This window comes from Vigna angularis, chromosome 2 (assembly GCF_016808095.1).
Source record: "Vigna angularis cultivar LongXiaoDou No.4 chromosome 2, ASM1680809v1, whole genome shotgun sequence".
In the NCBI taxonomy this organism is placed as follows: domain Eukaryota; kingdom Viridiplantae; phylum Streptophyta; class Magnoliopsida; order Fabales; family Fabaceae; genus Vigna; species Vigna angularis.
The window spans coordinates 46,527,768-46,582,002 of NC_068971.1; the positions used below are offsets into that span (position 1 = coordinate 46,527,768).

The 54,235-nt window shown below is 33.8% G+C and overlaps 7 protein-coding genes across 12 annotated transcripts; 3 read left to right on the forward strand and 4 right to left on the reverse strand.

The window, feature by feature from the left end:
• The first annotated feature begins 9,485 nt into the window (after positions 1–9,485).
• LOC108326837 (sedoheptulose-1,7-bisphosphatase, chloroplastic) lies at positions 9,486–12,292 on the forward strand. The gene is made up of 8 exons (XM_017560415.2): positions 9,486–9,698; positions 9,860–9,979; positions 10,117–10,302; positions 10,854–10,935; positions 11,041–11,262; positions 11,526–11,626; positions 11,714–11,785; positions 11,909–12,292. The coding sequence occupies exons 1-8, from the start codon at positions 9,600–9,602 to the stop codon at positions 12,188–12,190; spliced, it is 1,164 nt and encodes a 387-aa protein (XP_017415904.1). The 5' UTR covers positions 9,486–9,599; the 3' UTR covers positions 12,191–12,292.
• Positions 12,293–14,794: 2,502 nt separating this feature from the next.
• LOC108328044 (endoglucanase 1) lies at positions 14,795–17,567 on the reverse strand. Its single transcript, XM_017561821.2, has 7 exons — positions 17,177–17,567; positions 16,874–17,083; positions 16,555–16,755; positions 16,355–16,447; positions 16,081–16,242; positions 15,709–15,820; positions 14,795–15,465 (listed from the first exon to the last, which is right to left on the reverse strand). The coding sequence occupies exons 1-7, from the start codon at positions 17,486–17,488 to the stop codon at positions 14,966–14,968; spliced, it is 1,590 nt and encodes a 529-aa protein (XP_017417310.1). The 5' UTR covers positions 17,489–17,567; the 3' UTR covers positions 14,795–14,965.
• A 2,446-nt stretch (positions 17,568–20,013) lies between these two features.
• LOC128195593 (uncharacterized) lies at positions 20,014–21,040 on the reverse strand. Its single transcript, XM_052873698.1, has 2 exons — positions 20,729–21,040; positions 20,014–20,640 (listed from the first exon to the last, which is right to left on the reverse strand). Exons 1-2 carry the CDS (start codon positions 20,902–20,904, stop codon positions 20,124–20,126), a joined length of 693 nt encoding a protein of 230 aa, XP_052729658.1. The 5' UTR covers positions 20,905–21,040; the 3' UTR covers positions 20,014–20,123.
• A 4,015-nt stretch (positions 21,041–25,055) lies between these two features.
• Positions 25,056–28,543, reverse strand: LOC108328383 (uncharacterized). Its single transcript, XM_017562242.2, has 8 exons — positions 28,386–28,543; positions 28,128–28,216; positions 27,697–27,760; positions 26,823–26,900; positions 25,783–25,859; positions 25,624–25,690; positions 25,418–25,525; positions 25,056–25,326 (listed from the first exon to the last, which is right to left on the reverse strand). Exons 1-8 carry the CDS (start codon positions 28,455–28,457, stop codon positions 25,297–25,299), a joined length of 585 nt encoding a protein of 194 aa, XP_017417731.1. The 5' UTR covers positions 28,458–28,543; the 3' UTR covers positions 25,056–25,296.
• A 2,854-nt stretch (positions 28,544–31,397) lies between these two features.
• LOC108328384 (LIM domain-containing protein WLIM2b) lies at positions 31,398–34,614 on the forward strand. 6 transcript variants are annotated; one of them, XM_017562244.2, is made up of 7 exons: positions 31,398–31,501; positions 31,577–31,637; positions 31,824–32,067; positions 32,738–32,837; positions 32,934–32,968; positions 33,070–33,159; positions 34,178–34,614. In XM_017562244.2, the coding sequence occupies exons 3-7, from the start codon at positions 31,933–31,935 to the stop codon at positions 34,397–34,399; spliced, it is 582 nt and encodes a 193-aa protein (XP_017417733.1). In that variant the 5' UTR covers positions 31,398–31,501; positions 31,577–31,637; positions 31,824–31,932; the 3' UTR covers positions 34,400–34,614. The 6 variants fall into 6 exon arrangements, with proteins under 6 accessions (XP_017417733.1, XP_017417736.1, XP_017417737.1 ...); XM_017562247.2 differs by having other exon boundaries at positions 31,830–32,067; XM_017562248.2 differs by having other exon boundaries at positions 31,842–32,067.
• Positions 34,615–37,772: 3,158 nt separating this feature from the next.
• Positions 37,773–41,307, forward strand: LOC108328381 (uncharacterized protein At2g39910). Its single transcript, XM_017562240.2, has 7 exons — positions 37,773–38,377; positions 38,691–38,777; positions 38,884–39,074; positions 39,720–39,915; positions 40,188–40,252; positions 40,867–40,968; positions 41,053–41,307. Exons 1-7 carry the CDS (start codon positions 37,865–37,867, stop codon positions 41,198–41,200), a joined length of 1,302 nt encoding a protein of 433 aa, XP_017417729.2. The 5' UTR covers positions 37,773–37,864; the 3' UTR covers positions 41,201–41,307.
• A 1,099-nt stretch (positions 41,308–42,406) lies between these two features.
• LOC108328382 (probable sugar phosphate/phosphate translocator At3g11320) lies at positions 42,407–49,875 on the reverse strand. The gene is made up of 6 exons (XM_017562241.2): positions 49,743–49,875; positions 49,402–49,604; positions 44,605–45,078; positions 44,360–44,463; positions 43,846–44,074; positions 42,407–42,932 (listed from the first exon to the last, which is right to left on the reverse strand). The coding sequence occupies exons 1-6, from the start codon at positions 49,792–49,794 to the stop codon at positions 42,786–42,788; spliced, it is 1,209 nt and encodes a 402-aa protein (XP_017417730.1). The 5' UTR covers positions 49,795–49,875; the 3' UTR covers positions 42,407–42,785.
• Between the last annotated feature and the right edge of the window lie 4,360 nt (positions 49,876–54,235).

Genomic DNA, 54,235 nt, shown 5'->3' on the forward strand with positions numbered 1-54,235 from the left:
CAGGTGCTGACATTAAGGAATGCATGATTAATGAAGAAGAGTATACTGCTACTTCTTTGAGCGAGCCAGAGATAGCTATTCCGGTGTCACACACTCAACAAATGCTAGTGGAAGGAGAGATACTGCTGAAACAAATTGCTAAGAGAAAAATACTGATGAAGCAGTTCTTCCTCAAATTTTCTTTGCTGGATCCTGAGGCGAAGAACATCTCCCTGCTTGTCCAAGTTTGGCAACTGCCACCATAACCAGGGGAGTTTTCCTGTTCATTCTTCCCTTAATTTTCTTGGTTTGCGAATTAAGGGAGAATTCTGATTTTCTTAGTTTATGATTTTTTTTTTTTTTAAAAAAAAATTAAAAAAAAAAAAAAAAGAGTTTTTGTGTTTTGTTTCAAGTATGTTATTTTGTTAATATATGTTAATATATGTATTGTAAATATGTGTTTTGTGTACTGTTTTTGACATTTGCGTTTTGTGTGCTTTGATTTTTTGTGTTCGATATTAGGTCTTTTGTTTTGTTAATTTGTGTTCTGTTTTATTTATTTATTTAGTTTTTGTTAAAAAAAAAAAAAAAAAAAATCAACGCAAGTGCAGAATTAACATGTAATGGCAGAGAGGTGTAGTTTGAGCAGAGATATTCATTTGAGTGCATTTATTGAAAAAACCTTACACCGAAAGCATTCTGTCTTACATTGATAATAAATATAAAATGCATAAAAACTTAATAAAAAGATGTTCGGGGGTCGATCATTTCTGATCGTTATTATTACAAGCCATATAATAATAAAAAAAAACATAAAAACATAAAAACATAAAAAAAATAAGTGTTCATATTACAGCCTTTATTCTGGCCACACTCGGCCAGCAATAACATAATAAAAAAAAAAAAAAACATAAAACATTAAAATCGAAAGAACTCTCGAGCTGGTTGTGGTGGTCTAAGGGAGAGCTCTGTTGAGGGAGCTCTGGTACGAAAAGTCACGAGCGGAGGCGGAGGAATCTCTGTTTCTGGGTCGATTATGATAGGAATGGGGAAGAGGTCCAACAGCCTCGGTGCCCTCATTACCACCCAGCCATTTTCTTTCAAACAAAAAAAAAATTGTTAATAATAATAAAAAAAAAATATTCAATAAAAAGTGAGATCTGATGAGAGCTCTTACCGTACATGTATAGCGGCAGTTGTGAAAACTGAGTGCCAGTGGGGTCTATCTCCGCTTGCCAGCGTCTGACCCGGTTGCCGTGATTGTTGAACCAGCAGTGCACGTTGTATTCGCTGGCATCTCCGTAGGTCCTTAGTCGAGACGTGATCTCGACGACTTGCGCTCGGCTTGGATGAGTGACCCCATAGTTGAAGATGTTGGTCATCATCTTGACCTGATCATCTGTTGGGCGCCACCGCTGACTCGTGTATCTCTCGATTTCCATCTCACTCATCATATTTTCTAAAAAAAATATATATAAAAATAAAAAGAACAAAACATAAAAAAATAAAAAAATAAAAATAAAAAAACCGATAAATATAAATCATAAAAAAAAAATATTAGATTAGTCTGTGTTTTCTTTATTTGTTCTTGTTTCCTTTTAGATTTATTTTGTCCTGTCTGTCTTTGATTGTTTCTGTATTTGGTCTCAAGATCTGTTTCACGGTCCTTGCAAAAGGGTCCTAAACGGATCTACGTCCAGTTGTTCAATTGTCCTTGTCCATATTGTTCTTGTATATTATGTTTCTGTGTTTATTTTGTTTTAAGTGGGGTACATGGCGTTGTTCTACCCGATTGTCTCTGCCATACCTTCAATCGAAGGGAGATTAACGTCTGGTTTCCAGCCGATATACCCCTTAAGTATTTTTTGACAGTTGTGTTTTATATGTTTTTCTTTTAAAAAAAAAAAATAAAGCAGGAAAAAAAGAAGAAGAAAGGGAGAGCAGGAAAGAGGAAAGCTGAGAAAGCACAAGAAAATAACAATGAAAAGAAAGCAGGAAATGAAAAAAACGGAAATGAAAGATCTAAAAGCTTAAAGAGAAGCAGAGCAAGCAAACAGAGAGAAAAGGAGATCCTTAGTGAAGAAAGACTTACCTGGAGAAGTAGGCTGGCAGAGAAGCTCCTCGCCGATCTCGGACGCTTCAGAAGGCACGGTGGCAGAGGCTCCGCGCAGACTCCAGATGCTCAGAAGAGAGAGGAGGAGAGAGGATTAGAGAGAAGAGAGGAGTAGAGAGAGAGAGCAGGGAAGTCAGAAATGTTGCTCGACGCTGAGGAGGTACCCTTTTATAGCCAAATGCTTTCCACTGTAGCAACAGTTCCGGTTGTTGTCACCGAGACTGTTGTCACAGTACCGGTATCCTTTTTCAAAAAAAAAAAAATAAAAATAAAAAATAAAAAATAAAAAAAATAAAAAATAAAAAAGAAAAAAGAAAAAAAAAATTTTTAATTAGCATCTACTGATGGGTGCTAGGTGATTTAGACATCTGCTGATGGATGCCACTGATAACATCTACTGATGGATGTTACTGAAAAATTTCTTCCCATTTTTCCTACTTATTACACTTGTTTATCTTATTTCACTGCTTTGAAATTGATAATCTGATGATTGTGACACACTGAGGACATTGTGTGATTTAAGTGTGGTCTACTGGGAAGAAATTCTGTTTTTTCTGTTACTTTCTGTTAGTTTGTATTTTGTGTGTTAAATTTTTTATGTTTGTGTGCTAAATTTTTTCTGTTTTAAGTTGTTTTAGTGTGTCTTGAGTGCAATAAATTTTACATTTTTCTCTTGATTTCTGGATTATCTAAGTTGTAGATTTTTCCTTCACTTACTTACTACTTATAGATTGTAATCCTTGCTTTTCTCTGCTTGGAAGATGATTAAAAATGTTTAAGAGGTTGAGTTAATTATGACAAATATACCCTGTGTGAGAAGTTGAGCCACTTAATTTTCTTTCTTGTGTGATATGTATCTTGATTGCCTGCACATATGCCTTGGCTTGATTCTTTTTGATATACTTGATTGATATGCATGTTCAGACGTGATAAAGGCATTTTTATTCTTGAGCCTCTTTAGCCAAATAAGCCTACCTTGTTATTATCCTTTGATACCCCTTTTGAGCCTATATTGTATTCATTTCTTTGTTTAAAGCTCATACACTGATCCTAAGTGAAAAACAAATGATTACCTTAACCTTGGGAAGGTCTGGAGCTATAGAAATATTTTGTGAATAAGTGTGGTCTCCTTGGGAATTCAGATGAATTGGCTAGTTGGTTCCTCATCATGTTTTGAAATGATAATTTATATCCTGTTGTGTGATAAAAAAAAAAGAAAAAGAAAAAAGGAAGACAGGATATGAAAAAAATGATGAGAAAAAGAGAAAAAAAAAATTGAAAAATAATTTTGTGAATAATGGAGTCGAGAATAGGATTGAATTAGAGGTTTGGGTGAGATTTCACTGTGTTTACATTTTTTTTTTCCCTAGTGCACCTCTATTTTTTCTGAGCTATAGCTACTTATCCAAATTTATCCTCCCCTGTCCTTGGCCCCATTACAACCCAGTAAAGACCTTTTGATCTGAACATGCATATGTTTTAAGTATTGATAATTAGAAGCTTGCCAAGTCTACTTGTGTTTGTTTTCTTGAGTGCATTGAGTGACATGGATTTACCTTAAACACTTGAGAGAAACACTGTAGTGCATCTGTGAGGTTTTGTTATTTTTGAATCACCTCTTGAACTGATTAATCATTTTTCCGTATATTGAATTGCTTGGATAATTTCTGTAAGTATCTATTTTATCTGATTTTGTGTTGGATATTATCTACATCTTTTCTCTGTCCTGAATTCTTGAGAACTGTGTAAATTCTGTTTATTTTTCTCGTTAGTCTTTGTTTTCTTTCTGCTGAGTTTGTGTCAATCCCTAATGTCCTTTGAACCATTCCCTGATTTGCGTCTTGATTTTGCCCAGGAGTGCAAAAGACTAAGTGTGGTCTATTTCGATGAATCATTATTTTCTTCACTTCACTTAGTTTATTGTACTAGAATTAATCAGGGAATTGCGCTTAAAAGTCGAGTATTTTCCCATTTTACTGAATTGAGCTTAATTCGATCAGAAATTCTTATTTTAATTAATTTGAATTATCTGAGACTAATTATTTGCATTATAAATTGTAGGGAAAACTCTGAAAATATTCTAGGACATTTTGAAGAACATTCACACACTATTTTTGGGGCTGCACTACAGTAATTTAATCTGTGTGTTTATCTGTGATGAAATATTTTTTGTTGAATCTGTAGAAGCAAAATTGGCTTGACATCATTACTCCACACGGCTATTGCAACCATCCAAAAAAGGGAATTTGATTTCTAAAAAATAGAAAGCATTCACGTTTGGAAAATTAATTTTAGCAAAGGGAAGTGCAGCCACGGTTTTGAAAGACAATAGCATGGCCTATGTGGACATTTCACGTTGGCAAGTGAAATGAAATGATGGAAGGGTCACGGCAATGTACATTCCACTGCAATTCATTCCTTCAAATGAAGAATTTTACAAAAAGGAATAAAACCAATTGGAATCAAAACGGGGAGCACTTTTGTTGAAAAGTCAAGGCCATACCACTTATTAGAAAATTCAGCAAACATCACTTGGAATAATAGGAGAGACCACTTTGCTTGGAAGCCCACGGCCATATAAAAAAAGAGTGCACCTTGCATTGGTTTTGTTTATTTGTCATTTTACAAAAGAGACAACATATGGCCCACCACTCACACTTTTATTCCAAAAACTTTATTTAGTGATTCATATCACGTAGGAACTCCATGAATTTTGTTGAAATGGTCCTCATGGCTTTTGGCACATCTACAATTATTTGAAGAAAGAGGAGTCAGCATAGCTACCGAAAAGATAAGAAAGAGTCACTCATTTACTAGAAAGGAAGTAGAATATTCAATATTTTTTTCCCTTGGACAAAGACATGGCAAGTTGCAGAGGTCTTCTTGGAACTCATACACCACACGGCCTTAAGCACACCAGCCACTCCCCGCATGCAGCTTTGTCACATCCATGAAAAGAGAGTGCAACAACTGGTTTAGAGTTCACGGGAATGAGGAGCTAGCACCGCAAGAAAGGTAGCAGCCACCACCGAGCAGCAGCGTGGAGGTGTAGCATGCGAGATTTATATTGGATGCAGATCACGATCAGCCTTCACGGAGCAGTCCAACCACCCTTGAATAGCTCATGGTCCAGCAAGTATTGGAAAGCATACGGTACTCCAGCATCTTGGAGGAAGATGGACACAATCCAGCAGAGAAAATTAACGTTCCAGCAGTTGGGAAGGAAAGCATGTTTACGAAAGAGAAGAGTTGATTCTTGGCTTGAAGATGGAGTCCACGGCCAGAATGGTGTGCAACATGCGAAGGTAGAAACGCTGAATAGGAACAGGGAAGTTTGAAGTAGATGCACCGAGAATGGAGGGCCTACCTACATTATTTTTTAGCCCATGAAAGAAGCTATTCATGGAAGAATAATTTAAAAAGTGTATTGGGAGACACTCACGGGAAGGCACACACAGAGACAAGTATGTCTCTCATTATTTGGATTGGAAAAGTGGTGTTGTGTGTGTATAAAGAGAGGACCGAGATTTCCAGCAAGGGCACGGTTTTTTTTTGGGGAGTCTTCCTCTCCTCACTACCTCCATTCTAGTAGAGTAGAAAAGCTCAGGAGAGTTCCAGTAGCTTTAGGTCCTTGCTCATTTTCAGAAAAAGATGTAGAATTTAATTTCTGTATTGTTCATTTATTTTTTATCCGTCCAGGAATTTTAATTTAATGTTGAATGTTAAATAAATTTGATTTTCAAGGTACTTTTGTTTTCACCGTCTATTTTATTTCACCGTTTACTATTTTTTATGTGGTTAAATTTTGTCATCATGTTTTATTTTTCATGTTATTTTCATCGTCATTTTTATGATTTATTTTTACTGATGTTTTTCGGTAAATTTCAACACTGTGTAATTTTCCGTTTGTGATTTTACTGTCCTTTACCATTTAGTTTTGACCGTTATTAAAATTTACTTCAACGTTTTTGTATTTTCATTTAATTTCCAATTTTATTTTATTGCATTCACAAAAACACTATCACAAACCCCCCTTTTCGTGTAAAATCTAAGACTGAACCTATATTTGGTCCTTGAGAGACGACCTAGGAGTCAGTTCCTAGACTATACTGCATTATTTAATTGCAATCAAATTTGTATGACCGCGACAGTCGTGTCAGTTACCAATAAGGAGTATTGGTAAATCTTGAAGAAATTTGTTTTGATGATGCTACAAGAAGTTTTAGTTGAAGAAGATATTAGAATTAGTTAAAAGCAATTTGTAGAAATTAAATGTAGTAGGAAATTCTTGTAAACCTTGTAAACTTGCATTTTTAACTGAAATAATCGATTATGGAATGGCAATAATCGATTATCACAAAGTCATACAGGAATAATCGATTATCTCTTCATATAATCGATTATCACATTTTGAAAACCCTGTAACGGACTTGAATAATCGATTATCACTTACAATAATCGATTATTCATGGCAGTTGGGAGCTGACCTTTGGCATTCAGTGTACTTGGCTATATATTTTGATTTGGAGAAATCAGGAAAAAAAGTTGTTGAACAGAAGCTCTTGCAGAATACTGTTTGTCAGAGGAAGTTCTCAGAAGCTATAGTTCAAGTTCCCTTGCTTGGTCTCGTGAACAGGAGAGGCTTGTGTGTCGTGTGTCGATAGTCGGAGCAAGCTCTCTTCGAGTTAGCAAGGTGCTTTGCCTGGTCTCGTGAATAGGAGAAGCTCGCGTTTCGTTTGTCGATAGTCGGAGCGGTTCTCTTTGAGTTGGCAGAGTGTTCTTCTACCGGTTCGTTCGTCGAAGGAAGGTTTATTTATCTGCTTTATTCACTATTTGTTGTAATCTGTGAAACCATTTCTAGTGAAAAAGGTTAATCACTATTTATAGTGATTAACGACTGGACGTAGAATCTTTTGATTCGAACCAGGATAAAAATTATGTGTTGATCTTCTTATTCCCTACACTCATTTTATTGTACGTACATCAACTGTTTGATAAATTTTCTCTAAGAAAATTGTTTTTCTAAAACGGACCATTAAACTTGATTTGTGACCGTAACACGCTTTCTAAGTATTTTATTCCGCTGCGCGACTCTATAACGGTACCGATTGTTCCAACAACATCCACACGGATGATCATTGCAACGACAAGACGAACATACAAAACATGACAATACAGGAAACGCAGGGTAAGCTTATGTAATTTAATTTATGCATAAACATACATTTTAAAACAATTCAACATACAAGGTAACTTTCAACATACATCTCATACAAAGCCTATTACTAGACTGACTGTCCGGACTGTATGAAATCTGTGTAGCTACATGCGTTCGTGCACCCGGGTGATGTAGTAACTGGGATGCCCTCAACAGCTGCCACCCGAGGTTAGCCCTATCTGTCCAAAGTAACCCTAAGGACTAGGACCTCCTGCCGTCCCCACACATGACCTACCACTCCTCTACGTGAAGACGAGTACTCACGGAACATCAGGATGAACAGCCAGCTTAGCATATGTTAGGCGATTTCGGCAAGCGCATCGAATCGTTCAAGTAATAAACTGTGGTAAGACCAGGTATCGTTTTCCCAAGAGACTCGTAATACTAGAAAATTGTGCGATTAACAACTTATCTAGACTCAAGAACAACTCATCATTTAAGAATATGTGCAACTAGGCTCTAGACCGGAAACAATGAATAGAGACACTTCAACGAATAATACTTATAAGAATTTACATAATGAAACCGAATGTTAATGATTATATTTAGCCTTCGGAGTAGCTAAACACGAATCACCATCTGAAGGCCAGTCTAAGATTGAACACTATAGTGAGCGAACCCTATTGGGATTGAACGAACGCTCTTATTATGATGTTTAGCTTAAGGAGCGAGAACGAGTGCATGGTGTAAGACCCAAACACTTGCTTAGAACGAACACTTGGTATAAGACCAAGTGTTACTAAGATCATAGAGAATAGGCTTGATAAATATAATCAGATACTACTTGAGCAGAGTTTAAGAATAACTAAAATATACAAATACATATATATATATATATATATATATACTTAAGTTTATCACAGGACACCCAGACATAACTATGCTTGGCCGAACGCTCAAGCATATTATTACAACTCGAAGACGCTCGTCCTCAACTAGGATTCTCCCCAAATGAAAAAATCCAATTCTAACCAAATTTACTACCATTACCGAACGGTAAATGACCATTCAGTGACGAACGTACACTATCATAGTGGAATTTCATATTCAGAATTCATTTATATTCGCCTCATTTCTTAACATATAGTTCCATAACTTTGTACATTCATATTATAATAATTTTCATAAGATTAAACACCCATAACATAATTAATCATACTTCATATAATCAAACATATCAACAATCATACTTCATATCATTCATCAACTCATCACACGTACATGCCATTCAAACATCATACAAATTAAATCATATAAGCTTCCCTTACCTCTAGCGTGAACGAGCGTCCTAACGACAAAAGTAAGGTTTCGCCTGACTAAGATTTCCTTCTACCCTCAACGCTCAACAATCCTTTAAACTAAACCAAACAACAGACCAACTGTTTCAGAATAAGACTATGAACTCATGCAACCAGAAGTTGATTTGCATGTACCAGAGAACGAACGGCTAAGGACAAGGAAACTTACCTGTTCAGAACTCAAAATTGATCGGTTCAAACTGAAGCTTGGGACGCTGGAAGTGCTTCTACGGTGCCTGAACGGAGATCGGAGTAGAGAAATGGTGAGTTTCGGTAGAGAGAAGGGAGAGCTTTTTAGAGAGAAGGAGGAGAAATGAAATATCAGAGTTTTGGAGAAGAAGATGCATGCAGAGAGTGAGACGTGATTTTCCAAAAACTCAGTTTTGCTTAAAACGAACGTCCGCTCATCTGCTGACACCTGCATTCCACTATCTAATTTTCGGATCCTCATTGCTTGACACCTGGCGTCCGTTCAGAGGGGTTTTTGGGTGCGTTTTTAATGGTTCTGACAGATATACTTTTGCTTTAGTTTATTTTTGTTAACACGAATATTTTTTAGATTAAATTTACCTCATATTCCTTTATCCTAATCTCAATAAATTGTTATTCTTTAATCTAAACTATATTTTCATTGCTAAAAAGTGAAGAAAAATAGGAGCGACCACAGCACACGTATGCAGAAGACAGAGTTCAACACAAGTGAGATACTAACAAACAGTGGTGACTAGCATCTCCCCCACCATATCTCGTTTATAAAGGACCATAGCACAACCACATAAATACATGCGATGCTAAATATTCATACCAAAATGCAGCTTCATTAGCCTATCTACTCTGCACCTGCCACGTGGCACTACACACATAGTTAGCCACATATCTAAAATTGCTATCCCCTCCTCTCCCTCTTAGTCTCTCTATCTATCTATCAATCAATGCAATAACATCAAACAACACAACATCATCTTCAACCTTTGGACATCCTCTTGTAGCCATGGAAACTGGTATAGCATGCTACACCCGCGGGCCTTTCTTACCTACTGTTTCTTCCAAGCACTCTCCACCATCCATCTCTCCATCTTTTGGCTTCAGGGTATGCAGATTGAATCTTTTAAATTATACTTTCAAAGTGTTATATACCAACCATGCAGCTTTTTCTTTCTTTCTGCAACTAAATTCTTTATATGAGATATCAAGACACTGCATTCAAGGAAAGAGGATATATGTTTAAAATGAACTTGTTTGCAATGATAGAGTCTGAAATCAAGCTCTTTCTTTGGAGAATCGCTAAGGGTGGCATCCAAATCGACACTGAAGGTTTCAAAGACAAAGTCTACTTCAGTTGTAACCAGATGCGAAATTGGTGACGGTCTGGTGAGTTATCTATACAGTGCAAAGTCCATATCCTAGTCTATATACACTTGCTGAATGCGTTGTGTCAAAGTAGCAAACTTTTGGTATTTTGGTTCACATGCACGTGAAATTAAGATGTTGGTGTTTGTGTATTGTAGGAAGAATTCCTTACAAAAGCAACACCAGATAAGGGGTTGATCAGGTTGTTGGTGTCCATGGGAGAGGCACTAAGAACAATTTCCTTCAAAGTGAAGACGGCTTCTTGTGGCGGAACGCAGTGCGTTAATTCTTTTGGGGACGAGCAGCTTGCAGTGGATATGCTGGCTAACCAGCTCCTTTTTGAGGTTAGACCAGTACTTTTGCAATAAGTTTCTACCCAATTAAACAATCAACATCAGTTATAGTTTAACCAACTAACCCAATTCATGCAATCTTGATTGGTGCAAGATTATAAAATGATATAGTAATATGCAAGAATAATTTCTCATGAATAGAAGTAGTATTAGTAGCAGGACAAAGAGTACTTTGGTTATCATGGTGGGATCTCTCCTTCGAAAACTTTTCATCGACAATTTTATTTCTCCGAAGTTCATTTATGAAAACCAGTTCAAATGATTTCTTAGGGACACTCTGTTATGGTATGACCAGGATAGGTGATGAAATTCTATCTTACAAAGAACCGAGCTTTTGGAGTTTTTTGTCAATTATATGCATGTAAAATTTAATAGATTTTCATCATCAATTCAAAAGTTTTTGCATTGACAATCAATCAAAAGTCATTATTAGTATACTTTTTAATACAGTTAACATAAAAGCCGATGATAAATATATCATAAATAGATATCTTATTTTCAATGTGCAATGAAAGTGACATCTTCAATGTTGTATTGTAAAGGCCTTGAATTACTCCCATTTCTGCAAGTATGCTTGCTCTGAAGAAGTACCAGAGCTCCAGGACATGGGAGGTCCAGTTGAAGGTCTGCCATCATAATTATGTTAAACTGGCAATTGAATTGAGGTCTGCCTCTATTACAAAATGTAACTTTTGAGGTGATGCATTTGTGTGAATATGCAACAAACAGGTGGATTTAGTGTTGCATTTGATCCCCTTGATGGTTCCAGCATTGTGGACACAAACTTCACAGTAGGCACCATTTTTGGTGTGTGGCCGGGAGATAAGTTGACTGGGGTCACGGGAAGAGATCAAGTTGCAGCAGCCATGGGGGTTATGGGTCCTAGAACCACATATGTGCTTGCTATAAAAGGCTTCCCAGGCACCCATGAATTTCTTCTTCTTGATGAAGGTAAGATAAGATTTATTACAATCCAGTAAGCAGTAGTCACACATTACTCCATGGTTATTTAAAATGGAACTTGTCGTTGTCAATGACTTGCCACACTACTATTGTTTTTCGTAAGTTTGTCTCTGGATTGAAGACGGTGTTTCCACCATTAAGTTTTAGTGGTTTAAGATCACAGTGAACTTTTACTTATACATCTCGGCTTAATCATTTTAGACAAACTTCATCACATGACAAAAATATCAAATGTATATTTCATATATCAGGAAAATGGCAGCATGTCAAAGAGACCACAGAAATTGGAGAAGGAAAACTGTTTTCTCCAGGAAATTTGAGAGCCACATCTGACAACCTCAATTATGCTAATGTAACTGTATTCTCATACCAGTAAAGGAAGATTTTAGTGTTATAACGATGTTTAATATTACTTACAGCTTTCTTTTTCATCGAACAGTTGATCAACTACTACGTGAATGAAAAATACACATTGAGATACACTGGAGGAATGGTGCCGGATGTCAACCAGGTTCTTTTCTTAATCATGCATAATGTTTTAAGGCGGAGCAGCTTTGTATATTCTTTGAGACATGGATGTTCTGTCAACCTAGTATAACAATCCGTATGCTTTAAGAATTTCATCTGTCTGCAGATTATTGTAAAAGAAAAAGGCATCTTCACTAACGTGGCATCACCATCTGCCAAAGCCAAGCTGAGACTTTTGTTTGAGGTAGCTCCCTTAGGGCTCTTGATTGAAAACGCTGGAGGTTACAGCAGTGATGGTTATCAGTCTGTGCTGGACAAAGTGATAAGTAACATTGATGAGAGAACTCAAGTTGCTTATGGATCCAAGAATGAGATCATCCGGTTTGAAGAAACACTATACGGTGAATCCAGGCTCAAGGGTGGTGTAGCTGTTGGAGCAGCTGCTTAATCTGTTAGACCAACAATTCATTGTCAATTTTATATGCCTCTACAAAATATATATGCTATCTTCAGACAACTACCTGCAATTTAGTCACATATTTTCTGTTTATCACTATAAAGTTAATTTTATGCTGGTATCACTGATTAGATCAAGAAAACTAAAAAACTACATGAAAAACAATCTAAGTAGTTAAAACAGCCGAACAAAGATTTATTATATCTGAAACATTACTTTTCCTATAAATTAATGGTTACCAAGGCCATTGGTGCATTCTACAAGCAGTTACAGAGACCATGATCTCAAATGGCATAGGTAAAAAAGGAGCTGATTGCTCCAAACGAGAACACGATTCCTTAAGATACCTTTGGATTTTGTTTTCTTTCTTACAGAAAAACAAAAATATACAATATCATTGTTAATCATGATAAAGAATGATTAAGCAAATGGCTGGCCACACATTCATTCCTGCCAAATGTAAGCACATCATGTATTGCTGCAAGTAGTAAGCCATGAGTTGAAATAATTGGATCGTTCATTTGTATCTTACAGAGCAATCACTCAATCCTCAAGTTTTGAAGCATTTCAAATAACTTTCTCGTTTCATCAAATCAAACATCAACTTCAAAACATACTTTAAATAGGTAGCAAATATTCAGAGGACATTAACTCTGTCATGCAAGATTATTTAAGATAGATAAATAGGTTTGAATCGTAGCTATCACTAAATATAATTTAAGAGATAAATCAAACTAATGAAAATGATTATTTATGTAAGTGATTTAGTTTAATTGATGTAGTGGCGATGTGTATTTTTTTTAATAAATTTAGTCTTTTATTCGTATCTTTTCAGAAATTTCACATTTAATCTTCAACATTTTACTTAATAGTTTTAGTTTCTCGAACAAGACTAGTTCTGGACCTTTAAGTTTTGTATTTTGTTAGTTTTAGTCTCTCATATCAGGTATTACTTTTAGTTTCTCTACTTCAGTTAATGTGATTAAATGTTATTAAAACAATTTTCTTTTGTTAGATTATAAGACAAATAAAAAGAGAAAACATGGAAAACAACGTACAAACATTTATAACTTTTAATAATTGAACAATTTCATAACTCTTATTTATGGCAGTTTAAATTATTTTTTTAAATGAATCAATTTCTTTATATCTTTAAATTGGGTTAAGACGGTAAGAGTGTGAGATAGAATGATTGAACTAATTATTGTTGATTTAGGTGGGTCAGCTTAACCAATCACGAGTTTATCCTAGATGTGTTGATTGTAAGTCTAATATTTGAGTACGTTTTTCACAACTCTAGCTAAATTGGTAAACAAATTATATAGGAATTCATAAAGAAAATATTGTCAAAAGATTAAAACTGGTTAGAAAAATATTGAGAACTAAAGGTGAATTTTGTAATATAATAAGGAATTAAAACAAATTTTACCCAATAGAAAATTATATATGACTTGTAAGTCACATTTTTGTTTCAAAAAGTGGAGTTGAGAGAGTGAAAAATAATAAAAACAAATGAAAAGATAATGAAAAATGAGGTTATTTCAATTAAAATAAAAAAAATGAAAAATGAAAGAAGATGAAAAAAAATGTTTGTGATAGTTATAAGTTATTTGATAGATATAATAGTTTTTAGAAAATATATAAAATAATACATTTATAAAATAATCAAAACTATTTTACTATTAGAAATTATTTTTTTTAATATTTAAATTATATATTTTATTATTATTATTATTATATATTATCATTATGTTTATATATATATATATATATATATATATATATATATATATATATATATATATATATATATATATATATATATATATATATATATATATATAACGTAATGGATTATCATCTACGTTTATGCATATGTAAAATAGATTATATTTGTTCAAATAAATTGTGTTTGACAAGAATAAATGCGTAATTTTATACATCAACATATGTGTCATACCATCCCTTACTAACGACCTTTAACAATAAGAACTAAAAATATTAATTAAAGATATTTTTGAAATTAAAAGCAGTCAAATATTTATATAAGTATTATAAATAATATATCTAAAACTTTAGGAATTAAAAAATATATTTCACATTTTCAATAATTCATATTTTTTCAATATTTTACCAAAGTTTATTAAAATGTCAGTTTCTTATTTCTAACTTTTAATATATATTTCTAAAAATATAATACTTGTTGATTTAGTGTTTTATTTTTTTTAAAAAAAGAGACAGATTTATTATAGTTTATAATACACAAATCAAACTAATGAAAAGAAGATAATTTTATTTAAGTATGCTATTTTAAACATTAAGGTACGTGTATATTTTAGGATTGTTGTCCTGAAAAATATCTTGGTTAAAAGTTTTGCTATTACGACAATGTGTCATTAATTTGTCAAAATAATTATACGTTGACTTGTTTTAAAAAATACCAAGGGAAAATTAAAACAAAAATCATCATAGCATGTAACAAGAAGAACTAATAAGTCTCAAATACATGTTTAATTTATAAATTTTAATAAATATTTAAACTTATAAACGAGAAAATTACTTTATAAAAGACTTTTTGTAGTTAGAAGAGAATAATAGATTTGAGAAAAATCATTACTTGTCAATGTCACCTTCGGTGGAAACATTCATCACGGACCTAAACGATATGGGGCCAACGCCATACTGAGATTCTTCTAATTAAATACAAGCGTCAACTACAGGCACTAGTGTTACTACACTACTATTGTTTATTTTTCATAACTATTCCTAATAATAGGTTGGTGGTTTAGCAGAGAAATAGGCAAGAGCACCTACAAAGGGTGCATTGATGTACGTTGCTGGCTCTGACTGCTGATAGTTGTTTCGATCATCGGAGAAGTTATCATTGCTATCAGGACCACCTACGATGGCTCCAACAAGCTCATTTGGATTGGGAGAGCCTGCATAGAGATATTGAAACCCCTCGTTGCAGGAAATGTGCTGAGTCCTGGAACGAACCGAAGGTAGAGAGGAACCTCTGTGATGGACATGCTTTGGGTAATTCTCCCCAAAACCCACCATATACGACATCTTTCTTGGATTATCGCCCAAAACGTAATCAACTTGTGTTTTGGCTAGTGCTACGAGGTTTTCACCCGTGACCGTTGAAGTCCCACATCTGACAACGCCCCCGTTTGCAGAAAGATACTTAGCGTATGTCAACAGAAGGAGACTCGTCGATGTCACATACTGCAAATTGCTCTCGCTCCCCTTGTAAAGAAGCCCCCCTGCACAATTTCACAGTAAAATGTTTCACTGAAAACATCAAATAAAACAATGAATGATGACTTTTTATTAAACACAACAATTTTTTTTCTTTTCTGAATTAAAGATTTTGTTAGTCGTACGGTAAATAGTCGTAAAAAAAAGAATTCTTGTGTCTGTGAAAATATTATTGCTCTCCTTTTACTTTCTCAATCATTTTTCTAATGAACCATCAGGATAAATATTAAATAATCGAGATTTTTTACCTCGGGTGTACTGAGCCTGAGAACCAGGTATTCCAGACATTAGCGAACAGATGTAATTATCTGAATGTGCCTTGTATAATTGGAACTCTTCTGAATTTTTCTCCAAGAATTCCTGACATCGAGTCCATGCAAAATGAACTTTGTAAGTGACACATATATACAAAGTTTGATGGCATGTAGGGTCACATAAAATGAATTTAGAATCTCCTTGCAACCTAAAATCAATTTGTATGTTTAACTTTTATCTGGTCTATTCTTCAAAAGGTAAATGTTTTACAAGTTTATTTTGTTTATGAAAAAAGTTCAGTTTTTTCCCCTAAATATAAAAAATCTATCTACAGGAAATTTGAGTTGAAAGTAAACAGAGGGTACCTTGGAAAGGAGGATTTTATTTCCGGGTCGCTTGTCATCCCAGCTGAAGGAGAAACCATCATCATCGGCACCTAAAATGTGGCCATTGGATCGAATATATTGCATGTATGAGCTAGTTCCTGAGGCTTTATAAATCCATGATGCACCCCACAGAAGTTCATCCTATTTATTTAGCATTTACAACAAAAACAAGTCCAATCAGAACCCATGTATTCGTGCCACATGTTTCATTGTTACAAATATAATTAAGTTTTTGAAGCTATGTGTGCCTTACATGGTATCCGGAGTAAGAGCAGTAGAATGGACAGACAACAGAACCAAGAGAATCACTGTAAGAACCCCTGTAACGGTCTGCAAAATTGAATACCTGAAAAGAAACATTCAGACTGATTAATTAGACAATTAACATACAGAACACTTTAGCTAGCAAGAAATGAAAATGGAGGAACAGTTTTTTTTATATTTATTAATTACTTTGATGGCTGCTTGAAGCAATTTGGAGGAATACGCTGGATCCGAATCTCCGAATACTATTGAAGAAGCTGCCAGTGCAGCTGCTGTCTCTGCTGCTACATCCGATCCTGGGTTTTGAGCTGATACCTTATACACATTGCGTGGAGTGTCCATATCTTCAGGCCTTTCCCAACACTTGTGATCCATGTTCGGGTCTCCTACCTGCATTAATCAACCTCTCGTTCATTTCTAGCAATTTCTTTCATGGTTTTTCTTAGAAATTTTGCACCAAACTAAGCATGGAACTTAATTTGGTGGCTGTTAGATAAAGTATGCTCACTTGGACATATAATGTGTCAGGGGTGGTGGTGGCAGCCTTAAGAAGGTAATCTGTGCTCCAGCGGATAGCAGCTCTAGCGTTTTCAATCTGGTCCATCATTGAGCTTCCAAATTCAATCACACTCCACGCTAACAATGTTGTAGTAAAGGCCATCGGCAACCCAAACTTAACGTTATCTCCAGCATCATAATAACCACCGACCAGGTTTACCTGAATTACAACATTAATCGTTATTAAACTCTCAGTGAGCAAAACTATTCGACAGTTTAGTTTAAAATTCTAATTACATATAAATGTATATACATGATAAGAAGAGCCGTCGGACAATCCAGAATCTCCCCTCCATGTTAGTCGCTGGTTGGAAGGCAATTGTCCAGACCGTTGTCCCTCAAAGAAGAGAATGGATTTCTCAAGAGCCTCCTGGTATTCTTGAGATGTGAATGCTAAGCTTGGTTGATGAAACGAAAAACATAATATTAACAACAGAAAGTGTAACATCAGTGAAAATGTGGTCGCTGAAGCCATTCCTTTTCGCATGTGCACTTGTGAGACAGACAGAATTAGAGGCTTCAGAGAATTGAGTGATGGTTTGTTTATATTTATAACGTGGGACATGGGAGATTAGTTAACTAGTCATCGGGTATATATGGATTAATTAACACCAACTTAATTGTTTCAAAAGTTGTCATTTTCAGTGGTAATATTGGACTCAGAAGATTTTTTTCGTTTTGTGGTTTAAAAAGAAGGGTTGGATAGGTCACATGATGAACTGTGGCAAACGGGGCTAGCAGAAAGTCCAAACATGTGATTGCTTTATGGAACACTTGAGCTGAAGATAAGCCATTTTCTGGTGAATACATTGAAAATAAATGGACGTTTGATTAGGATATAGTAGTTATGTTACTGTGGTTATTATTGGCGAAACTTACGCCAGGAAATTGGACTTAAAACTAGTTAGAAGACGGGTATCTTGGAGAAGTGAAATTTGTCTGTAGCAAAGGGAGGAAGTCACGGACACAAAAATAGGAGTCACATGAGGAAATGAAGGAGTTGACGGCCAGGAGTACGTAGCGAAAGAGAGACGGGTGCTGTAGAAGGTTTGCATGAGAACATTTTAATGAATATAGAAATGCCAAAGAACCAATAAGAAGAACCATGATGTGTATCACGTGACAGGGATGTTCACATGAATGGTCAAGGATTCGTGCATTTTTCGGTGGGAAGAGAAAAGAGATGCATCTTCTGTGAATTGCATGAGAGAGGAAGAGATGTGCTCAACACTTTTGTTTATTAAATTCTAAATTTTGAAATTGGATTGCCATTTGATTTACAGCATCCGTGATTTCAGAAAAATTATTTACGACAACAAAAGTTCATCTATACTCCTACAGACTAAAAGTATCAAGTTTATAAAATATATGATGTGATAAGAAGAAAGATAGAAAGAAAAGCTAAGTGCTTAATAAATGTATATAAAATAGGTTTAATCCTTTTCTACATCCCTATTTATATACGAATGTCTCAATTGGGTCCTCGTTTCTTAAAGTGTATCAAAATGGTCCCTAATTTTGGAAATTGATATCAATTGAGTCCTTCCCGTTAAGTTGGCTGGACGGCGTTAAAAAAATTGATGAGTGAGATGCTGAGATGACGAAATGTTACTGACGTGGCATTGACCTGGCTTAATGGTGAGTTTTTTAGATTTAAAAAACGTGAAATTTGTAAATCAAAACGCAACGTTTTGATTTTTAACATAAACAACGAAAGCTTTATGAGAAGGAGGAATCCCTAAATTGAAGAAATCCCCAAATCGGTTGACGCAGGTGGGTGGGTTTAAGAACGTCGTTGTTCGACGCAGGTAGGTGGGTTTAAGAACGTAGTTGTTCGTCGCAGGTGGGTGGGTTTAAGAACGTCGTTGTTCGACGCAGGTAGGTGGGTTTAAGAACGTAGTTGTTCGTCGCAGGTGGGTGGGTTTAAGAACGTAGTTGTTCGAAGACGATGTCGAAGGAGCATTCTTGTTGTTCGTCGACATGCAGTGTGTGGCGGAAGGAAAACCGTAATTTGTGTTCACCGATTTGCCACTGTGGACTGAGATGCGCGCTGAGAACTGCTAAAACTTTGAAGAATCGTGGCAAGCAATTTTGGGGATGCTCGAAGTATAAGATATGATTTATTTGACGTTTGTATTATGTGGAAGTGTTTTTGAGAATCGATTGTTGTTTATACAGAGTGGTGCTGAAGAGGGTGGTTGCAACTACTTCAAATGGTTCAATGATGTTGTGGAAGAGGAAAGGGGGAAATGCTTGAAGTGTGAAGGAAACAAAGAAAGTTCGGTGCACAGTGAAGAAATGGATAGTTATAGGAAAATTTTAGTTAAGTTTGAGAAATCTTTGTTGGTTGTTCAGAACTGGATGAAGGTGTTGATATTTTTGGTTTTTCTTTTATGTGTAATAAATACAATTTGCGTATCAATGTTGATGAGAATGGGCTGATGGGTTGTAACCGTGTTGTACTTTTCTTCCATTTCAATGAAAGTCAGACTTCTTACTAGTTAAAACTTTATTTTTGTTATGAAATGTGATGAGTCTAAAAAAATGTTTGCATATCTAAGGTGTTTTTAGGAGTCTGTGGACGAGCGTCTTTTTTGTCGCTGAGGGAGCGTTCTCTAATGCGTACACAGTGGACGAGCGTCTTTTTTGTCGCTGAGGGAGCGTTCTCTAATGCGTACACAGTGGACGAGCGTCCACAGTGGACGAGCGTGCTCTTATCGCTTGGCCAGCGTCCTCTCAAGTGTCCACAGTGGACGAGCGTCTTTTTTGTCGCTGAGGGAGCGTTCTCTAATGCGTACACAGTGGACGAGCGTCTCTTTTGTCGCTGAGGGAGCGTTCTCTAATGCGTCCACAGTGGACGAGCGTCCACAGTGGACGAGCGTGCTCTTATCGCTTGGCCAGCGTCTTCTCGAGTGTCCACAGTGGACGAGCGTCTTTTTTGTCGCTGAGGGAGCGTTCTTTAATGCGTACACAGTGGACGAGCGTCCACAGTGGACGAGCGTGCTCTTATTTACAAAACAAGACATAAAAATTATTTACAAAAGAAGACAAAAAAAGAGGATTTAACATCAAAATTAGCATTATCAGCTGTGTAATTAACATAAGATAACCAAAGTACTGTCTAATACAAAAAGAGCACGAAGTTGCTGTCTAATACAAAGAGACATTAAAAAATACATTAAAGTTGTTCATTTATCCCCTTAAACTGCAGCTTCTTCTTCATTTGATGATGGGATGTTTGGTTGAGTTGATGGGGTACTTTGTTGTGTTTGTTGTGCTTTGGTGCAAGAAGTCCTGTTGTGGCCGAGTTCCTTACAAATGCCACATCTTTTCTTTAAACCACCCTTCCTCATTCTTTTGTCATCCTTCACCAACTCCCATTGCTCCAACCTTCGCTTCTTCTTTGGTCTTCCAGGCAAAGTTCTTTTTGGTGGAGGGAGAACATCTTCATATGTGGTAATCTCCCACATATTGTTACCATTTATTGGATAGATAATTGAAGAGTATGTTTCTTCATATGTTGACTTCCTAAAGCAACATGGAATGAATTCCTCTGCATCAAGATTTAGGAATTTCATAGCAGCTAACGAGTGGCAACATGGTATGGCAGTGATTTCCCACTTCTTGCATGTACACAAATTTTCATCTAAATTGACTACAAATTTGTCACCGGCTTGGGACACATGGCGAACTTCAAAAATCTTGTTTGCTGACCAGCTGTAAAATCAAAACAAGAAACACATTATAATCATAAACCACTAACACATTTTAAAACAAATCATAAGTGAACAAACCTCATTCTTACCACGGTATCCAATATTTAGTTAACTGAGACTCCTTCTTTAGTCTACTCTTGATTTTTGGACAAATGTTCCCAGAAAGTGATTGACTTTTTGTCCTGTTAGTTGCCCATCTCTTCATCAAGTAAAGCCGGATTTCCTCCATCATGGTTACGATTGGCTTAGACCTTGTATGCACCATTACACTATTGAAAGCCTCCGACAAGTTGTTAACCAAAGTATCACACTGAGCCTTGCTGCTAAATCTTGATCTTGACCAGTACCTACAACATATATATGTTCATCAATGTTACTGTGAATATTTGGCAGATTTTTAAGAATAGAAATTTAAATACAAACCTGGGAGGGATTTTTAACAAGTATTTGAAAGCCTCATTGTTAAGCTGTTTAATATTTCTCATTTCTGCTTCCCATGCTTGTGGATGGGTTGCTGTAGCTGCCTTCCACATCAAACGCTTGAGTTGTTTTCCAGGGAATTTCTTTCTAAAATTAGCGTATAAGTGCCTAACACAGAAACGTTGATCAACTTCAGGCACTACTTCTTGTACAGCTTGTAGTAGTCCCTGTTGAATCAAATTATGACAGTGTTGTTAGAGATATGATTTCAACCTCAAAGATAATTAACATAATCGGGGAATAGGTCATGTGCATTACCTTTTGCTGGTCCGACATGAATGTAAATGATGAACTTACTTCCTCCCCACCGAGATCTTCAACCAGAAATTGGAGGAACCATTTCCAAGTATCCTTGTTCTCTACTTCGACCACGGCATACGCAAGAGGTAACATTTGATCATTTGCGTCTCTACCAACAGCAGTTAACATTTCACCACCATACTTTCCTTTCAGAAAAGCACCATCCAACCCAATTATTGGCCTGCAGGACACAAAACTATCCTTGCAGGCCTTTAGACATGTATAAAACCTCATAAAACTGATTCCATCCACATTCTCTTGAACTTTGACTTTTACTGTGGATCCTGGATTACGAGCTAAAACCTCATTGGCATAATCATAAATCCTTCTATATTGGTCTTTGAAAGACCCATCAACATTTTCTGAAGCAATGGCCTTTGCCCTATAAGCCATACATCTAGATACACCTACATTCCATTTTCGATTTATCTTCTCACGAATTTCCTTTCCCTTTACTTGTGGATTTTCTCTAACAGTTTTTTCCAACCTTTTACTGAGCCATTTTGCATTAACTAATCTTAATTTGTGCTCTCCACTACATCTGTGGTCATCAACAATAGTCCTTAATTGCCACGTATGAATGGCTTCCATATAAGCACAATATGCCATCCAGGGGCACTCTCCTTTAGCACCCATACATTTTACCCTCATTCTCTTCTTATCATTTTTAATATATTTAATATTTCTGCCATTTTCTATTGCATATGTTTTAATGGCATCCACAAAGTCTTCCTTCTTAGCAAAATAAGTTCCCACATCCCATTTATAATCTACCATTGTCTTAGGCATGCAGAAGGTTACAAACTTCCCATAACCCTCCTCTTCATCATCTTCTGCTTCACTTTCTGCTCCACTGTCTGCTCCACTGTCTAATTCATCAGATTTCCATTCATCATCGGACAAACCTCTATGATGATCACTATTGATTCCATCATCCACATCACTATCATCAGATTGCACATCAACTTCAACATTACCAAACCAATCTGCCACTCTGTCTCCTACCTCCTCTTCTAAATCACACTCAACATTAACATCAACCAGACCTTCCATACAGTCGTAATTAACCTCCTCATTGCCATCATCATGACCACTACTGGTCCAGCTTCGAACATCACAACCATCCTCTTCAACCTCACCCACACCAACATGTGTTTCAATTTGTCCTTCAACAACATCATCATCCTCACCTCTCTCACCTTCATTAACAGCCACCTCAAATTGTCTTTCACTGTGTTGTTCACATTCTGTTTGAATTTCTCCTTCAACAACATCATCAGCCTCAACTCTTTCTTCTGACACCACAACACTTTCATTGATTCCATCACACTGGCCTCTCTCACCTTCATTAACAGCCACCTCAAATTGTCTTTCACTATGTTGTTCACATTCACCCCCACCAACCTCTGTTTCAATTTCTCCTTCAACAACATCATCAGCCTCAATTCTTTCTTCTAAAACAGGTTCAACAACCATACCCCCGCCTTCCTCTTCACCTTCACCCATAACCATACCTACAGGTTCAACTTCTACTTCATCTGTATTTTGAGGAATATATTCTAACATATTTATCACCTCAGGTTCAGAGACATTGTGAACAACAAATAGATGAACCTCACCATTAAGCCTGGCTAAGGTAATCATGTGCATGGCTCCTATGTCATCCAACAAAGGTTCCAACCTATTTTCCAAAACAGAACCACCACCAACGCAGTACAACAACTCCTTAAACCCATCATAACCTAGACCTTTTACTACACTGACTACAAGGAAATAGCTCCACATGTCTGGGTCAAAGGATAAACTTGTACTCTCCCCCTCATACTTAAGTTTTCCTTCATTTATGAACTTTCCACCATGGTGAAAAACAACTTCAAAATTTCCTTCCATTACGTACAACACAACAATTATATTTTAACCTATAAAGTAAGAAAAGACTTTAACAATGGGGGACCACAAAAAAAAAAGCATTAACAATATATTCAAACCACAACCCACTGAAAAAGACAATCAAACAACGCTTTAATAACGAGGGACCACATTGCAATCGAAAACGAAACAATATACAACATACAACAGGTTACGACAACCATAAAGGACAAATTCATCACAAAATTCAATCAAAAGCACATTTACTAACCTGAACACGTGGTTCACTTCGAACACTTTCGCCACTGCTTTCCACGTGCTTCACCGCCAACACCTTCCTGATTCTACCGAAATACCACCGATAGATCACTCGCAAATCTAGAAACGATACCTATTGTCCGCCAAATTGGAACCACAAAAGACAACTCTCGACAAAACCCTCTTCAATTTAGGGATTCGTCCTTCTCATAAAGCGTTCGTTGTTTATGTTAAAAATCAAAACGTTGCGTTTTGGTTTACAAATTTCACGTTTTTTAAATATAAAAAACTCACCATTAAGCCAGGTCAATGCCACGTCAGTAACATTTTGTCATCTCAGCATCCCACTCATCAATTTTTTTAACGCCGTCCAGCCAACTTAACGGGAAGGACTCAATTGATATCAATTTCCAAAATTAGGGACCATTTTGATACACTTTAAAAAACGAGGACCCAATTGAGATATTCGTACATAAATAGGGATGTAGAAAAGGATTAAACCTATAAAATAAAAATGAATGCATTGGCATATCAATTCTTTTTCTACTTCAAGATTATTGAAATTCATTTTTTTTCATACAAAATACCAACAATAAATGTTATTAAAAACGTTATTTCATCCTCTACAAACACAAATATTGAATTATTTAATTTAAGAGAAAACTAGAAATATATATTATTACATTAAAAATTAAGATCGTCACCAAATTTTAAAAAATCTAAGCTTTTAGTCATTTTGAGAGAAAAGTAATAGATCTTACTTAAAATTCTATTTAGGTGTTACAAATACAAAAATTCTCTCAATACAAATATTTAGAGTAAATTAAATATAAAAATTAATATTTCGAAACATAAATCAATTTGAATTTTTTTGAATCGGTGAAAGTTTAGAACGTTGGTATTCTTTATAAATACTTTAGTCTAGCACGTCACGAAATTAATATGAAATATATATATATATATATATATATATATATATATATATATATATATTAAAAATTATATAGAAACTAATAAAAATTATTACAATAATTAAACTTTAACTAAATAAAACAAAATGATAGAAGACAAGCATATCTAACACATAATCACTAGTTTCGCTAGTATATATTAATCCTATTCAATCTGTAAGCAAAATTATTTGTTAAAAAAATACACAAAGTACTCAATGTACAAACTTTATCATTTCTAACAATCTTATCGAATCTAAACAGATTTTTTTTATAAAATATTTTTCGTCTATATAAAAAAAATCAAATAAATGTAATAAACCCTTCAAAATTAATACTAACTTTCCTTTTTCAACAACTACTTTACTTTGTCAAGTATTCAACTGCTTATGCAAAATATAATTTGTTTTACATTTTTTTTATATCATGCTCTCTTTTATTTATAAAAGATACCAATCGTTGGGAGATGACGGAGACTCCACAGGCGATTTTAATTCCATGCTTTGCTAGCAAATCAAGCTTTCATTTCCTCGGTTTTATGCTCAATTATTACAAGGGGTGAGAGAGAACTTGAAAATAATAGCATCAACACGAACAGCAGATTTTTTGTACAATGTAATTCAGTAAGGATAATTCCGACCATAACATACATCAGAATAAAAATCACTGAGTTCAGAGAAATCAATAGGGTAGTGAAAATCCTAAATTACTTTTTCACATGCAGTGGTGTAAGTTCCACATCTTTCTATGGTGGTGTACAGCATTACAGATATCATAATTAAAAATTCTTGGTATAAATATCAGCCTAATCTTGCTTCTCTTTGTAGCACCTGGTAGGTAGAAACCGAAAACGAAACTATCAGTTTATAATTTAGCTATCAGCATGCGTACACGTAACAAGTAAAAGCAATGGAAGTATACCTCTTCAGCAAATTTTATCAAAATTGTCGTCCGTGGTCGTTGTTGACCTTCCATAGGCACAAAATGCGCAGTTACAACAGCCGGAAATCCGGCACCGTCCAAAACGCCCTACATTGGTAGATGAAACAAAACAAAACTACTGATTGGATCTTTCTGTAAGGATTAGATAACCAGATGACAGTAACTGAGCAAGAAAAAATACTTACCCGTACTATTCCAGCAACAAATGCTCCACAGTTAAACGTCCCCATGTCCTTTGGGATAGAAATGAATCTATAAAGCAGAGATCCATACAAGCTCACAACTAATTGATGAACAAAAATATATTATGTAACAGTCAAATAAAATGTCGATACTGAAATTACTTGTTTACTAGAAGCTCTTTTTCACTAATCATGTATTCATCTTCATGTTCGGTTCCTTTCTCCAGTGAATCAGCTACCTAATGTAAGAAGAAAAGCATTGAAACTTAGGAGCTGCTAAAAAATTTAGTTGCCAACTTAACGCATTCCAAGGGAAACGAGTATATGACATGAAAAAACATAGTAGAATAATTAGTGCTCGATTATTAAAAACAAATGGTATCAAAGCTCCATTGGGTTCAAATAATAACTACAAGATATATTGCCTAGGCAGGTATTGGACAATTCGAACAGCTAACGCGCTGTGTTTCAGGTCTCTCACTAGATCAGCAAAGTGGACCGTACATAAGAATTTCCAAAAGACACGTGGGAAATCATGATGTAGAACACATGACTAAAATATACAGGTTCGTCAAGAACCAACGTTTCATCAATGATTGGTGATTCTTTGTATGAATAAGTAAACATGACATCATGATGATCAAGCCAACCCAGCATGCTCCCAGGCACCAAAGATCAGTTAATGGACATCCATGATTAGGGAAATAAGACCTAGTAACCAATAGAATATAAAATAAAACCACAATATATTTACTTGCTCTACATTTAAAGGGCCTTAGACTAGGCAGTGTTCTTATTCCAAATACCAAATCAAGATGAACCTTAAGATTACTGTGAAAACCCACACAAGCTTGCTAAAGCCAACCATCACAACTTTCAAGAGTGAACAATCAAAATGGCTTTGTATAAAGTAGTCTATCTTGTCATGTAATGCACGATTCACATCTACGATAATCTTCTTTTCAAGAGTGCAAGGTGGATATTTCTTCTCTGACAGAATTCCACAGAACCTTTTGCCAGTCTGCCAAGGCTATGCATAACAGGATGACAAAGGCTCAAAACAAAAAAAAAATTCTCATGTATCTAAGCAAAGGATATTTCATATGCTGGTGTAACAACTTTTATTTCACTTCTCCAAACATCAAGATAATTCAGGTAATGATGGAACGGAACAGAAGCAAATTTTGATAAAAGGTGCTAACCTTTCCAAATAGTACTTTCCACACTGTACTGTGTACAAAAGAAAGAATACCCAACAGTCGTGTCTCTCTTCTGTTTCCCTGTAGTTTAAGAATAACTATACATCAATCATGCTAACCTTATGCAAAAAAAAAAAATAACAAAAAAGTACAGATGCATTCCACCCTCGTGACCAAAATTAAATCAGTTAGAGTCAAGCTTCAATATACACAAACAATCAAATTGCTAAATAAACCAACCAACATACAAGCCCTTCTTTGAACCGTGATATCACATTGACAACAAAAAAAAGGATGTGCACGGATTCTCTCACTTTATAGATCGAAGGTTAACAGGCCAAAGGAGTGGATCAGTCTGTTTAATACAGAGAGTAGAAATGGCACATCTATTAGTCTACGTGCAATTAAGAGTTGTTAATTATAATAATGGATGGCTTGTACAACTACTGATGAGATTTCATCTTTCGTAGTAACAAACTACCATTACCAAAAATAACCTAATCAAGAAGAATAAAAGAGTAGAGATGGTTATGAAAATGCCACATGCTCAGAAATCACTTGGGATGATCTGAACACTAGTGTTTTATCTCTGCTCCTCCTTTATTTGTTTGACAAAAGAATCGAACCCAAGTGATAGCTCATATAGCTTACAACTTACAAGTCCAAGACTCCAAGCACAGGCTCATGGATCGAAATATAATACCTATGCATAGTTTTAAGCCATCCAAAGTGATAAATCCTTCAAATAGAGGAAACTGCTGGATTGCACAGTATAGGATCCCCTCTTATCAGGGTCAAGGATTACCTAATTTGATTTCCAACCCCGGTTGTGATAAACAAAGAAAACGGTTACAAAAATTTGTGCCAGAAACCATACCTTATCTCTGTGGCAAAGCAGCTCAAGAACTCGTGCCCCAACCGCATATCCAGCATCCTCCAGTCTGGTAGATTTACATTGTTAGATGCTAAACTAATAAACTAATGCAAGTCAATTTGAATATATACATTGTTACAGTACAACAGTAAAGCATCAGGAAAATGATATTTTCAAGCCAAATCAATATAGAATATATATATATCTTCAAGCTTCTTTAAGTTTCAAACAAAGTACGAAGGCACTATCCAATTGTAACTAACATTTCAGACTAAGTGTTAACTTCCTGGATCTATGAAAGCAAAATAAATCTTCCTTAACAATCAAGTACCTACTTTTTTTATCATACGATCTCCCAAGTTTTAACCTACGGATAAAATAAAAACAAAACCGATAAGCGATTATAATTAATTCAAAATGCAATGGATGATAACCTTCGTTCGAGTTCCCCAATGTTATCGACCTGCGTTTGGTTGTACTGAACAAGCTCGGAAAACAAGAACGCGAATGCACTCAAACTAACCTGCAACAACACATCAAATTAGCAGTGGAATTGGAAGCACGGAATCAAAGTGATGAATAACGCGAGATCTGGATCGTTGATCTCGACGAAGTGGTTGAAATGGGAAGAGATAGAGAAAGGGGGAGAGAGAGAGAGAGAGAGAGAGAGAGAAAAGGGTAGAGAAAGGGACCTCTTGCTTGCCCTTGGCGAGGGGCTTGTCAAGGACGTTACCGTACTGCTTGGCCTTTCCGACGCCGATCATCTTCTTCTTGCTTCTCTTTTTAGGTTAACACAGATTTGCCTATTTGATCATTTTCGCTATATGCTATATTCAACATTTAAAAATTTGAGAAATACCATCACTTACTACAATCAATTTTCTTTTTCATCAGCCCTCGCCAGTTAAAATTAATTAAAATATATTGATGATGCATAAAAAAAAAAAAGCTCTAAATTTTAACCACAACTTTTTCACTATTTTGGCATGAGAGTTATTTTATAATTTTAGAAATCAATACTATCTCAAGATTTTTCTTAATAAACTACCATAATTATCCTTGTTAGATTAACTAACTTATATAGGAATTAGCTAAAGGTTTACGGGGTCTGTATTCCAAAATTATAAAAACATAATAAGATAATTATAAAAACATAATAAGAATAATTATTTTGTTTCGAAGTTTTAGATGTTAATAACTAATGAGCTTGGAGTAAAGTTATAATAATCTCTTTTGAATGTAAAATTCAAATTGGGACAACCCAGATTAGTACAAAAGATTTTAGAAGTTAAAGTACGATGCTTTATAATTCTTATGCTGGATTAAAAGGTGTTATAAATAAACTCTATCAAATATATATTCGTTCTCAATTTCTAGTTTGTTTTAAGACACAAACTTTTAACTACTAAATATTTGATATTTTAAAAAAAAATTGTCCACTGGTGGTTTGAGGGTAACAAATTAGGTTAAATCTAACTTTTGTTCCCAAGGCTCCTTATAAACTGTTGGAAAAATCTGAAAGTGAAGTAAGAGTCTTTGCTTGAAGCTATATCTTATAGACTAATAATTTCTCTTATGTTCAAATGAACACATTTTAGAGGAAATTTTGATGTTAATAATTAGAAAATGAGCAGATTTTATTAATCCATTCACAATAATTCATATTGCATCATGACCAGACACCATCACGGGCAAACCTCTCACAAAGTCCATAAATATATTTTTTTCATTTTTATTATGAAACATCCAAAATATAATTTCCCAGAAGTGTGTTTTGCTTTTGTTCTTTGACAAAAAAAAAAATAACGTATGATAAATCCCATAATTTCTTTCTTCATTTTAGGCCACCAAAATATATTCTTTAAGTCTTATTTGTGGAATTCGGATAAATATTTAAGTTACTCTTCTGAATTTTTCTTAAATTAGTTTGCTCATGTTTTCTTGTACAAGTAAGCAAATTTCACCTTGATATATCTCTATGATATTTTTTTATTATTCTAAATGTAAAATAATTTCAAAAGAGGTGAACAACAATGCTAATTTGTGATATCATGTCTTAAAAGAATCTAACCAAATTTACATTTGGACCTTCTATATTAAATTTAATTTCTATAAGAATTTAGACCATAATTCTAAAATGCTTCGATATAATTTTTGAAATACGTTAAAATATTGTCAACGAAAACAACCACAAATTTATCATAAATTGATGAAAAATGAAATGAATAATATATGAAAATGACATTAGTATTAGTCACATCAATTACAAAAAAAAACACACATAAAAACATAATTAATTATCAAATGAAAAAGAACCACCTCAAATTAAACCAAAAAAACCCACAAGAAAAAAAGAAGAAAGATTAGTTATAGCTGTATGTGTATTTTTTTATAACTTTAAGGTATTTATTTTATTTTTTATTTCAAAACTATAAAGTCATATATTATATATTATTATATTAGTAATATTATTACTCTCTATTAGAAATGAGTTTCACATTACTTATATTCTTTCTATTTATCATATACTTATATAAAAAATTTAACAGATTTTCCAACTAGTCATCCAATAGCGAAATAGTAGATGAGATATAAATTTCATAAATATCACTGAAATATATCTTAATAACATTTAAGTAATAAATTTAAATTTGGTATCACAAAACATTTATAAAATAAATTTTGCATTTACATGCGAACTGTATTTTTATATCCTATCTTTAAATAATGCGTCTAAAGTTTTTATTGTTAATGTAATAATAATAATAATTATTATTATTATTATTATTATCATTATTATCATTATTATTATTATTATTATCATAAGAATAAGAATAATAAATTGGAAATTCTATTTAATCTAATGAGGATAAAAAAAATTATTTATAACTCGTCTTTAGGCTTATTTCTTTGTATGTTTTGCTTCATTTACTTCAATGATTTTTTCTCTTATTTATTTCACCATTTAAACAAAAGAACTATTTGGTTTATTTTCTCCTTGTTTTTTAATATTTATCTACAATATAAGTTATATGAAATTTGTGCTCAATACCCATTTTGTACGAAAATAAGATGTAGGTCATTGAATTGTGATCATACGCGTATTTAATTAATGTTATTCATAACATATTTAATTAATGTTATTCATAACAAAATGAATATTGTTTATATTTTGAAATTTCGACGAGTTTAATTTACTTCCGGTTTTTTTCTTTAAATCAGTGTATCAGTTTAGGAAAGAAAAAGAAAGAGATTAATCCATTATTAATTAATTATTAATAAAACGAAGTTTGAGGTCTGCTAATTTTGATGGTCTGATTGGGTTGTTGGCCATGGACCATGATTCGGAGACAGAAAAATAAAAGAAAATAAAAAAAGAAGAGAAACAACATTAGTGGACTTTACCAAACGAATAAAAAAGTGTCAATGGAGACAGCAAGGATATTTGTATCCTCATTCCTAATATTTATTAATCTTTCTTTCTGATCTTATTTATTGAAAATTAAGTTTTTTTAACACAACTTAGTCCAATATATTTTTTCCATTAAATATTTGAACTAAGATATTGCTCACGAAAAAAGGGCAATTTTTTTTTACAATAAAGGTAATTTAAAAAATAAATTTATTATTATAAACTGAATTAATTGTTTTTTTAATTATAAAGAGTAATGGGAAAGAATATTATTATTTGCAATAGAAATGCATTCATTTTCTCTACTCAATGGATTTTCATTATGATGACCAAGATATGATCTGTTATCAATCAATATAAATTGAATGACATTCATTTTCCAGAGTTCCAACCAGAGTTGTCTCTCAACTTCATCTTCTTGTTCTTATTCACTGTCGCCCTCAGAATTTCTCACTCTATCTTTATCTTCAGCTTTTCAGTTCAAAGTTTCAGATCACAACCGATCCACCATTCACCACTTTCTCTTCGCAAGGTATGCTGAAAATGAAATACCCATTTTGACTGCGTTAACTCTATACCATTTCATTTCTCTCAACCATACCAAACAGATTCATTCATACGAGGATTTTTTAAAGCTTTCAAAATTTGTTTTTTCTTCTTCGGTTTGCTCCAACTTTTTGTGCTCATTGTTGTTAATGTTTTTGGTTGACATGGGTAGCTCAAGTTATTGTCATAGGCAAATCTAACACTAAAAGTAGTCATTGAAGCCGATCCAGTGCCTTGTGAATTTGGAATTGGTGGTGAAATTAGATCTAAAAGCCACAGCAATGTCTTTTATCGGAACCCAGCAGAAGTGCAAGGCTTGTGAGAAAACGGTTTATCCCGTTGATCAGCTTTCTGCAGATGGCACTGCTTATCACAAAGCTTGCTTCAGGTGCTCCCACTGCAAAGGAACATTAAAGGTACCTTTTTTGGCGTTATTAATATGATTTTGATTTTGTTTGTTTTTGTTAGTTGCATTATTTATTTGATGGCTTATTAATACTGTTGTTTATTGATATTTGTTAAATTCTGCTAAAGATTCTTGCTTTTTGTTTGACGCTGCCTTGCATCCATGTGAAATTTCGACGGGAATTTTAGCTGATTAATAAAAAGATATAGTGAGTTTATGATCTTATCAGAAATAGAATTGGGACACCACCCTCATTCTCTTTTTAGAATTTGATGAAGCTAAGAATTTTTGGAGTCTAAAATCTTCACTTGCTTATTGTAATGACACAGATCTGCTCCTTTTACTTCGCGTCTGAAGAAATAAACTTTTCCATAGATACTTACAGGTGAAAAATATAAGAAAGTAAAATGCATTGAACATTTCCAATAAGCTAAAATCAACTTATGCACGTTAACGGGAGGAGCAGCTCTATTACCAAACTTCTCTAAAAATTGAAGTGCTTAAATTGATTTTAACTTATTGGAGAAAGTCAATTCGTTTTACCTTCTTATTTTCTTTCCATGAGTGTTTATGAAGTTTTTTTCGAACAGTTAGTAATGTTGGGACACTAACTGAGTTAGCATTAGTGTATTTCAGTTTAAACTTTCATACGAATTATTTGATGACCTTTTTTGTTTCAGCTGAGCAACTATTCCTCAATGGAAGGAGTTCTTTACTGTAAACCTCACTATGAGCAGCTCTTCAAGGAGACTGGCACCTTCAGCAAGAACTTCCAGTCACGTATGTGTTGTTCTTTTTCTTTTTGAGGTGAAGCTGTGCTTGTGTGATTTTTGAATCAGATGTCGCTTTAATTGGCCACATTTTCATTTTGAACAGCTGCAAAGTTAGCTGATAAGACTACTCCTGAGCTGGTAAAAAGCTTTAGTTTGCAATTTTCAAACTTCATTGTGATAAACAGGTCTGCAGCATTTGGTATTATTGAATAACCATTGGCATCTTTTGTTTTTTCCAGACAAGGTCATCTAGCAAAGCTGCGAGCATGTTTTCTGGCACACAAGAAAAGTGTGCAACATGTGGGAAAACTGCTTATCCATTGGAGAAGGTAGGATTAAAAAATCTCAAGCAAAAATACTTGATAATGGTCAATATTCATGAAAATATTTTGTTACAAATTAGGCATATGGATGTTTAAGTGTTAGGAGTCTTATATTGAGTAGAATAAACTACTTGATGTAGTTGTCAAGCCTTGAGACTCTTTTATCTAATGGACTAGTATTTTAGGTTTGGACTCCCCTTTTGGTCTGGTCTGGTACACTTGATTCTATGAAATCAAGCGTGTTACTGCCTCAAAAATAATCCTGTGCAAAAGAGGAGTTTGAACTTCATTTTCTTTTTGGACCACAGCTAGACTCTGTATGGGGCATATGGATGGACATCCATACTTCCTTATCTTAATGGGAGATAATTGTGTGGAGATAAACTTTCATATTTTATTTCTGTGCTTAAGATGATGAAACATATTAGTTCATAATTCTACAGGTCAAGAAAGCAAAATTATGTTTGCTTGTGAATAATTGTGGAGCTTCTTCCTCCACCCACAAATGATTACTATAAAATTTCCATCTAACGAAATCCATCCTGAGATAGTGACATATACCTGGCAATTTGTGTTTGTGGTAATGTCAAGCTCTTGTATCAGTTTCTTCTATTCTTCTGTCAATAGGATGGGAGAGTAGATTGGCATTTGTTTTGGAAACTTTTCAAAATTCATAGATTTTGAATGAGAAATTGATTGTTGTGTAGTGTGACATTGTTTTAGAAAACTGTTTTAAAGCCAAAAGGTAAGAAGGGAATCAACCATGACCTTGTTACCCACTGAAAATCATACTGGGGGTAGCTCTGTTAGAAAATGAGACTTTTTTACTTGAGAGAAGTAGCGCCGCTGGAATGAAAGTGGATAGTATATAACCAAACGGAAAAATTTACTAACTTTATCTTGAATGAGAAAATGTAATTCTAATCATTATAAATCTGCAGTTCTGCACATAACCATAACTAGAACTTAAATTTGGTTTTCTTGTTACTATTATAAATGTGTGTATCTTTTTGTTTGATTTTAGGTAACAGTGGAAGGGCAGGCCTATCACAAATCATGTTTCAAGTGTTCACATGGTGGTTGTCCCATAACCCCATCGAATTATGCAGCCCTTGAGGGCATTCTGTATTGCAAGCACCATTTCTCCCAGCTTTTCAAGGAGAAAGGGAGCTATAATCATCTGACAAAGTCTGCAACAATCAAACGGGCGGCGGCAGCAGCAGCAGCCACTGTTCCAGAATCTTGAATGTTGCTTCCTTCTTCTATTGCCTTTTCTTTAACAGAACATTTTGGTCTATCGAGCAAGTGTTTGTATGTGTGGCTTTTTTTCTCTCGCGACTTCATCATTTCTGATATTTTTTACTTACACATGCGTGGCGTGCAAATCTTGTGTGGTTTATTTATACAATGGACATTCCGTAATGACTAACGAGTGCTTGATTTGCAAGATTATCATCCTAATTTGATGATATTGCCTCCTTTACATTTTCCACTCAGTGTTATCTTATAGTTTATATTTGTATTCTTATTGGAGGTTATGGTATCTTTCTGCTTTGGGTCTAATAAGGGCAAAGAGTTGATACAATTTCCCACGTAAAATATTGGATATTTTGGAACTCAAACGTAAGTTTAGATTCCTAAGCTGAGATCATTTGAAAAAAAAAATACTAAAAGTATCTAGTAACAGTAAGTGATGAAAAAGTTTATATTAAAAATAACTATATCGGTCTTTTTGTGTACTATTCAATTTGTTTTTTTGTTTTCATTAATGTGAGAATCAAACTCTCCCTTCTTACCAAGACTCATTGTTATAGGAATATATAAACTTTGGAGCATTTGATTAGGGAAAGGACAAGGTTAACAATAACCATGGTTTTAATTATGTACCAACCTATGTAGCTTAACTTACAATTCAAACTGCACTCAAAAAGCTTGTCCATTTACTGACCATAGTTTTAATAAATTAATACATAAGGACCACTGAATGCAGCCTCTAAAAATGGCTAAAATTTTTTGAACTTAGAAAGATTTCAGTCAATTTTGAATGACCTTACAGATAAGTGATTGACAAAAATAATTAAACTTAATTAATATGATATTGCTCATTCTTAAATTTATATAAATGTAAATTATAAAATAAAGAGGTCAATGTTAGTCTGATCCATTAGATTAAAAGATTAAACGATTACATTAGATTTTAAGTTAAACTGCATTGGTGTACTTTTCACTTTTGGTTTGATTAGTCAAATCTAACAATTTGACAACTCATTTATAATTAAGTAAACATATTATTAAGGTTAGAACATCTCCCATACGGTTTCCAAAGTTTTAAATTTAAATTGATTTCTTATGAGAAATTGATACTGAAACATGTGAATATGATATGATAAGAATATTGAGGATTATAATGATATTAAATTTTAATAATTAAATTAATGGATTTGTTTATATTTAAAGATGAATTTGAAAGAGTGAATTTAAGTGGATTTAAGAGGAAAAGGAAATGAATATGAGATTGTTTAAATTAAGAAAAAGATTATATGATTTGAATGAACATGAAATTAATGTTTGGGTATGACATCGTGGATAAGATAGATTAATAAATATTTTAATAAATAAAATTATATTATTATATTTTACTTTTGATAAAAATAAATGTGATATCAATAAAAATGTAAATAGAAAAAACTAGGTTAAAATGAAATTGAAGTTGTTATTTAAAATTACAGAAAATATAACTTATTATTATTATATTTTTTATTATTTATTTTATTATTGTTGTTATTAATATTATAATTATAAGTTTATTTGTAGTGTTATTATAATATGTTCCTATAATATAAAAATAAAAATTCAGTAATATAAAATTTTATTGAAATAAAATAATCTTGGTTTATATCAAATAAAAATTGAAATGATTATAATTAAATTAGACAATAAATGTAATATATACAAGCAGTAGGAAATTAAATTAATTGAATGTCACACATATACATATATAATTATTAATTAACCTTGATCATATAAGTAAAATAATATTTGCCTTCAACATGAATCCATATCACTTGAATGGATTTGGGGGAGAGTCAATGAATGAATTTGAGAGAATTTGAAGATAAATTTTTTTGCTGTTTATTTGAGTGAATTTGGATGTAGGTAAGAGTGGATTTGGAATAAATTTTTTTTACATCAATCAAATCCTACACTAATTCTCTCATTTACCTCCAAATTCACTCAAATAAACAACAACAAAATTTATCTTCAAATCCTCTCAAATCCATTCAAGTTGTTATAATCTACATTTTCTATAAAAAAAAAAGGACTCATGACGATAAGCTAATCCATAAATAGATTCCCGAAAAAAAAGTGGGTATAGAATGTCCTGGTATCGAGATCTATGGAGTTCTAAATATGTTTTATATTGCTTCATTAAAAAAGTCTATTTGGTCAAACAAAGAATCAGATATTCATTGGATTATCAAATGATACACAGTGCGATGTGGTCAAAACAGAAAATTATAGGTATAAAAATATACCTAGAAAACAAGTGAAACCCATTAACGGACTCTCTTTAATCGATTTTTCGCCTAATTTTTGTTCTAGGATAACGAGCTAATTAAGAATCCTTTACTTTTTTTACCTAATCGCTCTTTTGATTTTGGAAAAAATATCTTTATAAATATACTCTTTCTTTTACACATTTATCGCTACCCCCAAAATACCAAAAGATAATGGAAAATAGCTATATAGTTAGAACTCATAAAAAAATAACCAATTCACCAGAAAAGTTTTTCTCACGGGTAAAGTAATTTAAAATAGGTTTAATCCCTTTGAACATTCCTATTTGTGGAAGTTTGTCTCTAAATGGTCTTAATTAGGTCCATTGTTGTATAAAATTGAATCAAATTAGACCTTGCCGTTAATTAGGCTGGACGGCGTTAAAAATTTTGATGCGTGACATGGTGACATGAGCAAGTTGTTCTGATGTGGCATACATTGGTCACTGAATTGACTTTCTTTTAAATAAGTTGGTGGTCAACCACTCGGCCTGGTGGTTGGCCACTCGACCTGGTGGTCGGTCACTCGACCTGGTGGTCGGTCACTCAGCCTGGTGGTCGGCCACTCGGTCTGATGGTCGACCACTCGGCTTGGTGATCGGTCACTCGGCCTGGTGGTCGGCCAATCACCAAGCCGAGTGACTGACCACCAGATCGACCACCAAACCGAGTGACCGACTACCAAACCGAGTGACTGACTACCAGGCTGAGTGGCTGACCTCCAGGCCGAGTGGCCGACCACCGGGCCGAGTGACCGACCACCGGACCGAGTGGCCGACCATCGGGCCGAGTGACCGACCACTGGGCCGAGTGGCCGACCACCGGGCCGAGTGGCCAACCACCAACTTATTTAAAAGAAAGTCAATTCAGCGACCAATGTATGTCACGTCAGAACAACTTGTTCATGTCATCAAGCCACGCATCAAAAATTTTAAAGTCGTCCAACCTAATTAAAAGCGAGGTCTAAATTGATTTAATTTTATACTATATAAAACCTAATTGAAACAATTTAAAATACTAGCAACTATTTGAAATAAACCTCCTTAAAAAGGATTAAATAGAATTCATAATACATAGTGACTTATTACGATGTCGTTTATAGAAAACCGGCGGGGTTGCCCTTAGTGGCGGAACCAAACCCTAATCAGTACCAAATGTTGGAAGCACCACCATCTTCCCCGCTCCGAGAACTTCTTCTCCGTTCATCGACCCGACTATCGGAGTCTCTGGCCACCGTCCCCTACACTCCACACCGAGCCTCCAATATCTCTGTCAAAGCCTTTCTCGAACCCCTCTTACTACCCACAGCCTCCGTCAAAGACCTCGCTCTCGCCTACGCTCTCCTTTGCTCTTCCGCCTTCGACCATTCCGGCATTCTCTCATGGATCCCCAGCCACCTCTCCTCTCTCGCAACCTCGTCCTTCTCCGAGCTCTCCTGCGCTTATCTCGCCGAACTCGGCGACGGAAATCGTGATGGCGTTGTTCCTCCGGAGAAGAGGTTGGTACTGGAACTGATGCCCGAGGTTTTGCCACTTTTGAAAGAGAGGATTCAGGAGAGCTCCATAAATAAGTCCGACGAGACTGACGAGTTCTCCGCAGCATCGGCGAGAGTTCCCGTTGGGTTTGCCATTCTCGCTGCTTTTCAGTTTAGATGGTTTATTACACAGGTTAGATATCGGTACTTTGATTGTATTTTATCACAATAAAATAAAGATAACAATATGATAGTTCAATTTTTATACATTTTTAGTATAAAATAAAATATATTCTACATTTCCAACGGACTAGAAATTTCGTGGCAATGCCATTTAAAGTGGTTAACTGGTTATTGTAGAAGTCAACCAATTATCAGTTTGTGACTGGATGGTTTGTAAAAAGAACTCATGCTATGGATGCATGCATTATTTACTCACAACTTCAAGTTTGGTTCAGTTAGTTGTCTATGCTGAGACATTAAGATAATAATTGGATTTATAACAGGTTGATTATCCTCATTTGGGTAAATTGTGTGGATTGGTGATTCCTTGTGCATTGACTGCTGTTGATCATTGGTCCGCGGTAGTGAAGGTATGTGCTGTGCTGTAATTGCAATAGGAAGTTCAAATATAATCTAATGAATCTTGAAATAGTTCTGTTTGTGGTGACTGAGTTTTGTTCTCTTGTGTGACTTCAGGGTCAGGGCATGATTAGCCTCGCACATATTGGGAGAAATGTGGATGCAGCTGAGCTTGGTGGGTATGTGGACGCTGTTCTAGATGCCTGTTGCCAGAACACGGCTTGTGATGACGAGATATGGCATCATGTGGTTGAGGCGTCGGTAGTTCTTGTGACTCTTACCCAGAGAAGTAATCCCCGTAGTCCTTGGTATATTCATTCATTTCCTTTCTATTATCTTTCAATTATAGATGTTATAGTTTCATGGAATTTTTTACAGATTTTTACGTGTTCAATGCTGTTGGGAATTCTGGCATTCATATAATTAGCTATCTAAACAAGCAGGAAAGTGGATATTATTTAGCCATGCCCCCATCTTTATGCAGTTGGTTCTTGACTTTTGTACAGACTTACTTGAAACATAGTTTTCCCTTCTCAGAAATATAGAATATTGTGTACGCGTTGATTATAATCCGTTAGTACTGATACTTTTCATTTAATTACAAGGGAATAACAAATTACAAGCTCTGTTTATATAGCAAAGGAGGAAGTTTTGCCATTTAATAGACCAAGGGAGCATAAAATTTTTAATTCTTTGTACAAACTTTTACTATGATTGGTTAAATGATCTCAATCTCATCAAGTAGAGAGTGAATGAATATAATGTTAATGTGGCAGATTTTGACAGTTAGGTGTAACAAGCAAAGAATTTTTACTTACTACTTGCGAGGGTGTTATTTATTTTGTTCAGCAAGTTTCCTCAATCTCTAAGGTGTTGGAATCCTTTTGTTTAAATTCTTGGCTCTTTGAAGCATATATTGCATCTTGATTTCAATATATAATTATCTTGAATAGGTTTGAAAGGATGCTAAATGAGTTTATAAGTCACTTGGAGCGCCAGCCCAGAAATAAAGATCGCCGAATTGCCTGGCTTAAATATGCTGATTCACTATTTAATGGAGTTGGTCTTGTGCTCTTAGCTCACTTCAGGCGCATTTTCCCATTATTTTTTCAGTGGATGCACGCTGATGACAATGAGACTGTTATTTTGGTGAGTACCTTTATATGTATTGAAACTTTGGCCGACACTTTTAAAAGTTTATCTTACTGAGCCAAAATCATTGGTTGTAACCAGCATTGTTGAAATGGATGTACGTTCAGAATAGTTGAATTGTTTATCTAAGAAAAAGTTTCGACCTTGGCTTTCTTTTCGCAGTATGATTTTGACATTGATGAACATGTATGCTACTTTGTTCTTTTAGTATTTGGTAAAAGGAAAAAAAGTACGTTCTGATTAACTCTTTCATGATGTGCATTCTGCAGGTTCTGAAATGTACATATATAATTTTGAGACTGACATGGATAAGGAATTCACCATTTATTGCAAAGTAAGTTAAAAAAATGACCGTATGCACTATTTATTTAAGATAAACATGGCAGTTATGTACTTGAGAAATAGGGATTAACTTCTGTAGCACTTGAGCGTATCCTTTACTTGTTTGTCTTCGTCCTTATCATAGTCAAAACATTATTCTGTAATGATCTGGTGCAGATATTTTATTGAATTGATGTTATGATTAATTTTTTTCCTTTGCCATGATATGGAATCTTTAAGTTCCCTTTCTTTTTTATGATGTTTACAAGAAGATGAGGCCATGGCTTACTTATTTTCCTATTTAATGTTTATTCCATCAATGAATGATGTTTCTTGACATATTTTTTCCATGGTGAATGTCTTGATCTCCAATTCTAGACAAGGGTTGCCTTAGAAGTTAATTTTTTGGAAGCCAGATGCACTAGAGATTTAGACTACATCAGCAATTTTCCTTTTCTCCTAGCCCATTTCTAGGGTTTTGAATTTTGAAGTTACTGAACTTAATCTTGGTTTCCCACTTAAGTTGCAGAATGGGTCCGTGAGTTCATGGACTACATTTTTATTTCTATTCTATATGTGCCTTGTTGATATAATTCATTCGAGCACATAACTTCATTTTCACTTCAGATTGGTAGATGAACTTGCCGTTGTGTATAAGGAGGCAGCATTGAGAACAGCTCGGGAAGATATTAGAGCAAATATATGTCAGATACTGATCCTACTTCAAGAGTAAGGCTTTATTTTTTGATTAATTTCCTTGTACCAGTGATATATCCATACCCTCATTTTGTCCATGTCCTTCTGTGCATCCAGAAGCAAAGGCCTGCGTTTTGATGCGGCTTGGGACAAGCATCGATCGGATCCAGACTTGACCACTCTTAATCTGTCACTAAGTAGAAGTAATACTAAAACTGTGCCTTCAGAGGATTGTCTTCAGCAGGGTTCGGTACCCGTTCAATAGTTTGTTATTTCAATGTTACTGCAATTCGAGTCATACGGGTACGTGTAATTAAATAGGAGATATCTTGGGGCCGAGAATAATAAACACGCAAGTTTAATTTTGTTTTATATTTTTGAATTCATTTTTTATTATTTTCAACTTTAAAATATCTAAGAAATTCATCCACTGTAAAAAAAAAAAGTATATATTTTATCACATATTAATAAACAAAATAGTGTTAAACTCTTTCTTGGAAAGGTCATCTGCATTATTTTTCAGAAGTGAATGGAATTTCATCACTTAATTAACCTGTAATAATATATGATAGGATTTCTTCATTGTATTTATATGATAGGATTTCTACATTGTTTTCGGATTTTACCTTTGTTATCATTTTAAAAATTATAGTATAAATTCACAAGGACACTAATTTAAGTAAATAAATAAAGTTTAAAATATGAACATTGTAAACTTTCTAATTCTGGAAGAAGAAACTATAGAAGTGAAGAAAGAAATAAACTAAGAAACGTGGTACTCAGTAATCACAACCCTGGAAAAACTATCCTAATACACTTAAACATATTTGAATGTCGCTTTCTTATAGTGTTCTATTTTATTCGTCATATGCTTGATGGATATTTGTAATCACATGTGAGGAGGGAGTCAAGAGTTCGACAGAAAAAAGTAAGAGAATACAACGTGAAGAATGTGTGCGAATAAACTTTTTATTGTCTCATACTTTTATCGCTTCAGGCCTACTTTCCTGTTATTTCTTCTGTGGATTATGAACAATGATACAACTATCACTTTGGTGAGTACATTTATATGTTTTGGAACTTTGAACTACAAATTTTAAAGTTTATCCTAGATAACTAAAATCATTTGTTGTAATCCGCAGAATTGAAATAGATGTACACTGAAAAACAGTTCTAATTGTTTGAGTTATAAGAGGTTCCAGCGTTGACTTTTTTATTTTATACGGTCGACAATGATGACAGCTTATGCAACTTTCTTCTTGGATAAAATGAATAAACCAAAAGGTCATTTCTGATTTCTACAGTCGAGTTAAGGAATATAGAACTCACCATGTGTTCCATTACCGTATGTGCGATTAAAAATTAAAAGTCATGGAGCGTGAATAATTAATATGTAAAGAATGTTTATATTCTTTGTTACAATTCTCTGGTTCAAAAATATCTCAGAAATTATATTAAAGAATTTGGAAGATGGGCAAAAATATCAATTCTATCATTAATAAACGAATGTAAATAGTATGGAACAATATAAGTGTAGATATCCAATTTTACAACTCTTTTTCCTCCAATAATAAATGACAAAAAGTACTCGATTATTGCAACTTCTGTTCTATGGACCATTTCTGCATCGTTGCTAATACAATGCGGAACCCTTTCAATGAGGCCTGGCGTGTGGGTAAAAAATGTGTATTAGAGTCAGAAAACTCTGGATTCAGATTACTAGCATGCTAATAAAATTTGCCTCTTGAAATGGTGAGGTTGCCTGTGTAGTAATGAAAAGTAAATGTTGTGGAGTATAGCTAAAGGTTGCCCGTTCAATGCTTGTTGAACATGAATGATGATGTATTAGATTACTTGCTTCGCTTCTTGGCTTCACTATAGAGTATAACTCCAAACACTGTGAGTGAGTAACCCATCATTCCAGTGACCGAAACTGGGTTTCTGAAGATTAGAATTGAAACTACTACTGCTACAGCACCTTTAGCATTTCCTAGAACCTGCATGAGGCCAACTCTTACATTATCAATCCAATTCAATTTAAGAATAATCATCACAAATTAAACAGAAAAAGAAAAACTAAAGCAAACATCAATCAAATTTGAAGGACAGCATAACAAAGCACACAGGTTTCATCATACATCCTCATTTGAATCACAGATTTCATCAATCCAAAAACACTTAGGGAAATACAAAACAAAAATAAATAAGAACTTTGAAAGGGATATATAGATTTGGTTACTGAATGTACGTTTCCAAGAGAAATTCCCAATAACTCAACTCGCATCTTTTCGCAAATGTACACATCAACCACCCTAAATTCATTGCTAACATGATCAGGGATAACATGGCAAGAGGTATCAAGTAAGATCAAAGTTATATGGGAGTTCAACAAATTATGTTAATACAGTTTTAGCAATATTTGAATGTTCAGGCCTAGTACTAGCTTTAGGGATTCGGCAGAAAGTTCTGAGTGGCATCCCCTCAATTAAGTTTGTAATAACTATTTACGAAAATATCTGGTAACCACACAATCTAGAAACTAGAAAAAATGGATATTTATGAATTTTGAGAAACTAGATTGCAAATGAAAAATACTAGACAATGTAAAATATCACATGGTCTGAAGTAATTTGTTTTCAAAGAACTCCAATTCTCAAATAAAAAAGAATCATGAAAAAAAAATAACTCAACCACTGATCACATTGCAGAAGAACTAAGAAAAAAAAAACAGTGACCAAGACAATGCCGATATGGTGATACATATCCTGTGATTTGACAACAAACTCATTTGACAACCACCAAAATCTGATGTCCCAACAACCAACAGATGAGACAACAGACAGTTTGTTGGAGTGAAAAGTACATTAAGAAAATAGAGGAAAGGAAGCCGAATAGATTAATCCGACTTACCTGAAGGGTCAGAGCACTTGTATGTTTCGTGACCAAAAAGTTGGTCAGGTTGACAAAATATGCAAGAGACGAATTAAACAGCAGATACCAAATGATCTTGGAATCATCTCTAGCAAGAGCCAACGTGATGCCAACCACATTGTCTTCCATTATAAGCGTTGCAGGAAGAAGGAAAACCACAGCCATTGGAGCCATGTAAAGCAAAAGGTTCATAGAATTCAGCTTCTCTCTGCCACACAAGAAATCTGTCAATACCCATTTGAACATAGAATCTGAACACTCTACAAAAGCATAGGAATAATTTAACCATAATTAAACACTTTATTCGGTGTATATAATTGTCCTATTTTAAATTTTAGCCCCTAGAAAATTGTAAACTCTAATCCTTACATATAGATAAAAATTAAGCTTTTTTCCCTTGTTAAGATCAAATAGGGATCAAAACTTGTCGTTTAAAGGAAATAGTTAAAACATTAATCGTTAACGAATCACTGTAGAGTTTCTGAATTCTTACCCTTCAGAAGAAAGCAAAATCCCTTGCAGCACTGATTTCAGAGCCCTTGCACCCGTAGCCGCAACACATATAATAAATCCAAACAGATGGAAACTAGGTTCCCCCTAAGGCCAAATAGAACAAGACACACACAACACAAACATCAGATAATTAAATATTCTCAATTTCATGTTGAACCAATATGAAATCACATAAAAAAAGTCCAAATTAGTATCATTAGAAGGGTGTGGTGTTATGAGACATACCCCACTGGCAATGATAACTCCAGTAACAACAGGAACAAGGGTGAGGTACGTGAGCCAAGCCTCCCTCTTGAAGGTCATAAGGTAAGCAAAAACGGCAGTGAAGAAGGGCGTGGTGGCGCCAATAGCCTGGTTAAACGATACGGGGAGGTAGCGCAGAGAAATGTTCCCAAACACAACGGAGACACAGAAAACAAGACTTAGAGCAGAGATCTTGAAGAACTGAACCCTGGATCGAATGGTTTGCAACGGCACTAGCTTCATCCACGCGATAGCCACGTAACTGAACAAGGAACACGCCGTCATGTGGCACATGGTGAGGAAGATCGGGTACTTGAACCCATAGTTGCTGAGCAAATACTTATTCAAGAGAAGCACCCCAATGTTGGAGGAGTACCACGCCGCCACCAGCGCTACAGTGAAGAACCGGTTGGAACTCTTCATTCTGTTTATGCCTTCGATTTGATCTTCAGAACCCTGCGGTTTCAGAGAAAGGTTAATGGGGATCTGGGCATTGAAGAAGGGTTTAGCTTTGAGTGGGGACAACCAAGACAACGATAAAGGGGTTGACTTTACAAGCCATGGATCTGGGAATCCATGGCTTGGGGTCGGAGAAATTAAGAATAGTGGTAGGTCTGGGTCGGAATTAGAAATCTGGGTCCTGTGGATGACAGAGCCAAAAAATGTGTGCGTGGGATGTGCTTGCAACCTCTCTGCAACTCAAACTGGACCCAAACGCGGATACAGGGAAAGAGAGAGGAAAGAAAAAACAGCATTTAAAACTGCACAACGTAAGGTGTAATAATATTGCTAAAAATTATTTGTTATATTATATAACATTATATTATATTATACTATACTATTTATATTATTTATATCATATTAGAGTATTAATGTTAATTATTATTATTAAACGAAGGTTGTAAAACAAAAAAAGGAAACACCAGAATCAGTTATTGGGTAGTTATTTGATTGGGGCAGATTTACTAGTTTTCTCTGTAATTATGGTAAGATGTAAGTTGCAAGAAAAATATAAAGAGAAACAGTTAAACTTAGGAATGTTTTAGATCGGTTGAAAGGAATGCCTTTTACTATTTTTATTACAAGATCTTTAAAAATCAGTAATTTTTTTAATTTACTTTCTGTGAGGGTGAGAAATAAACTATCTTTAGTATTTAAAAATCTTAATGGATACCATATTTTGTTAAGAAATAAGGTAGATGTTGCGTGGTCAACTGTTGAAGGGAAAATTTAAAAGATTAAATATATTGTTTACAAATGAATAAAGGGTAAAGAAGAGAATAAAAGGGTGTGCGCTACGGAATAAAAAGACGATTCAATCACAGAAAAATATATTAGTATTATGTAAAAAGATGGTATTAATATCGTAAGAAACAAAACAAAACAAAAGAAGGAATCAAATCTGGATTGGAAGATGAAGGAGTGCACGATCCATGATCCATCAAGAATTAAGAGATTTTGTACAACTGGATGCACCGGTGGAGCGTGTGATTTGTGTGTGGCGGTACATAAAATGAAAAAAAAAATATTAATTATTATTAATTAGTAGGACAGAATAAGTCTAACTTAGACGTGAAAATTGGACTAATAATCTAGAATAATATTCTTATAGTTGATGAACTCAACGCGCTTATTATGGTAGGAACTTGAAGTTAGGCAGAGTTGACCAAAAAAGTTTGGCATGGGAGGTGGCAGGAAGGGAGTCCAAACACGTCCTTATTTTGTTTTCTACGTTTTTATTTTATTTTTCTACTTTTTGTAAATTCAATAAACCTGACCCACAAATCATGTTGAGAAGGGGTTTTGCACGTGATTTTGTATGTGGAGCAATTCACGAAGCAGCATTTATTTTTCTCCTGTTTCCCTGAAAAGGAGTTGTCTGAAAAATGTTGTTGCATGATCCAAATCAGAAATTAAGAATCACTTCGGGAAATATGAATACCAGAAATAATTTCGTTATCTTAAAAAATGTATTTAAGGCGTATATGCAATAAGTATAATTGAAATTAATTTTGAAAACATACTTTTTATTTTATAAAATCAAGCATGTCACGTATCATCACCACTTTAATTTATTTCTTTCGAACTTTCAAATATTTTAAGGATTTTTTGTTTTTATATAAATGCAATTTTCTATTAATTATGTAGTTGCTGCAGATTGGAACAGAAAGCAAACAACATTTTTGTCGAAACGTCGTCGTCAAACTTGAACAATATCATTCATTCATGGACTTGGTCTATGCTAAATTCATTAGTAGGAAGATGAATTTTTGTGGGGAAGTAGGAAGGGACCAGTTTATAAATATGAAGACTATAAATAAATTTTTAGGAGTTTGATTTTGGAGTTTATATAGTATGTCAGAAATACATGCCAATATTTCATTCGTTTTGGAGAAGAGAAATAAAAGTCGAATACTTGGGCTTTTTTATGTCTTTGTCTTTTCCAATAAAAGACTTTTTTTTATTTTTTATTTTTGTCTATGATAACATATTGGGAGTTGCTCCCTCCACCCCCACACATCTCTTCCTCCACCTCCCCTTTACCTTTTTGCCCCTTCCTCCACCTTTCTTTTACTATTTTGCCCCTCAGTAAAATTTTATTTTTAAAATTATTGTTTTTTAATTTTATTCATTTATAACATATTTCACTGATAACCTACGTAGTTCCTTGTATGAGTAAAATATTTTTCTGCAAAGCTTGGTGATCGTGAAAAGAATTATCAAGCAATCTTCCTCTTGTTCTCGGTGCAATACGTGGTGCAGTGCGTTTATGGTGTAGTGTCCTTGTCGTGGTTCCTCTCCAGGTACGTAGTCATAATCCTTCCTATAATTCTAAACCCTAAACCCTTCCCATACTTCCAATAATCCTTTGAATATCCAAGCCTATAATCCTTGCATGAGCCGCAAAAAGTAGTAAAATAAAAACGAAACCTAAAAGGAACACTGCCTCTGGACGGATGACATCCTTCAACGGATGTCAACATCCGTTTAAGGCGAAACGGATGTCGACATCCGTTTTGCCTTAAACGGATGTTGACATCCGTTGAAGGATGTCATCCGTCCAGAGGCAGTGTTCCTTTTAACTTTTGAGGATATAATTGTCATTTTAGAAGGATATAATTGACATTTTAGAAAATTGGGGAGGTGGAGGAAGAGACGTGTGGGGGTGGAGGGAGCAACTCCTTAACATATTTCATCCTTTGTGGCTCATATTTGACATGGGTCCATAATTCAATTACTTGTGGATCCTATTAAATGTGGCCCTTTGGGCTATTTATTTTTGTTTGAGCCTTTTTTTCTCTTCCTTAAAACATATGCATACCGTAATTATGTCATAGCAAGTTCGTGAATTTTGCAAGAACAAGATTGGTAATAACAGTTTATAATAAAGTTTCTCATTTTCGTCTAGAAATGAAGTTGATAAATAGGATTTTCTTAGGAAGTAAATTACGTAAAAGTATGGTAAATTTCATTAAAAAAATTTACAGTATATAGACAAAATTGAAATATGATTCTTATCATTGAAGAGTATTGTAAGAAAAGTTTTTTTTTTTTGACAAAAAAAGTCCAATATATTTTTTGTTGCTTAGGAAATAAACATAGTATTAACTAGTGGATAAAAACTTATCCTCCTGCGTTTAAGTATTCAAATACTTTATTTATTATTAGTAATGCACCTATAATTTAATAGTTAACTTTTTAAATTATTTTTATCTAATTTTTATTTATTTATTAACTAGGTTTACATCAATTTTATTTATTGAAGAGAAATTGCTAATATTATAAGACTTATATATTCGTCTGACACGTTTGAAAGGAGTATGAATGGAAAAATAGAAAGGCAGAAGGAAAATAAGGTAAAATGTAATATAAAATAAATGCGAAAAATAATATAAAAAAGTCATATATAATAATATATTTTTTTTAAAAAACAACACTTAACTTCACTAATATACTTGGTAGGTAACTACTACATTTAACTCGTAATGAAAATGTATAATGCATTTTATATTTATTTAATTTAATAGTTTTTAATAAAACTCAAGTTTTTTAAGCAGGTTACCGAGGAAGGACGAAACATACATAAGTTAAACTTATTCAATAGTATTTTTAAGGTAATAAATAAAAATAAACTAATTTTCGTAATTTAAAATTAGATTATTCACAATTTAATTTGTAAAGCTCTCTTATATAATTTTTCTATTTTTTTTAGTTTGTGTATAAACTATCTTCAACTTATAAACAAACTCTTTCCATTTTTTTTAGTTTATTTTCTTTGAAAATACTTATAAAAAAATAAATGTAAAAATTTAAATAAACTAGAATTATTGTACTATTACTGGATGTCTGTCATTTTTCTAAAAAAAGTTATATTTAATAAATCTATAATTTATGATTTCCATTTCGTCTCATGCACCACACACGACTTATAATACATTTTAAATAGTTAACAATACGTATACAATTATAAAAACGTATAAATATAAGGGCCTAATTTTGTTTTAGAAATCATAAGAGAAAATATCGCGGTATTCTTCTCCTAAAATAGAAAATTTAATTTATAGTTGATTATTTATTCTATCAACATCAAGTAACTGTATAGTGATAGTATCAAAACTATGAATTTAATCATTTAAAGATAAAAAGATAAACTCGTTAAAATTATTTAATAGGATTTGTTATTTCAAAATATCAGATAAACAATTAGATATATTTTTAAAATAAAAAATAATAATTGATTTGTTAATCTATGATAAGAAAAGTTTCTTAATAACTTACCTTCTTTTGTGGTGGCCAACCATGAGGGAGAGAGATGGCTCCTCCTTCTGAAACTTTGACAGTCACACTTCTACTCCTTTCACCACCGGAATTTGAAGAAACAAACAATGGACCTTTCTCCATCTTTCTACTCCCAACAAGTAATGGTAAACTCACTTTCTTTCTTGCATACGAGAGTTCTTGCAGATGATGTTTTCCTCTACCTGAAAACACACCATTTCATTTCATTGTTCAAATCATTTGACTTTGTTCGGTTCCTAGGAGAACACAAAACAAATTAGGAAAAAAAAGATCAGAAGTTTCGGATGGTGAATTCGATAGCTTGGAAAAGTGGTACATGCCGGTGGTGATAGCTATGAAAGTCGGTTGAGCAATAAGAGCAATTTGAGCCATTGAAGAACCAAGTCCACGGATCTGGGTACGCTTGCTAACTGTAAGAGAGTATAGAGGGGAAAAAAGGGAGAGTTCCAGTACACAGAAAAACAACAAGAAAGTGAACAAGGCCTCTTATTCGGTACTCATTCATGGGTGACAATGATGTTTTCCTCCTTCTATGACATGAATTAATGAATCAACACTTTAACATATACATTTTCAGAATATATAAAATTAATGAAATACATTTTCTTACATAAATTTTTTATTATATTATTTTTATAATAGAAGGATTCAACATTTTTCTCTTTTTCACTGGTTTAGTTGTTTTTACTGCTGGAGTTGCTCAGTATTGTTCAGTGTTGAAGAATGGGAAGATTAATAAGTGGAGCTCTTTTCATATCAAAATTTTCCAGAAAAAAAATTATTGTGAGAAACAAATTAGAGATTGATGAAAAAGAGGAAATATCAAGAATAACCATTTTAAATTACTGTGAATGAATTGATAATGGGACCAATCCCAATTTTGAGAGATATTTTTCTTTGGTTGGAATCCACGTGAGATAATGTTTTTGGTTCATGACATTGAAATGCGAAGTTATTTAGAACAATAATGAATAGGGGTGACATGACATCTTAGAGGTGGGGGCCATCTTTGCAAATGGATATTCGAATCTTCTATGGTATAAGATTAGTGTTGCTTACCGTTTTCTTAAATTGCTTTGAAAATTTTAGTTTTATTTCACATCGTTTCTTTGTTGTTGTTTGTTATTTCAATGGTCTGATTTTAATCTAGTCGTTATTTTTGTTTATTTTTTAATTTTTATTCAGAAAATTAATGTGATTATTATTATATTTGAATAAATAATTTATATATAATTATATTTAAGTATTGTAAATATATATAATTATAGATATAATATTTAAATACAATTTTTTATAATGTGAAAAAATAAAATAACTAATGAATTTTATTATAATATTATTAAAATATTCAATTATAAATATATTTGAGATAAAATTTATAATAATAATAACAATAAAATTGGTAGATTTTATGAATTTACATAATTATTTGTTATAATTAATTTTTTATAATGTTTCTAAATTATGTGAAACTAGTGAGTATTGAGTATACGATAGAAACAAAAATTCACGCTTTGAATTATTGTCCATAAGTTTTCTGTTCAAAATGTTTGTGAAATAAAACAAAAAGATAAATAATTACTTACATTGTCCTATATCTCAATATTGTAAGTAATTTCTATAATAAATATAATTTGTAAAATCTTTTTAAAATAAATATTATTTAATGTTATAAATGTGAATTTCATATTTAGAATTTAAACCAATCAATTTAATATCGTGATTATTATAAGAACCTTAAAAATAGGATATTACTGTTGATTTGCTTTTGGTACCACTCCAAAAGGACTCTTATCAGTGGAGGTATGTTATGTGTATATAAACTCATGTTCATCTCTTATTTTATTTGATGTGGAACTTTGTTTGTACCCAACACCAATATTGATGCAACACACATAAATCATTTATATCGATTCCTCACGTATAAAATTCATAAGATCAATTCCTTGAATATTGATTTCTCACATATCCAACAAACTGTCCAACATTATAGTCAGGTGTTATAAGCAATTGATAAACTGAAATCTATCCCTAGCATCACAGAATATCAAGTATTATTGTTCAGATCTGATTTTAGAAATACTTTCCAGTCAAATCTAAAACCCACATTCATTAAACTATTGATCAGATAGAATCAAGCACTAAGAGCAGAACAAAAATACCAATATTGAATAAAACAAAAATGCTATATATAAATATCAATAGATTACATCTGAGTTTGAATCAATTACATTCAATCCCAAGAGAAAAGATCAACCACTCATCGTAGCCATTAGCATTCTAAGAGATGAAGAAGAAGATCCTACAGCTAAAGTGGAAGAAAAACTCTTTGGGTAACTTCTTTCTCCGTAGCTCTCCGTCTCCCCCTTTCTTTTTGACTCGTGAGTATATATATTGCGCGAATTCTCGCTTAAGCGAGAAGAAACTTCTTGGAGAAGATAATAATTTTCGCTTAAGCTAAATTATTTTCGCTTAAGCGAGAATGACTTTTAAATCAATGGCTTCCTGGATGAATCTAGCTTAAGCGAGATCATTTTAGCTTGGGCAAATTGTTGCAGGATTTGCTCTTCTCTCTTAATTTACCTGGAACATATACAAAATAGGGATCAAATGTTTTCCTTTTAATCAACAACTCAGAAACATATGATTACATTTCATCTTTCTTAGATTGGGGAAAATTGATACAAATGTACATAATTTAATACAGAAGTGCCAAAATTCCATATGAAAATTTACTACTTTTTTGCACTTATCACATATTCTATTTTAGAACAAGTAAGTTTCGACTATTTCTTCTTGTTTGTTTTTAGTTTGAGATCATGTGTAACGGTTTCTTGTCGCATGTGCTTTATAACCTCTCTTCTTGGTTCTTTATTAAATTGTAGTCCTAAAGACCCTTTTCTATTACAATTTGGTGATTCATAGGTGTTTCTAGAGTTTCTTGTGTGAGAACAAAAAAGTGTGTTCTTATAGCTCTATAGCTTCGGTGTAAGGTAAGGGAAACTATTTTAGTTAAAGTTTGCTTGGTAGGCATGTTATAATCCATGATTGTATGATGATAATGTGTTTAAATTGTATTATTAAATTGAATTATAAATTCTAGTATGTTGAGTTACTTGAAATTGATATATAATGATATGAAAATGTATGAAAATTGATGTGTGATTGTTAGGCTGAGGTTAAAAGTTGTTTTTGGTAAGTTATGATGGAAATTTGGTTGTATTATAAGTTGTTAAACTATTATAGATTGTTGAAGGGTATTAAGTACAAGGAAGAATTAATTTTTTTGTCAAAACTGGAGGAGGTTTGAGAGGTGATTTACTAAACTCTTGGTCTAAAGCAAGGATTTATGGTTTGGGATAATTTATTTGGTCTTAAGTAACTTGTTTAGGGTGACGGTTATTTGATATATTGTGTAGATTGGAATGGTAGTCATCCTAATGTGCTTACAATGGTGTGTTCAAGGTATGTTTAGTGATGTAATAGGTGAGATTCTAAATTGGAATGTCTAGGATAAATGTGAGGGTTTGGAGTCTGTTATAGAATCCATTAGGACTTGTTTATGTTGTTAGTTTGTAAAAATTAGTATTAAAAGGAGTTGAAATGAGTTTGGGAAGTCTGAAGTGGTTAAGTAATTTTTGAGTGGTCAATTTGAACTAGAGGTCTATTTTCACATGTTTCCTAGTGCTTGAAGGGTTGTATAGGAACCATTCAAGTATGTGTAGAGGATAACCAAAATCAAAATAGAAATGTATGAGGTTTTGGTGTCGTGTTGGGCGCCCCTTGAGCGTCCTGTTTGCCCAAGGTTTGGTGCTGAGCGCCCTCTTAGCGTCCCTTTCTGGTGGCTTGTAGCGTCTAGACGCCCTTGGTCAGATTTTTGGGTTTTCCAGTTTTAAAGTGTTTTGTGATTTTCTGATGTACTGTTTTGTATCTTATGATGTATGTTTAATAGTTTCATGAGTTATGTTGTGATACATGAAGTTGAATGTGTATCTATATATTGAATGGAAAGTTATGGAAATGAGTTCTAAAGAGAAACTTCTTGTTGAAGGTTTCAAGTATTGTTAATATGAATGCGGAAGCTTAGTTTTGAGAGTTATCATAACATAATGATTATTCATTCTTAGGTAGAGAGGTTTGATACATGTGGTGAGAGTAACATGAGGTCTTAGTCTAGGTGCTTCAAGTATGGCCTAAGACGCAATACAGATTAATCTTGTGAATATGGTAGAGTGAAACCTATTGACAATGACTTTGCAAAGGTAGAGGTCACCAGTCATAGCTTGACATTTATACTAAATTCGGATAGTCCAATTTAAGTCTTGACATGTGATGTGTGAGTAAATGTAATTGCATTCATGTCTTAGTTTAGGTCATTTGCATGCATAATTGCATTCATTGAAGGATTTAGTCATGGATTATCTTTGTTTCGGATCATACATTGGCATTTTGTGTTTTTATTGTAGATTGATGATTCTAAGTGCCAAAATCACAATTTGGGAAGAATTGATGTACAAGATACCAAGATGAAACCAGAGAGTTCAACAACCAAGTTGTGAACAGTCTCACAACCTGTGGATGTTGCTTCTAAATGGAGTTGCAAAACAGAAAGTTCAACAACTGTGCTGTGAAAGTTCTCACAACCTGTGGAGTAATCTATGGATTCACGTAAGAAAACAGAATTAAAGCAGAGAAGAACACAGGCAAAGTGGGGAGTTTTCCATGGGCTGTGAAAGTTTCCAGGAGCAGTTATTGAGCAGTTGATCTCTTTTATTACTGATTTAAAGAGATTAAATTAAAGGAAAATTGGAGG

What these genes read in the sequence shown, in the direction of transcription:
- LOC108326837 (XM_017560415.2), top strand. Translation starts at nt 9,600, where the DNA reads ATGGAAACTGGTATAGCATGCTACACCCGCGGGCCTTTCTTACCTACT. An exon ending in GCGAAATTGGTGACGGTCTG is followed by an intron (nt 9,980 to 10,116) that starts GTGAGTTATCTA and finishes TGTGTATTGTAG; the next exon opens with GAAGAATTCCTTACAAAAGC. An exon ending in TGGTGCCGGATGTCAACCAG is followed by an intron (nt 11,786 to 11,908) that starts GTTCTTTTCTTA and finishes ATCTGTCTGCAG; the next exon opens with ATTATTGTAAAAGAAAAAGG.
- LOC108328044 (XM_017561821.2), bottom strand. Translation starts at nt 17,488, where the DNA reads ATGTCCCACGTTATAAATATAAACAAACCATCACTCAATTCTCTGAAG. An exon ending in CCGACGGCTCTTCTTATCAT is followed by an intron (nt 17,084 to 17,176) that starts GTATATACATTT and finishes GTTGTAATTCAG; the next exon opens with GTAAACCTGGTCGGTGGTTA. An exon ending in CTGACACATTATATGTCCAA is followed by an intron (nt 16,756 to 16,873) that starts GTGAGCATACTT and finishes TGATTAATGCAG; the next exon opens with GTAGGAGACCCGAACATGGA.
- LOC128195593 (XM_052873698.1), bottom strand. Translation starts at nt 20,904, where the DNA reads ATGGTGCATACAAGGTCTAAGCCAATCGTAACCATGATGGAGGAAATC. An exon ending in ACTAAATATTGGATACCGTG is followed by an intron (nt 20,641 to 20,728) that starts GTAAGAATGAGG and finishes TTGATTTTACAG; the next exon opens with CTGGTCAGCAAACAAGATTT.
- LOC108328383 (XM_017562242.2), bottom strand. Translation starts at nt 28,457, where the DNA reads ATGATCGGCGTCGGAAAGGCCAAGCAGTACGGTAACGTCCTTGACAAG. An exon ending in ATTGGGGAACTCGAACGAAG is followed by an intron (nt 27,761 to 28,127) that starts GTTATCATCCAT and finishes TAAATCTACCAG; the next exon opens with ACTGGAGGATGCTGGATATG. An exon ending in TGATAAAATTTGCTGAAGAG is followed by an intron (nt 25,327 to 25,417) that starts GTATACTTCCAT and finishes TCTACCTACCAG; the next exon opens with GTGCTACAAAGAGAAGCAAG.
- LOC108328384 (XM_017562244.2), top strand. Translation starts at nt 31,933, where the DNA reads ATGTCTTTTATCGGAACCCAGCAGAAGTGCAAGGCTTGTGAGAAAACG. An exon ending in ACTGCAAAGGAACATTAAAG is followed by an intron (nt 32,068 to 32,737) that starts GTACCTTTTTTG and finishes TTTTTGTTTCAG; the next exon opens with CTGAGCAACTATTCCTCAAT. An exon ending in CTGCTTATCCATTGGAGAAG is followed by an intron (nt 33,160 to 34,177) that starts GTAGGATTAAAA and finishes GTTTGATTTTAG; the next exon opens with GTAACAGTGGAAGGGCAGGC.
- LOC108328381 (XM_017562240.2), top strand. Translation starts at nt 37,865, where the DNA reads ATGTTGGAAGCACCACCATCTTCCCCGCTCCGAGAACTTCTTCTCCGT. An exon ending in AGTAATCCCCGTAGTCCTTG is followed by an intron (nt 39,075 to 39,719) that starts GTATATTCATTC and finishes TATCTTGAATAG; the next exon opens with GTTTGAAAGGATGCTAAATG. An exon ending in ATACTGATCCTACTTCAAGA is followed by an intron (nt 40,969 to 41,052) that starts GTAAGGCTTTAT and finishes CTGTGCATCCAG; the next exon opens with AAGCAAAGGCCTGCGTTTTG.
- LOC108328382 (XM_017562241.2), bottom strand. Translation starts at nt 49,794, where the DNA reads ATGGCTCAAATTGCTCTTATTGCTCAACCGACTTTCATAGCTATCACC. An exon ending in GTTGGCCACCACAAAAGAAG is followed by an intron (nt 45,079 to 49,401) that starts GTAAGTTATTAA and finishes CTGAAACCGCAG; the next exon opens with GGTTCTGAAGATCAAATCGA. An exon ending in ATTTTGCTTTCTTCTGAAGG is followed by an intron (nt 44,075 to 44,359) that starts GTAAGAATTCAG and finishes CTTGTGTGGCAG; the next exon opens with AGAGAAGCTGAATTCTATGA.